Source organism: Gossypium arboreum, chromosome 11 (assembly GCF_025698485.1).
Source record: "Gossypium arboreum isolate Shixiya-1 chromosome 11, ASM2569848v2, whole genome shotgun sequence".
NCBI lineage: Eukaryota > Viridiplantae > Streptophyta > Magnoliopsida > Malvales > Malvaceae > Gossypium > Gossypium arboreum.
In genome coordinates this window covers 24,221,203-24,293,291 of record NC_069080.1, presented here as the reverse complement: position 1 = coordinate 24,293,291, position 72,089 = coordinate 24,221,203, and the positions used below count along the sequence as shown (strand labels likewise).

The following is a 72,089-nucleotide window of genomic DNA, read 5'->3' as shown; positions in this document are numbered from 1 at the left end:
TGGTTGCAACTCCCAAATTTTCTTCATACTTTATCCGGAATTATTACTTTGTTGCTCTAGTTTCAACAAGAGCTTCATATTTCATCCGGATAACTTAGTTCTATTTTTTTTCTTCCTGTGTGAAAAACCCAATAAAACTCTTGCTAGTTGAAAATTCATATAATCATTTCATACTTCAATTCTATTCATTTTCTTCCATATTCATCCTGACTATCAAGTATTCATAATATAACCCTAATTTAAAATTTCTTTTAATTTAATTCCTCTAATACAAAACTTATAGCTTAACTTACAATTTAATCATTTATTAATTCTAACTTAAAATTTATTCAATTCCATCCCTAATTCATCTTTTTCTTCAACATGAACCACACTTAGAAATCTAATAACTTTGAAAATTTCCACTTAAAACAAGTAGTATTTATCTCTAGGATTCCAAAAACTCAAAAATCATAACAAAAGGGGCTAAATTGACTTACCAAATTAACTTGGAACCTTTAAAACCTTATTTTTCCCTTTTTCTTTTCTTCCTTTCTCCCTTCTCTGTTTTGTCCCCTGCTATTCTGTTTCTTTCCTTCTTTTTATTCTTTTATTTCTTTTATATATATATAATGACAATAATAACTATAATAAAAATCTATTTAATAACAAATATTTATTTAACACATGTACCAATCATTTTTATACACTTGCTTTTCTTTTCTTTTATATATATATATTTAATAATTCAATAATATACATAATTCAAGAAAAATCTTGATTTTTCTTCCATTTACCGCCTCATTTCATGGGTATGGCTTAATTGCCATTTTGATCCTTTTATTTTCTATTACTTTAAAACTAAACTTTCACACTATATTCAATTTAATCTTTTATCCAATTATCCTTAATTAAGCTAAATTTACTTAATTAAACTTTAATTAATCACTCACTTAACTTCGTAATTATTGTTAATAAATATTTTCTAATCCATTTTTCAGAAACAGAGACCCGAAAATATACTTTTCCTATAACCTTAAAGTTCAGGTTGTTACACACCGGCTCTACGGTACTTTCACGCTCTTGTAGCTCATACGTTGATAGGTAGGAGAGAGAGCACAGGAGTCATAAGTAGGAGAGAGAGCACAAGAGTGGTTACTTATGACGCCTATTTTCTGTGGAGCATAGCTGCCAGACATGTTTTGGATTTTGCGTACTTCATCGCGCTCGCCTTTTGCCATTAAACTGAACACCACAAGAAGGGCCCCATCTATCTAAGCCCTTACATGACTCACCTCGCTCGACACTTCGGTCTTTTCAACACACCAGAACAGCCCTCGACACTTACCCTAGTCGGTCAGATGTCCCCTCAGGGCATCTCAAGCGTGATCCACGTGAGGATGATCCAATGGCGACTTGGAGTGGACCCCTCTCAGTACAGACTATTCTATTCTGATGCTCAGAATGACCCGGAGGACTTCACTGATGGTGTTCCTCCCTATCACGAGGATCTAACACAGCCTCCACCATCGAGTCACCGACATGCTCCCTCTGCTGCTAGCTTTCAAGGAGTATCCTCCGAAGAGTTTACTAGCTTCCGTCAATACTGTGCTCAGAGGTTTGACAGTATTGATACAACTTTGTAGTAGATTTGTCAGCATCTCTATATTGCTCCTCCAACGCCACCAGCTCGCGACATTGATCAGTCTGATGATGAGGACCATTGAGTCCATTTGTCTTTTGTCTTATTTTTATTTTTCTTTTTATTTTTCTTTTTATGATTATTTTGTCTTTATATTTTGAACACTGTTTTAATTATTATAGCTGTTTCTAATTGAGTAACCCTTTTAATCCACGTAAGTATTGTGTTTATCTTCTTATCAGTTGCTCAGAATTTTGCACTACACCTACACTTATCTACAATTCTGCTTTTCACTATTTTGGGTATTTCATCCAATAATTAGGGTAGTTTCAATTCTCTTCCTCTCTTATTATACTTCTGTTTCTATTGTGATTATCTGCTTTTGTACATTGAGGACAATGTACATCTTAAGTGTGGGGAGGTTATTTATATGATTATTTGAAAATCCTTGAATTATGCATTGTGTTTAAGTAATTTTCTCATATTATTTTTAGAATGAACCCTTATTGATTTATGATTATCATTAATGTGTTTTAGAATAAATTCATAGGTAATTGTGCATCGATTATTTAAACTTTAAGACATGAGAGAATCAAGCATGATAAATCTATTTTCAGAATTAAAATTTCCTAGGTTGTTTTCCTAAATTTAAATATTATCTTGAAGTTTGAGATTTGCAAGATCGACATCAAAAACCATTATTCTTGTGAGATTTTGAGCCTTTAGAGCATACGTTTTTCTTGCTCACTTTATTATTGGTTATGAGTGTGTTAATATTGATTTTTTATTCTAGAACTTGCTTCGATTATGCATGTCGAAACCACACCTTTAGTTTGATATACTGAAATGATAAATGCACCTAGGTTTTAACCCACTTATTACATTAAAAGCCTACCTTCATAATTAACCCCTAGTGAACCCCTTTGAGCCTAACAAACCGATCTTTTATTTACCCATTAATATTAACCATAACTCATTTTTTATTCATTGAGAATTGTTCCCATTTTATTGCCTCCCTTTTTGTCGAGATTTGATTTGGTTGGTTGCCTAACTATGTTCTTTTATTTCAGTTGTTTAATTTTCTCTTATTACTCATTCAAAAAAAAACATATATGTTGATTATGTTTATTTCTTTATTTTGAGCTTAAGTAGTTAATTTCATATTTTGAGAAGAAGCTCGTGTTTTTCTTTAATAATTTCGATGATGTAACTATTCAGTATTAGCTTATTTTTCTAGTAAGGTGATTTATCAATTCGATCTCGATTCTAACATTATTTTTTAGCCTTTATCCACACCTTTAACTCAAGCCCCATTACAACCCTTTAAAGACCTTTTGATTTGTGTATCATCTCATTTATAATGGTGGAGATTTGATTTTCATGCAAGCCTATGGTAATAACTTTTCATGTTTGACTTTTGAGTGCTTAATCTTTGAACCTTAAACACTTTAAGTGATTGAGAGAATCTTTTGTGAGGATGCCAATTCTTGTAGATTTTGAAACAAATGTAATTATTTAGATAAGGGGAAATACCTATGTTTTCATGCTTTAAAAATGTTTGACTTGGATTGTTCTAAATCTTTAGTGCTCTTTTAGTTGAATTATCAATGTGTAATTACTTGTGAATTATGATAAAACATTATTGATGAGAATTATGAATTGAGAAAGTTTAATTCTAATTGTGTGTTGAGGATTTTGCTTGAGGACAAGCAAACGCTTAAGTGTGGGGATATTTGATAAACCATAAAAGTAACATATTTTAATCCCATACTTAGTATGTTTTTCGATGATTTATTGTATAATTTAGTGAATTTGATGCTCCTAATCCTTTAATTTCATGTTTCTATACTTAATTGAGCATAGGGGAACAAAATGGGAAGAAAACCGGCCAAAAACGGATAAAATGGACTGATTTAAAGATCCACACGGCCAAGACCATTTCCATACGGGCTAAGCACACACCAGTGTGAGCAATATGGGCTTCCCACACGCCTATGTGATAGAATGTGTCGATATTGCTCTTTGTTTCCCAAACACGCGAAAAAAGCCAATTTTTAGAGTTTCTGAGCATTCTAAAGTCTATAAATACACACTAGAAGAGGACCTAAGGGGATACACGGAGTCGAAAGTAGAAATTACTCGAAGAAAGCTGTTGAAATCATCTCGGAAGTAGATCCACTCCAAGATTAAAGATCTCCCTTCAAATTTATCTCAAATTTTATTTGGGTTTTTTAATGTCTTGTTGTTTTTCTAAATTTGAGATGTTTTCCTTTTACATTATGAACTAAACTCCCCAAATACCTAGGGAGGATGAAACCTACAATGAATTTTATTATTTAATTATCTGAATTACACGATAAATACTTGTTCTTGTTCTTAATTATGTGTTCTTAATCCTTACCATAATATTTTTAGGATATTAATCCAAGTTTGATGTGCTTATTTAGTGGAGCAAAAGTCCCTGTTTAAGAGTAGATCTAGCATAATTGAGCGGAGTTGATTGCAATCTTAGAAATAAGACGACATAAATCTGCCGGATTAGAGTCAAATTTAATAGGGGAATCTACAGATCGAGTTAATGCGATGATAGGGGTTTTAATTAGAAAGAGATTTCAATTAATCAACCTAGAGTCAGTTGTTCTTAGTCTTGAAAGATATATTAACATAATTTAGGGATTTCTACGGATCAAGACAAGTGAATAAATCGTTTGATTCAGAATCAAAATAAAAAGTGAAGGTTAGGTGGATTCTTTCATGGGTATTGTCTCTCTCATTGGTTTTTTTAAGTATTTTCCCAATTCGATCTCTGTCTCGATCATAGTTAATTAGTTTAATTTTTAGATTAAAATACCTCCTTTAATTATTAGGCTAAATAATAGAAAGATAGTTATTACTAGTACTTTTAGTCCTTGTGGATACGATATTCCAGACTCACCATAGCTATACTACTATTCGATAGGTGTGCTTACCTTCGTCGAAATATTAGTTAGTTTCATGATCCATCAGGCAAAAATAAATTTTCTAAGGATGTTAATAAAACAATCAACATCACTCTTTTTGTTGCACACAAATAGGAGTGCATCATCAGCAAAAAACAAATGATTTATCCTTGGACATTTCTGCTAGCATGGATACCTCTAAGTGCATTACTGCTTTTAGCTTGAATAAGTATCCTAGAGAAGGCTTCCATGCAAAATAAAAACAGATACGGAGAAAGAGGGTTCCTTGGCGGAGGCCCTTCTCAGGAATAATAGTCTCCGATAACATATTATTACACTTAATTAAGTACTTCACAGAATGAACACAAGCCATAATTTTTTCGGTCCACCGTTTGTCGAAACCCATTTTCCATATAACCACATCGATGGAATTCCATTCCACGCAATCGTACGCTTTACTCATATCAAGTTTGATGACACAACCTTTATTAGGCCCATTTCTAGCACTTTGGAGATAGTGAAGGAGCTCGTGCGTGATTAAGATATTGCATGAATCATTCTCCCTAGGATGAAAGAACTTTAATTTTGACTTATACAATCATGGAGGATAGCTTTTAACTGGTTTTCCAATACCTTAGCAACAATTTTGTAGATGTACCTGTACAAACTTATAGGGCGAAAATTAGTCATATCATAAGGATATCTAATTTTATGAATTAAAATAATAATGGTTTCGTTAACTAAAGAAATATTCTCCTGTCCATTAAATGCATCCAGCCAAAACCTCAAGATATCCTTTCCTACAATGTCCTAGTGCTGCTTAAAAAAACTTCCAGAGAGACCATCAGCTCTAGGGGCTTTACTAGGGCCATCTGTTTGATGGCTTGAAGAAATTCAGTCTCTGTATACTCCCTTGTAAGCCAATCAATATTCTCCCTAATGATACATTCCCTGATAAAACCCAACTCTTGCCGGTGGATGTCGTTGCCATTTGACCGAAACAAGTTCCAAAAGTAGTTTTTAGCCACATTACAGATATCCTTGTTATTTGTGACCCAATCACCATGACCATCTTTAAGCTTATCAATCCTATTTTTTTTAACCTACTAGTAGCTTTTGCATGAAAGTACTTAGTGTTTCTATCATCTTCCTTAAGCCATTAGGCCCTCGATCTGTGCACTCATATTTTTCCTCCTGAGCATAAAGATAATTCAACTTGCGACACGTCTCTTTCAATCTCTTAACACTATCGTGTCAATGATTTTGTTAATAATATCCTTTAGTCTGCTAATCTCTCTCTTTATTTTCCAGTGTTTATAATGCTACTAAGGACTTAGAAACTTACGAACCCTATCCAGCTTGTAACTGTAGTTTCCCTCTACACTATTCCAAGCATTACTAATAATGCTCTTGCTCTCATTTTCCTTCACCCAACATTCCTTAAAACGAAACCGATTCCTATTATCAATAGGGTTACTTTTTGGTTCACGGCCACTAAAATAAAATAAATAGCATCATGATCTGGTTGTGTTTGCTTCACGACATTAGACACAATAAAAGGATATTTTTCCACTGTAGGGACTGTCGTAAGAAATCTATCAAGCCTCATTTTTATCAACCTATCACCATTCCTACTTTGACCCAGGTGAACCAACTACGATCCAACTTAATATCCACGAAGGCTAAATCATCCGTCAAATCTCTAAAATTATTGATATGCTCCATCACAATCCTACGTCCACCCTCATTTTCAGCATCATTCAACATTGCGTTAAAATCCCCTCCAACCACCCATTCTTCTTTGACCACAGCTCCCACTCTTCAAAGTATATCCCAAGAGCTGCTCCTCTCATTTGGATTAGTATGCCCGTAAAAACCAGTGACCCAAATGTTTCTATTACTGTCCATTTTAACAATAGAATCTATATGATGTTTAGAGGAAGTTTGTATGGTAATGTCAACCTCATCCTTCCACATCATCACAAGACCCCCACTGCGGCCTTTGGAGTTGACGACAAGCCCGTTTTGTAACATGCATCTATTTTGAACTCTTTGAAATTCAACAGCATTCATTTTAGTCTCACATAAGAAAATGATATTAGGGTTGTTAGCAATTATAAGTTGCTTAAGTTCCCGAATTGTCGCAGGAAACCCCAACCCACGATAATTCCAACTTAAAAAACTTCATTGATCCTGGCAGGGTTGTTCAATAGCCGCCGCCTTTGCTGGTGTCAATCGATCCTGCAGTTTCCTTCGAACCATTCTACTTGGTCTTTCTTCAGTTAAATCCCCATTACTTCCTCGGCTCTCTTTCTTTTAGCCTTTATTTTGCCTGTTCCATCTCAACGTATTTTTATAATCTGTTTTTCATGATGTGTGCTCGATTCTAACTCATCTTCTGTGTTTTTGACTCGTTTCTTTTTGTTTTGATAATTAGGCGCATTTTTCCCTATCCCACTATAAGACCTTCCAGATAACTTTCTTTCAGTCTCTTTATAATCTTTGATTAGTTCTATTCTATTTTTTAGCAACCTCCTGTTTTGGTTTGTAACTCCTATGGATACTATTAGCTAGTTCTTATATTGAAATTCAGACTTGTGGGTCTTACTGTTTACCTCCTCCTTTTTACATTTTTGAGTTGTATGACCGATCAAACTGCATATATAACAGAATTTAAGCAGTCGTTCATACCGAATTGCATAGACTAACTCCACCCCTTCTTTGTCAACATGGTGAACAACCCTTCGCAATAGCTTATGAATATCAGTAATGATTCTAATACGCATATATTCTATCCAACCACCATCTCTATCACGCTAGTCTATGGCTAACACTTCCCCTATCGCGTTACCTACTTCCATTGTCATTTTCCTATCCATTAACTTCATTGGAAGATTTGAGATACGGACCCAGAAAGGTGAGAGATTAAAGTCATATTCCTTCATCTTTTTATCTTTAACAAAGGGGACCATATTAAACAAACATTGATTAAACAACCGAGGGGATAGGTTTAAAATTCTCTTCCTATCTTCTTCAGTACTAAATTTCACCAAAATGATTCCTTCTTTAAGGGACACAAAGTTAACTTCCTTTTTTGTAAACCATAGAGACTTAAAGACCCGATACATAGCCTCTCTGTTAACTTTTTGTCCGTCATTAATTTTCCAATAGCCCAGTTTACGACACCTTTGGAATTTCCCAAGTTCTCATTCGTCCTAACAACTCTCATTGCCTCCTCTACTAAGAATTTTAGATTCGCCAGCCTTGAACTTATAACATCTTCCATGTTTGGCTACAAAGACCACCTAAAAAATCAACTAAGTCCCCTAACCCCACCGGACAAAGATTTGACTATCTCTAACCTACCTCTGCCGAAAATCTAACCACCACCAAAGTCACAGAACCTAAAGAAAGAAACACAAAAATGAAACACAGAAGGAAAAAAAACCCTAATCTAGAGAAAGAAAAAAAAACCTAATACTTTAAACAACATAAAATCAAAAGAAACAAGAAAAAAACCCTAGATAAAATGACAAAAGCTAAAGCAATCAAAAAATATTTAAAGATTAACGTAGAAAAGTCAAAAGAAAAGAAATTCCATATGAGTTTTAAAATGTGACGCATCTTGGATGTATTGCATGAATAACATGTAAAAACATGCAACAACCTAGAAGATAAAAAGTAAAATAATAAAGAAAAATGCAAGAATTGCATCACTTACAACCCTTATACGGTGGTCAATCACACCACACGAAGTTTAAGACAGACTTAGAGATTTACGACCATCCATATAATCTCCTTTCTGACGTCTTGGAAAACACGTCACCGCTGTACAAACTGTCCCACCAATATAGGGGAAAATCATCAACTCCCAACCATCCAATTATTATTTTTCAATAGAATAAAGATGGGGACCACGATCGGAAACAAATAAGAAAACCAAATCTCATAATCTTCGGAGCAGAAAAGTAAAATTGTTGTAACGCCCCAAAATTTCTAATTTTGTAATTGTGAAAATATGACACAAATATTTGTCAGCTTTAGTGGTTATGTGCTCTGGGAATGTTTAGGATGTCCCAAGTTCAAGCCTTCGCTTGGGAAAATTTTGGTATTTTGAATGAATTAAGCCTCACTCTTATCCAGTAGGCTTTTATTTGATTGTTGGTAAAAATATATTAGAATGGGCCTGCTGGTCTGGTGGTTAAGCGGAGTGTTAGTCTGCAAGGGGTCTTATGTTCGAGGTTGTGTAGGGGAATTAAATTTTTTTTAGGCGTGTGGCGTGGTGGAGTTTAAATTAAACTGGACTGCTGAGTAGTTGTGTTTTAGTGGGTTAATAGGGAGTGTTTTTATGAGATAACTGGGGAGAAGTTATCAAAATAAGATTTTCTTCTTATAAGTTTTCTATTTTCTTTTTTCCCAACAAAAGTTAGACTTTTGTTTCTCTGCTGTTTCTTCTCCCTTCTTGTTCACTTTTGGTTTTTGTTCCCTTTTGGCCAAATCTTATTTCTTCTCTTTCCCATCTCTTTTTGTTTTCTTGATCGGTTCATCTCTTGCTCTATAGCCAAAATTCTCTTCTCTTTTCCCTACTCTTTTTGTTTCTATATTTTTTTGCAAGTCATCTCTTTAGGTGCAACTTTCAACTTTATCTGTTTCAGTAAGTGGAATTTTTACCCTTAGTTATCGTATTTCGATTAGGCAATTAACAAAGGGTTCGTTTTACTCTCGTTTAGGAGTTGTTCAAAGGTTTTAAGCGGATATTCTAGTGTTTAGAGATTACTGGTTATCGGATTCGTCGCGGTAAGTTTTTGAATAGTCGTTGGTTTAATTTCTCGAGTTTTATGTTGGGGATATTTGGTTTGATTGACGAATTAAGTGATTAATTAAGGGATATATTGGTCAAATAAAGGTTTTTGAAGGCTTGGGTTACTTTGCACAGCGAATCAATACCAGGTGTGTACCCGAAACACAGAAAACGGGATTTGAAAAGAAGCCGAAATTTATTGCGATCGAGAAATAAGAGAAATAAGAGAAAATGATGTGAAAAATTGTAGAGAAAGGAAATAAGGGTATTATAAACTTGGAAATCAACATTTTGCACTAAAATAGTTTTGGACAGCAGCAGCAGTCTAACTTTGAAAAATCATTAAAAATAATGGAAATTGAGTTAGAGGTTGACTAAAATATTAAATTAAATTTTATTGAGTCTAGTTTTTCATGGAAGAAACAGTGAAAGCAATGGAATTGTAAATTATGAGATATAATAAATTTTGTGAGACAAGATCAGAATGATTTCGAGTTCCCTTGTTTTGACTTTGGAAAATCATCAAAAATTGTAAAAAAATAATTATGGGCTTAAATTTATATGTTTAAATCCTTAATGAGTTTATTTTCAAGAGAAACAAATAGAAACATCATCCAAATTCCGTACTAAGAGATGAATAATTTTTAGTAAGGAGAGGTTGAAGCCGTCAAACAGCAGAATAGGGATAAATTTGAAGATTTTACTGTACTTATTTGATAAACTATAAATTCTGAAAATTTTATGGTAGAAAGGTATTTGAGTCTAGTTTCAAAAACATTAAGCGGATCTTAATTTAGAATTATGTAGCTCAAGATATAAATAATTTAGTGACGATGACTCAAGTAGACAACTTTGAATGAACATATAAGTAAATAGTGAAAACATATATGAATATTTAGCTAGCATGGGTTACATTAAAAATGAATCACACGGCCAAGACCAATTTGGTCCGTGTGAGCCTATTTTTTTGAAAAGTTGTCTGAGGTTGCACGAGTCATCCAAGTTGACTGTGGACCTACTGAAGGGTCGCTAAGCCCTACTTAGACCCCTATATGGGTGATCTTTCTGTCTTATTTCTGTACCGAGCATGAATTATGATATCTGAATATATGTACTGTAATTGCATAATAACATAACATCTTTTGTATGTTGCATTGCATCGGAGTGGATTATTGTTATTTGGAGGAAGTGTCTGAAAGGCTATTAAGCCTGTTATCTGGCAGCTCTGCTGCAAATTTCTGATTAAGTGCCGCATTTCGGTACAGCATGGTGTATAGGGATGGGTAGGTTGATTTAATCCCCACATGGTGTGTAGGGATGAACGAAGATGGTGTGTAGAGGCTGATGGGCAGGATTTTGATTTTCTGCTATTGCATATTGTATCTGAGATGGGTCAAGGCCCTAAATTATATCTGAGACTGTATCTGAATGGGCCAAGGCCCAAACTGAATCTATAATGGGCTCAGGCCCTAGACTGTAATTGATTATTTTCTAATGTGCATCTGTATGTATGTTTTCTGTGGGGATAACACACTCAGTTTGCGAAAAATCAACCCTTTTTCTGTTTAATTTGTACAGGTAATCCCCACACTTAGGTAGATCGGTATAGCGGAGGGCTCGATGGTGACCACCACTACTGAATTGCTTTATTACAGCTTTTGATTTTATATTATCTTTGGGTATTTATTATTGTAATGTTGGGATTTTGGACTGTTTGGTTTAAATTGAGATTTTATACTATTTTTATGGATTTTTAAACTGCAACTCAACAAAACACTATTTTTTTCTAAAAACTAAGATTTTCGGTTTCGTAAAATAATTGGTCTCAAAAGCTTCTGCTTAAAAGACATGTTTTAAGGCAAATCAACTAGTTCACATTTTTTCAAATTAAATAAAAGTTAATTAACTGGAACGGTTTTAACTTGTCAATCTCGATTTCAAACCCCATTCTATGTGACATCACTAGATTCAGCCATAACGTTTAGGCCAAGCTTAGGGTGTTACAGTTGTATTATCGATTCTAGTATTATTCATATTATCAAGGATTTAATTGAATAAATTAAACACTAAAAATAGTTCAGAAACCATTCAGGGACTAATCTAAACAAATCATATAATTCTAGGTAAAACTGTAAAATCTAAAAAAAATAGGGTAAAACTGTAAAATTTGGAAAACAAAGGCAAAACTATAAAATCTAGAAAATATGAGAAAAATTATAAAATCTGGAAAAAAAAAGAGGTAAAATTGTAAAATTTGGAAAAAAGGGGAAAAATTGTAAAATCTAAAAAATAAAGATAAAATTGTAAAATAAAAGGGAAAATCTATAAAATTTGAAAAATAGGGGACACATGGCCATGGGGTTGGGCTGTGAGGCCCTATCTTAAGCACAGTTTTTCCTAAATTTACTTGAAAAAGAACACACACCTTTCAGCGAAATTTCAAGCAACACCCCTTTCATTCAAATCTGGTCTGATGCACCTGTAATGGGTCCTTCAAATGACTTTGTACACGGGTTAGGGTTTGTTTTCTAAGATTGATCCAGATTCAACGATATTAATGAAAGATTCATCAAGGATCGTGAAAGATCGACTATGTCACACCCTAAAATATGGCCTAGGAGTTTTAGGGGTATTTTAGAAATTTTAGCCTTAGAGTGTTTGGAATTCTATGACATGGCATATCGGTAATTTTTTCAATTATGGTTTTTAAAAAATTAAATCAATTTTTGAAAATGAGTTTTAAATATCTTTAATTTTAGAAAAAGGACTGATTTGTAAAATAGTCAAAATTATGAGTTTTTTAAGAGACAATTAGACCACAATTTAAAAACCAACCTATTTCTTCCTTCCCACCTACATTTTTTCATGTTAACTCTTCCCTAAAACTAGTGTGGCCACCCCTTGACTCTCTTTTGCTATTTCAATCAATTTTGAACTCCAATTCCTATTATCTTTGATTTCTATCACCCTTGAACCTTAAACCTATATAAAAGACCAAGTAAAACACTCAAAATCATCATAGTTTTCTCAATTGTCAATGTAACGCCCCCTAACCCTATACCGTCATCGAAACAGGGTTACGAGACATTACCAGTCAGTACAGTCCAATTTCGGTCATTAATTAAAATAAATATTTACACACATCCTAGTTTTAATATGTCGTCCTTTTAATGGGCCCTCGCGGTCCAATATGAACAGTAAATTCAATTCGGGACTAATTTAGAATCACTACGAATTTTTAGTAAATTTCAAAATAATATGAACAGTAAATTCAATTCGGGACTAATTTAGAATCACTACGAATTTTTAGTAAATTTCAAAATTCATACTACATACCGTTGCCAACCATAATTTACTCATTTCATGAGTACATCTACAACCTAAATGACTCTCATAAAACATCCTAGGTACATGCCATTACCAATAATTAACACACTTTACCTTAATGAATTCGGATCGAACGGGATGTTGATTCAACGTTCTATCTTTACTAAACTCGTAACGGAAACAAACCGTCTGACATTGAGTATGGTATACTCCGTGGTATTTCCATAATCTGAACACTTAATAATATAACAATTAAACTTAAAATCACAATAACAATTATAAGTATTCATTTATTTGTTTTATAGATAAATTTTCAATTACTTACCATATAAATTCTATACAAGTCATATAACAAACACAATAACATATTTGTTCAATTCTTTTCATTTACTTACCGTATAAATTCTATACAATATATTCACAATTCACTTGTTTTCACACTTTATTTCTTAACAATATACCATTTTAATTCATTCTAACATCAATCATCATCCATTTGAACTTCACTCATTTTATGAACCTTTTGGTTCATGTTTTCAATCTCATATCTCAATTTCAATTCTCAATTCAATTTCTCATTTCATTCCAATAGCTCAATCAATCAAATTCACTCGACTTATCTTTTCACTTATTTACCCTATTAACAAGACTCGGACCTTGGCGGATACACGGATCCAACCAAACACACCAATATGGCACCCAAGTGCCTCATCGGATAGTTCAAGCAATATTTGACACCCAGTGTCTCATCGGCCTAGTCAAGTAAAGTTGGTACCCAAGACCTCATCGAATCTATCCGAAGAAATATAGTGACACCAGTGTCTCATCGACTCGAGGTCGAAGAATCCTGAACACTTCCAATCCTATGGCATGCCAACTATATCCGACTCAAACATCACATTTAATAGGGTATTCAATTCACTTTCAATTTTTTCAATCAATACACATTTTAATTAATCACATAAATTCATAATTCAATACAATTCAATTCACTTTTCAATAACAAATATCCAAATATCACAAATCTCATATTTAAAATTTTCAAACAATTTATATTTCAATTCAATTCAAATAATCAATATATATTCAATATTCAATATATATATCTATATATATATACGCCAATTCAATCAATATAAATTCAATAAATTCATCACATACTATATCAATCCATTTCATTTGCAAAACACAATAATTCTTACTTCAAAACACTTAATATACATATTAAGAAATAAATTCAACAATTAAGTATTAGGTTCGGATTATAGAAATACAAACCGTAATTTTCGAGCTAACTCCGTTGACTTTGTCTTGTCCTTTCTTAGCCGAGATTTCTGGTACCACATTGACTACGAAATTAATACAATTCATAATCATTAATACATTACTAATTCATATCTTGAGTTATAGAATTCTAAATTAAGATCCGCTAATTTTTCCTGAAACTAGACTCACAAATCTTCTTACAATAAAATTTTCAGAATTTTTGGTTTAGCCATTAAGTACAGTTTATTCTTTAAATTCACCATTATTCTGCTGTCTAATAGTTTCGTCTCTTCTTCACTAAAAATTAATTATCTCACAGTACAGAACTCGGATAACATTCTTGTTGATTTCTAATGAAAATAGACTCATTAGGGATTCTAAAAATATAACTTTAAGCCTCTAATTATTTTTATTCAATTTTTGGTGATTTTCCAAAGTCAAAACAGGGGAACCCGAATTCATTCTGACCTTGTCTCACAAAATTCATTATATCTCATAATTTACAATTCAATTGCTTATATCGTTTCTTCTATAAGAAACTAGACTCAATAATATTTAATTTCATATTTTATTCATCTTCTAATTCGATTTATATAATTTTTTATGATTTTTCAAAGTTAGACTACTACTGCTGTCTAAAACAATTTTAGTGCAAAATGTTGATTTACTTTAATTTCAATTTAATCCTAACTAAATTCTCTTACTTTTCTATCTTAATTCATACTTTATTTCTATTCAAATTTTGTCCAAACTCATACTTAACTATTAAATTTCCAGCATATTTTCATAATTTCGAATTTATTTCCATTTAATCCCTAAAACTCAAAACTTATAGCTTAGTTTACGATTCAATCCTTTATTCAATTCCAATCAAAATTTATATCAAATAAACCCCAATTCCATCATTTTATTCAACATGAACCAAACTTAGAAATCTAATGACTTTCAAAATTTCTACTTAAAACAAGTACTATTTATCTCTAGGATTCCAAAAACTCAAAAATCATAAGAAAAGGGTTAAATTGACTTACCAAATTAACTTGGAACCTTTAAAACCTTATTTTCCTTTTTCTTTTCTTTCTTTCTTTCTCCCTGTTTCTTCTCTGCTTCGCTTTCTGCTATTCTGCTTTCCTTCCTTCTTTTTATTCTTTTGTTTCTTTCCTTTATTTCCTTTTTATTTACTTTACTTTTAATAATAATAATTTAATATATATTTTAACACATAAAAATCTCGATTTTTATGTTTATGTTGCCTCACTTAGGACAAATGGCATAATTGCCATTTTGGTCCTCTTCATTTTCTTTTAATCTACAATTCAACTTTCATCCTTTATTCAATTTAGTCATTTTTCCTAATTACTCTTAATTAAACTAAATTTACTTAATTAAACTCTAATTAACCACTCAATTGACTTCTTAAATATTTTTAATAAATATTTACAAATCCATTTTTCAGAAATGGAGACCCGAAAATACACTTTTTCGGTAACGGTAAAAGTCGGGTCGTTACAATTCTCTCCCCCTTAAGAAATTTCGTCCTCGAAATTTGCCTAAAAGAGAGGTAGGGGTTCAGTGATCTCACTGTTTCTTTCGGTAACGGTAAAATTCGGGTCGTTACAATTCTCCCCCCCTTTTATAATTTCGTCCTCGAAATTTACCTGAGAGAGGTGGGGGTATAAGTACAAAGATCTCGCTGTTCCTCTCGGTTCCCATATTGCTTCTTCAATATTATGACATTACCGATCGGGCTAGTATCTCAACCGGCTCTTTTTCATACTATAGATTACATCAAATCTCAATATCCTTTGTCTCAGATAACATGCAAGAGATTTGATCTCTATAATCTTCGAGCTTCAAATCATGAAAAATTATCATAAACTTTCTGTAACTTTAGAAGCAAAACCAAGCAATATTTTACCAATTTGACTTTTCTACAACTTCACATAGCCCAACAGAACAAGAACTCAATTTCTTTTTCAACCTGATCTTTAAAATTTTCTTCCAAGGTGGATCTTTAAGAAAGATCATATCACTAACAAAATACTCAATATCCCAACGTTTCAAGTCTATATATAATTTCTGTTTGTCAAAACTGTTTTCAGTCTATCTCGAATTACTTCCACTTTTCTTCAATTTCACGAATCAAACAGCTCCGCATATTCTTTTTCAAAAATAGAGATAATTCCAACTTAGTTTCCATAAAAATTCTATCCCATTTCCATTCTGATGTCACCACTGGTTGTAATAGTTCTGAAGATATCTGTACCTAATATAAACATTTATATGCAAATTCAAAGTATTGGTTTTCTTTTCCCAGTCTTCAATACATCTCGTCTCAAATCATCAGACATCTTATTCTTCCGAATGCATAGACATAGTACTACTATAATTTCATGCAAATTCTCCCATATAAGTTCGAATCTCTCTGTTCAGCTTTTATTTCTAAATAGCAAACAACCATCATATCTAATCTGAAATGTTTAATCGTAAATCAGATACTATATCCATTTAATCGATAACTCATTACCACATTTCGAGCTTCGCAGATCTCACAGTAAAGAAGTCGGTTTAATTTTTTATCTCTACCAAAATTGAACCATCTTCAAATGATAACAATGATGTTCATAGCTCATAACACAAAACAAAGCTTTCAACTTGAATATACATACATTCATTGTCTTTTCAGATGATAATTAATTATCATATCTTGATGTTTTAATGCAAGAACAATAACTACCACTTCCGAATCAGGTATCAAATAATTCTTCCCATGTGATTCTAACATTTCGTAACATAAACCATTACTTCATTTTTTTTATTATTATTATTTTTTTTTCATCAAAACACTGCTATCCCTGTAAACCACAAGTTTCTTTATCGAATTTCGATCGAACGTAACTAGTGCTTCAGATTAATCGAGCTTTCAACTAATCGTAACCTTGCTAACGCTATCGATCATTCCAATTCCACATCTTTCTATAATAACCGACTAGTTTTAGAAAACCTCGATTTCAAATATATTTTTCACTATCATTTCAGTTACAAAATCTATAGCACATTCAACTTCTTCAATCAACAGATGAGTTCGGTAACTCTTCCGAAACACATTAGAATTCTCTTGCACTATTGCCACCGATTTAAACCTTAACTTAAATATTTTAATATTCAATACATAAACAAGGTAAATACCAAGACCCCTTTCCGGCATATATCTATGTTGGCATGTTCAATATCACAATAGACAATTAGCTCAATCTTCACTGATTCAACAAAACATTTCATCATCTTGATCTTGCAACATATTATACTTCTGCTTATAATTTACCACCATATCATGCAGAATTAACCATTCCATTATTGAGATTATATCAAACAGAAGAACATCAAATCGCTTCGAAAAACAGAGTATCATTATCAAACAGTTCCTACAGATCTTATCAGCCCATAAATACTAATCTGAAAAATTTAATGCTTCAACCCAAAAATTTCAGCAAACCCAACAGGCAAATCTTTAATAGAAACTGAACTTATGTAATCATAGGAATAGTCAAACCAGGATCAATTTAAAATAATCATATTAGTGTCGATAAAGAAGAAAGTTCCTGTAATGACATCCGGTAGAGATAAATCTTCTCATATATAATTAACATATACCCTGGCTGATGTTCATTCTCCAGATTTTACAGTGAAGTCATTTGTCACACTTCGGCTTTCACTCGTATTTTTGAGATTACAGGGTAACCTACCTCTGTTAACTACATTACTCGGTCTTGAACTCTGAATAATGTTTTTTTTTTCAAGCAATCACTAAGATAATAATCAGGAGAATCATGTCTAACACATATTCCATTCCTTATTCTATATTCTTCAGCTTCTATCTTCATTTAAACCATCTTCAAACCATTTGTATCATACAGTTCCTATCGGAATATACCCTCTGATATATTTATTTAATCAAACAAATTGCCTTCATACACAGTTGCAGTTATATGATCCTGTTTAAGCTTCAAGAATTTTGTATGTTTCTGATCAAGAAATCTCTGACTGATATATATATATATTTCTTTCAGAACTCATCTTAGAAAATTTCCAAATAACCCTTTCTTAATCACAACATAATCAATTTTTCTACCACTGATAACCTAAATCTTTTAACAGAAATATCATACCCTTCTAACATTTAATCGGTGAACAGAACAATTCATTTACAATCCCGATAATATTCTCTAACCAGATTTCAGTTCTTTCAAGATCATTCTCAACTGTAATTCTCAATTCACCCACACTATATATATACAAGTACAGATCATTAACAGCAGATAACTTACCCATTCAGACAAGCTCTATACCTTGAAGCACTTCGGGAACTGAGTAAGAAACAGGAGGGATAGATACTGTAGCAGATACAATTTCTTCTACTCACTGAAGAACATCAGTTATAATTCTAAATAATTATTTATCATTTCTTTTTCTATTATTTCATCAGTCATTATTCAGTAATTAATTACCCATTGAGTTTATACCCAGTGTTGTTGATTCAGTTTTCATCTAATTCACGAGACTATTCGTCTCCAGTACACATTTCATAATCAATACCATCGATATTTTCCTCTAACATTTTCACTATAAAACAGTACCAAACAAATATATCAGCATCCGATCCCGACTCAATTTCGACTCAATTATGGCATGTACCTCTAGAATCAATTTCGAGCTCGATTTAGTCCGAGAATCGGCTAAACCTGAATAGCTTTGATACCACTAAATTTAACGCCCCCTAACCTTATACCGTCATCGAAACAGGGTTACGAGACATTACCAGTCAATACAGTCCAATTTCGGTCATTAATTAAAATAAATATTTACACACATCCTAGTTTTAATATGTCGTCCCTTTAATGGGCCCTCGCGGTCCAATATGAACAGTAAATTCAATTCGGGACTAATTTAGAATCACTATGAATTTTTAGTAAATTTCAAAATTCATACTACATACCGTTGCCAACCATAATTTACTCATTTCATGAGTACATCTACAACCTAAATGACTCTCATAAAACATCCTAGGTACATGCCATTACCAATAATTAACACACTTTACCTTAATGAATTCGGGATCGAACTGGGATGCTGATTCAACGTTTTATCTTTACTAAACCTGCGCACGGAAACAAATAAATTCAACAATTAAGTATTAGGTTCAGATTATAGAAATACAAACCGTAATTTTCGAGCTAACTCCCGTTGACTTTGTCTTGTCCTTTCTTAGCCGAGATTTACGGTACCACATTGACTACGAAATTAATACAATTCATAATCATTAATACATTACTAATTCATATCTTGAGTTATAGAATTCTAAATTAAGATCCGCTAATTTTTCCTGAAACTAGACTCACAAATCTTCTTACAATAAAATTTTCAGAATTTTTGGTTTAGCCATTAAGTACAGTTTATTCTTTAAATTCACCCTTATTTTGCTGTCTGACAGTTTCGTCTCTTCTTCACTAAAAATTAATTATCTCACAGTACAGAACTCGGATAACATTCTCGTTGATTTCTAATGAAAATAGACTCATTAGGGATTCTAAACATATAACTTTAAGCCTCTAATTATTTTTATTCAATTTTTGGTGATTTTCCAAAGTCAGAACAGGGGAACCCGAATTCATTCTGACCTTGTCTCACAAAATTCATTATATCTCATAATTTACAATTCAATTGCTTATATCGTTTCTTCTATAAGAAACTAGACTCAATAATATTTAATTTCATATTTTATTCATCTTCTAATTCGATTTATATAATTTTTTATGATTTTTCAAAGTTAGACTACTACTGCTGTCTAAAACAGTTTTAGTGCAAAATGTTGATTTACTTTAATTTCAATTTAATCCTAACTAAATTCTCTTACTTTTCTATCTTAATTCATACTTTATTTCTATTCAAATTTTGTCCAAACTCATACTTAACTATTAAATTTCCAGCATATTTTCATAATTTCGAATTTATTTCCATTTAATCCCTAAAACTCAAAACTTATAGCTTAGTTTACGATTCAATCCTTTATTCAATTCCAATCAAAATTTATATCAAATAAACCCCCAATTCCATCATTTTATTCAACATGAACCAAACTTAGAAATCTAATGACTTTCAAAATTTCTACTTAAAACAAGTACTATTTATCTCTAGGATTCCAAAAAACTCAAAAATCATAAGAAAAGGGGTTAAATTGACTTACCAAATTAACTTGGAACCTTTAAAACCTTATTTTCCCTTTTTCTTTTCTTTCTTTCTTTCTCCCCTGTTTCTTCTCTGTTTCGTTTCCTGCTATTCTGTTTCCTTCCTTCTTTTTATTCTTTTGTTTCTTTCCTTTATTTCCTTTTTATTTACTTTACTTTTAATAATAATAATTTAATATATATTTTAACACATAAAAATCTCAGATTTTTATGTTTATGCCGCCTCACTTAGGACAAATGGCATAATTGCCATTTTGGTCCTCTTCATTTTCTTTTAATCTACAATTCAACTTTCATCCTTTATTCAATTTAGTCATTTTTCCTAATTACTCTTAATTAAACTAAATTTACTTAATTAAACTCTAATTAACCACTCAATTGACTTCTTAAATATTTTTAATAAATATTTACAAATCCGTTTTTCAGAAATGGAGACCCGAAAATACACTTTTTCGGTAACGGTAAAAGTCGGGTCATTACAGTCAAGCTTTTGGGTTTTTTGAGTTTTTGATCAAACGCTCAATTTTTCATCAACTAAGGTAATGATTCATCTTCTTATTAGTTTTAAATGTTATTTAGTCTTTAAAACGAAGTTTTTAGCCATTAAATTGCAAGTTTTAAATAAAAGCCAAAAATTGGGTCATTAGTGGTGGATTTTGGGATTTTGTATAAAAACATGGTTTCAAAGTGTTTTTTGACTTGTTTTAACATGATTAGAAGGTTTTTTTTTTAACTTACTTTGAAGTTTCCTTAAAAAATTCTTAAGTTTTAATTAATTTTCAGAAAATAGCCATAAAACATGTTGAAAAAGTAGATACTATGATTGTGTATTTTATTGTATTTTAAAGGTTGGGAATTAATTGTAGGTGAATTATAAGATGAACATAGTTGGTTTTCGGCGAAAAGATTAAGTATAGACCGAGATATTTGAGTTTTAAAGTTTGTTATGTTATAAGTTTCAGTTACATGAGAACTTAGTTTAGGCTTATGTTTTGTATGCTTGTAATGAATCCTTGACTAATTTTTGGATGTATTGTTGTGTGAATTTGTTATGTTAAAGTTTTGGATTCGATAGAACCTTCTATGAGTAGAGATAAATGCAAGGAAAAGCTAGTTTGAGCTTTTGGCTTTTCGGCGAAAGCGTAATTGGTAAGTGTTTGGAATAATTACTTAAAGACATGATTCAATGCATTATTTGGGAATTTAGTAGTAGCCTAAACCCTTACTCTAAATTACCTATACTATCTTGTGAACAATGTGCTTATGTGAACGTGAATATGTGAATTGAGATGAGATGCTATAACATGTGATATGTGGTTATGATAATCGTTGCGAAAGTGCAAATGTGTACATGTAATGTATATGTTAAATGTTAGTGACAGTGTTTTGCCAAAAATGCAAATATGCAGTGATAGTGCACGAATAATCAGTAAGTGATATGTGTTTGTTTTAGATATTTTGGCCTTGTGATCTTGAAACCATTGGATATAGTTGACATGCCATGGGATTGTGAGTACTCACCTATATGTACAGTGATTTTGGGTGTTGAGGACAGGGGACATATTGGAGGGATAAGGGAATGTGAGCTAAGCTCCATTCAACTAGACATGTGAGGGGAAATAAGGAGAGTGTTAGCTTTATGCTTCACTTTTGGGACATGTTTGACTCTAGTTTATGTTTGGTGTGTTGGAAATCCATATATCTAATAAGTGATGATAGAGCTTACTTTAATATTTTATAATTCAAGTGCCAAATTATCTTAAATTATGAATGTCTGTGTATTGTGATATTTGTTTATATGACATGTGACCATTATGCAATGTTATTGTGACATATGCACTTTATCTATTTTACGTAAAGCCCCCTGTAAAATAATTTCGATTTTCACAAATATCCACATTCAAATTATCTCTCAAGTCAATTCCCAGCTCTACGATTTCTCAATATTTATCAATAAACTAGATTTCTACACTTTACTATTTTATCAAAACATTAGTTATAAAATACTAGCTAAGAAAACAAAATGAAAATATTTAAATTCAGTTTACGACATAATATTATATATATAAGCCTAGGTACATGCCATTTACATCAACTATAAAGTAAACTCTTCACCAACTTTATTTGAGCTGAACTTCAGTTCTTCCGATGCTGCTGGAACAATCTAACGAATTTAACTACCTGCACACGGAAAAATAGAAAAACCGTACGGTAGCAATTTTTATGCTCAGTGGTGCTAATATCATATAAATCATTACATAAGTATTGGACACAAATTGATTGATAGAAATAAACTAAACCATGATTAAAAATATCATTAATAACATCAAAATAAAAGAAAATTCTAATATTAATAAACTTTAATATTTTAATATTGACAAATCAAATAAAGAAAATAAACTTTTTAATTAAATTCAAAATCGCGTAATTAATTTAATTTGCACATTATGAAAATTCAAATAAATTCAAGTTTTGTTTTTATTTTTCTTTCAATTTAGACCCTGTACTAAAGTTTAGACTCATAACCAGATACACAAATCCGCCACCTCGAGTTGTTCAGCAACGATGGCTATCAAAGTAGTCCACGACCCTCTGGGAATTAGGGCTAACAATAATAACAACTGACCAACTTGGCCTTTTCTCCCTCGACCCTCTGGGAATTGGGGAAATCTAAAATCTCTGACATATTGACTCCATGCATGCCAACTATATTTGATTTAGTCTAACTTAGTGAAACAGGGTAAAAACCAAATTTCATGATCCATTTCAAATTCTATTTTCATATAATTCTCATTTCAATTCTGTTACATATTCAAATCACATATCGCCTAATGTAAAATAGGCTTCCAATTTGAGACATATTAAATATTTTCTTGCTCAATCATCTAAAATCATAATACTCAAATCCAAATCATAATCATGAATTTGCTAATTTAATCTTATGAAAAATATAATATTCATCTTGAAACATAATTTTATAAATATTAACTAAATTATTCAAGCTCATCTAAAACTCATAAAAATAAAATAAAATTATTCAAGCTCATCTAAAACTCATAGAAATAAAATAAAATAAAATAAATATAACTAGTCATATTAAATTAAATATTCTAAAGCTTTATGTAATGAAAATACGATATTAGCACAAACTGAAATTTTAATCGCTTTACTTCTTTTCTTCGCCTTTCTCCTTCAAGATGTTCACTTCGTTTTTAGCTACAATAGGAGCTATTCAATACGAAACAACATCATTTATCTATTGTAAAACTAAAACTAATAAAAACAAACTTAAATATGCATAATTATTCATATTGACAACTTAATTTTTCTAGTTCGAAATTCGCATATCTTTCGACTCGATTATCCGTTTTCAATTCCGTCTTCACCAGAGTACTCACTGCTTCACAAGCTATCATTTAGCACCAATATTACACAAAGTGACCAATGTTCTCTACTTCCCCTTTAACATGGCCAAATATACCAAATAAACTTTTCATCCGTTTTTGTTTCTTTTTCACACTTCTAACAAGTTAGAACTCATCTTCTAGTTCACTTAAGTTTTCTAAGCTTCCATCAATGTCCTTTAATGACAACTTCCAAAATACTTGATAAAACAAAAAAAAAAACTATTGGTATATATATGTAAAGTAAGCTTCAAAGATTCAAAATCTATAAAAAAAAATTGAAGAAAAAACCATACCTTAAGCTTGAAATTGAAGAAAAATGATGAAAGAGGTTTTCTTTTTCTTTTTTTTTTTTTCGGCAAACTTTGGTGAGAAAGATGAGAAAGAACTTATCTTTCTCTTTATATATATACATATATTAATATTTAATAAATTACTATTATTTTAAATAAAATGTTAAATAATTATTATTTAATGAAAATATCATTTAAAGCCATCATGAAACTTTTGATTTTGTTTAAGTAATGATAAAATTGCCATTAAGTCCTTTCCATCAAAATAAAATAGGATAATTGCACTTTAGTCTCTATACTTTTCTAATTTATTCAATTTAATCCCTAAACTCGATATCGAATTTTTAACTTAACCACGTACTCCTACTAATAATCCTCTGTATTTTCACGTCTGACGATTTTCTCTGAAAACGATCACAATTTCTTATACTACTATTTATTTATAGATCACTTATTCAATGACTTTTACCATAAATATTCTTTTTCTCTTTTTTTTTTTTTAAAGTGGGGATGTTACAGAAATAGTAATTAGGCCGTTGAATGATTATTTGTCAAAGTAATTGATGTAAGATGTTTAGGAACTAAATGGAATAGATTAATTGCTAATATATGCTACGTTTTTGAGGTTTAGGGCAGGGGCATCAATAATTGATTTTAAAATCGATACCTCTTTGTTTTGAAATGTCCAGGAAGTCAGAATAGAGATTTTGTATCGATACCTTTGCTCGAGTATCTATACTCGGGGTTAAAGTATCGATATTTCATGACAGGTACTGATAAATTTTGAGACTTTGGGTTTTTAATCAAGAAACAGAATGCGAGTTTGGAATCATTTTTCCAGGTGGTATCGATACCGCTTAAAGAAAATATCAGTACCTTAGTGTCAGTATCAATACCTACGTGACAGTTTTTGAGATTTTGTTAAATGGACCTTATGTAATGACCCGATAGTCATGGGTGTCGAAAAGTGAATTTTTGGGTATCCATTTTCGTAAAACAGACTCGTAAATATTTATTAAAAATATTTATGAAGCTAGTTGAGTAGTTAATTAGGTTTTGGTTAGGTGAATTTGCATGAATTAAGAGTAATTAGGTATAAGGACTAAATCGCATAAAAGGTGAATTATAGATTAAAGAAAAATTAAAAGGACTAAATAGGTAATTATTCCAATTTTATTGAATGAGGCGGCATAAGTGTATTTATTTATAAAATTTAAAGTTAAAATAATATTATAATATTATAATAATAAACCTTAATGTTTAAGTATATATATTATATTATATTAATAAATAAAGGATAAAGAAATAGAAAAGGAAAGAAAGTGAAACGAAATAGAAGGAAAAAGAGAGAAAGAAAATGGAGAAAGCTAGGTTTTTAAGGGTTTAAAGTTCAATTGGTTAGTCAATTTAGTCCATTTTCTTGTAATTTTTATATTTTTAAAATCCCGGTATTAAATATTACCCGACCAATGTCAAAATTTTAGAAATTATTGAGTTTTTAAATGTTGTCTATGTTGAATAATTAGAGTATTAGGGACTAAATTGATAGATTTTAAGTTAGAAATGAAAATGATTGAATTATAAAATAAATTGTAAACTTTGAGTATTAGGGACTAAATTGTGAAATTTTCAAAATTTAGGGAATTAAGTTAAATTAGAGAGTTAAATCTAGTTTAAAGTGGAAATTGAATGAAAATGTAAAATTAATTGTGAAGAAATAAGGTTAGTCTCGGTTTAGGGACTAAATTGGAATTTAGGCAAATGTTGAATAAAAAAATTGAAGTATTCAATGTGAAATTGAATTGTATTGTATTAATGAATTTTAATTTTTTTAATTTCCGTAGCCAATGTTCTGCCGGAAACCTCGACTAAGAAAGGAGAAGATAAAGTCGACGTGGAATAGCTCGAAAGTTCTGGTTTGTATTTCTATAATCTGAATTTAATTATTAATTTTTGTATTTTGATTAAATGTTTATGATAAGTAGTTGAAGCGAGTATTGATATTTTGATATTGAATTGAATTGAATTGAATTGAATTGAATTGAATTCGTATGTGCATGTGATTATATGAAAGTTGATATTGGATATAAATTGTTATTGAATTGTGAAATTGAAACCCTATTAACTGTATCGGGCTGAGTCGGATATAGATGGCATGCCATAGGGTTGGAAGAGTTCAGGGATTTCTTCAACTTCGAATCGATAAGACACTGAGTGTCCAATTATTACTTCGGATATATTCGATGAGGCATTGGGTGCCAATTTACTTCGGTTTAGCCGATGAGACACTGGATGTCAATTTATTACTTCGAATTATCCGATGAGGCACTGGGTGCCAAATTGGTGTGTTTTGGTTGTATTTGTGTATCCATCCGAGTCCGAATTGTGTTAATAGGGGTAAATGAATAACAAATTTTTATGATTGATATTGAAATAATATGGTATGAGAAATGGAAATGAAATAGTGAATGAAAAATAGAATGTGAAATATGTTGCAAATATATGGAATATATGAGTTATATACTCATGAAATGAATATGGAAAGGATAATGCAATTTTATAAAGAAATGTGAAATAAATTGTGAAAAGCTATTTATATAGCAAGTATGTGAATTGAGATATTTGTGAAACAAACGAAATATGATATGATTATTGTAATAATTAAATAATATATATTTATATTTCAATCGTATATTTGTAATTTCTTATCTTTAAATATTCGGATTATAAAAATACCACTGAGTTTTTACTCAGTGTACGATTTTGTTTTTCATGCACAGGTTAGGTACTTAATTTTGATCGCCGATTCAACATCCAACAATAGTCCCGATCTCAAACGTGGTGATATTTTATCTTTTTTTGTGTCGGCATGTACCTAGGGTGTCTAAATAATAATCATTTTGTGAATTGATTGTAAAGTAAACGGGATTATAAGTTTAATATTGGTTGGTTACATACATATAATATGTGTTTATGTTTGAGGCCATGTTATGACATGTTTAAGTTAATGTTTAAATGAACATGGATTAAGCAAAATAAATTGAATTTGGTATGGTTATAAATTGGATTTGAATAATGTTTGAATGGTATGAAATGATGATATAATTGTGGTACCTATAAGGGTACATTGGTTAGGCACCTAAGATGTTTGTTTGATATGATTTGGATGAGTTTGATTGTGTTTTGAATTGGTTAAATGAATGATTTTTTAGTTGCTTATTGTCTAAGCTTGCAAGGAATGGTAAACTTGTTGTTAAAGGTACATTTTGAGTCCACACGGCCAGGACACACAGGCGTGTGTCCTATGATTCTTTGAAAAATCTTGATGTTTTTGGAAAAATTTCTTAAGTACCCGGTTTAGTCCCGATTTGTTTCTATCACATATTTTAGGCCTCGAAGGCAACAATTTGATTAATTTATTACATGCATGCTAAATGATTTGAAATGTTCGTATTTGATCTTTTAAGTCCGATAATACTCTATAACCCTGTTCTGGTGACGAATAAGGGTTAGGGGTGTTACACATTATGCATGCTTAATTAATATTATAAGACTATTTGATGTATGGTTAGCATGTAACATTGATAACTAACAAGTATAATAGACTTAAATCCTAACGGATAATACTATGAAATATGTTTCTTTTAGAATAAACTTTTACTTGTTGTATATGACAAGAGACGGTAGTTTGGCATCTCGATATTCGGCTTGGTGTCTAGGCTAGGTATGGGGTGTTACAGACTAATTGATTTGAAAGATCAATATTGACTACAAATTCTACAAAATATTTAGGGTCCTAAACTTTAGATTGAGATGCACTTATCGAACTTGATGAAATATGAATTAAATAATTGGTAGAGAATCGATTTATCGAGGATTGATTTGATATTGAGAGAAAAAAATAATTTTAGCAATGGAATGACCAATTTGATGAAAAGAAAAGAGGGAGAATTCAAGTTGAAATAGAAAAAGAATCAAAATCCTAGGGTAATTTATTTTAATGTAATTTTCATCCTAAGTTGAATGCTAAAAATAAAAAGAGAAAAAAATATGGGAGAGGTGTGGTTTGAACTGAAGACTTCTAAGGGATGTAGAAACTACTCAACCATCAAGCCTAAGACTTATTTCTCACTTATGTATTTCATCCAGCCCCCTATATTTTAGGGTGTTGCAAATTTAATATGTGAACAACGAATTTACGATAAAAGTTTAATGAATGTGTCATGAGATGATGAAATATGCATAAAGTATTGTAAAAGTGTAATTGTGAAAAAATATGAAATTTTTATGATGACAAAGACTAAATTGTTAAACTTGAAAAAATATGTGGATGAAATAATAGAAGTGAAATACATAGAAATTTGATATGTGAAACAAGATATTGAGATAAATTATGTGATTAAATTGTAACAAGAAAGAAAATTGATTTAATATGATTAATTAGTGAATATTGACTTTTACGACAAAAATAGATTAAATTGAAAAATTATGAAAGTTTATAAAAAAAAACATTTGATAAGCGAAAATGTTAGTAGAGAATATAAAATCGTGGTGCTTTGATCGATGTTCAGATCGGGTATGGGAGTTTTACAGTGAGCAGAGCATTATCAATTTCAAAAATATCTTACGAAACAAAAATTGGTAAGAAATTTTACGAAAATAATGGGATAATTTTATGTTAACTAGAAAATCTTTTACGTTCACTGTCCTATTTTACATGAAACAATCTGTAAAATTTTTTATGAGCCTTTAAATAATTTTTACATAATGAATAAACATAATTTAAATCAATAAATGGTTCGTGATTAGACCAAATTTTCTTTTTTATGTCAAACACGGTTACAAGATAAGTTCAGAATGTTTCATATTAGTCCTATATATTATTAATACATTGCATAACATAAAAGAAATTTATACCATCTACTATTACCATAAACCGAGTAAAAACATAAAATACCATTTTAACTAAGAGCGGATAAAATGAAATAGTAATCATAATCAAAGCATATATGTGAATAATAAAGTAAAAAAAATGTATCAATTATGATAAAGGGAAAGTTCTATATATATAAGTTGAGAATCAAGATTTATGTATTCTTCTTCAAAATGTTTAGGTTAAAACTGGATGGAGTTAGAAAATTTGGGTTATAGGTTTAATTTTTAAACTTTAAAATGTTTATAAAAATTTTATTAAATAATGTATAATATTCTTTTTATTGTTTTTCTTTATTTCACTAGTAGACTTTTTTAAATGTTTTTTTCATTATTGTTAAATATTTAGAATAAAGAAACCTAAGCCTTAAACACATAAAGGTTTTACAAAGTCGATATACGACTAGTAGCTTTCTTTCAAAAAATAAAAATCAATAAGTGCGTTTGGGATCATGATAATGCAATATATTAAAATTTCAAATATAAGATTCACAACAATTTCACTAGTAACAATAATTTTATATAAAAAAATGCTAAATTTTTCATCGATATTCAAGAAAGTCAAGGTTATACATACAATGATCCTAATTTTTTCAAGAATTTGTATTAATTAACCTTTAAAAATTATTACCTAATCATGATGGTAGGAATCTCATACAAAATCAATATCTCAAAATCATTCAACAAATAAAAATTAAATCGACATAAAAATCCTAATTTATCATAAGAAAAGCCACAATCCAAATTTTCTACATATTAATCAATAAAGATTAATAAGAAACAAAAATTGTTACCAAATTTAAGAGATCCATTTGAATGTATCGAAGATTGAATGTATATTTTGTAAAAATTCTAGAGTGTTTGTGAGAGAATAAGAAATTTTATGAGTTTTAGTAGAAAATAAAAGGTAGTAGGTGGGCAGAAATTAATTTATTTTTATATAAAAAATTGTTTTCAAATTTTTGTGAAATTAAATTCTTTTAGAATTAATACACCAATTATATATAATTTTTGGTAATTAAAAAGAAGCCAAACAAAAGTTAGGCTAAAGGTATGTGGAAACTGTTAAGGAATAAAACTATTGTGGCAGTTAACACTAGTTTAAAACAGTTAGTAGTTAGCAGTAATAGTTATGATAGTTAAGGTTGTTGTAACTAGTCTTGGCAACTTGTGTATATATACCAGAGTTTGATATCTGGTTTAATATCAATAAAAGATTACTTTTCAATCAACATGAATAGTTTTCATGAATCTCAACATGGTATCTGAGCTTTAAAAAAAAATTTTAGTGTTCTCTCATGGCAACAGGGGTCGTTTCTGGTGATGATGATAAAAATCGACAGTCCATCAACTTAGGTGTTCCAGCGGGTGGTTTTTCTCCTGGTTCGACTTTTGGTATTTCGAAAAAGATTCAACAATTTCCTAAACATGACACTGTAAAACCTGGAGAGCACAATTTTCTTTTATGGAAACAGCAAGTTTTGTTGATCCTTGAAGGCTATGGGCTGCATAGTTTTGTTCTTGGCACTGTTAATGTTCCTCTATAGTCGATTGTTGATAGCAATAGTAATCTTGTTCCCAATCCTCACTTCTTGTTTCATAAACAACAAAATAAATTGTCAGCTTCCTGGTTTTTTTCCACCATTTGTGATGATGTTCTTGTTCATCTCACTGATGCTCGATCTAGCTTTGATGTATGGAGTACTGTTGTTAAACGCTTTGCTTCTAAGTCTACTCTGACGATTTCTACTTTGAGACATTCCCTTTATTCTAAACAAAAAGGTCAGCTGACCATGAAAGAATATTTGGCCAAGATTAAAAATCTATGTGACACTCTTGTGGCTACTGGTAGTGTTTTTTCAAAGCAAGAACAAATTAGTATCATTCTTGCAGGCTTGCTAGTGGAGTATGAGTCAATTTGTATTGTAGCATCTGTAATGAGTGTTCCTCTTGAACTTCTTACTGAAATGCTTACTGATTGTGAAACCTGACAACAAGATCTAGTTTCTACCATATCTTTACAAGCCAATGTTGTTTAGCATCATGATTCTGGTGGTAGTAATCGCTGTCAATCTGATAGGGGTACCAGACCACCTTACAGGGGCAATGGTAAATCATCTCGCAGTAGAGGTCGAGGTAGGAAATTTGTGCATAATAAGCCTCAGTGTCAAATTTGTAGACGCATTAGTCATACTGTCTAGTGGTGTTATTATCGGTTCGACGAGACTTTTGAAGGAATTTCTGACCAGTCCATACAGGCACATTTTCATCAGTTCCAAGATCCCTCTTCTTGTAGTCATGCTTGTTGTTTTCAGAAAGGTTCTGTACAAGAATCTGGTCTGCAAGTTAATTAGGTTTATGTTAAAGGGCAGTTTTCTTCGAGTTCCTCAACTGCAAAGATTTGGTACCTAGACTCCGGTGCTTTCAATCATGTAACCAGTGATCTGGAAAGTTTGCAACATGTCACTCAGTACACAGGTAACAACAAGCTTTTTATGGGGAATGGCATATTAGTTCCAGTGGATCATGTTGGCTCCAGCTCTTTTACAATTGACAGTAGAGTCTTTCATCTAAGAAATGCTTTGTATGTACCTGACATTTGTAAAAATTTAATGTCTGTTGCTCAATTTGCAAAAGAGAACCAAGTCTACTTTGAGTTTCATGCTTTTCGTTGTTTTGTGAAGGATACCAAGACATGAAACATCCTGTTGGTGGGCCGCATTCATAATGGTTTATATCAGTTTGATCTTTCTCACACTCAGGGGTACAAATCTGTTTCTTCAACTCCAGCCACTGTTCATACTGCTCGTTTGGGACTTCCAGCTTCTAGTTGCTCTAATTTTGAGTTGTGGCACAAATGTTTGGGCTATCCAACAGGCTCAAGCAGTGGTTTTTGGGCTCACTCTCAGTTTCAGCATCAACAGGCACGAGTTCCTATTGTCTTCTCTTCCTTGCCATGATCTGCTGTTGGTGTCTCACCTATGAACGTTTCTTCTCCTCAACCAGAATTGGCAGCAATGTTAGATGCCAGTAGACCAGTTTCTTTTTCTCCTGCTCTTCCAGATTCTGTTCCTATACAGCCTACTTCTCTGCATTCTAGATCGCCTGGTGTCAATACAAATGACAGTAGGCCAGCGTCTCTTCCTCTCTTTCCTACTACTATTTCGTCAACTGACTCATTCACGTCTCGGTTGGCTTCCAGCAGTCCCTTGCCAGTTGAACACTTGTCAGCTTCTATTGTCAATACTCATCCTATGAAAACTAAATCCAAGAATGGGATCTTCAAACCTAAATTGTTTCCAGTTGAGCTAGGAGTTCCTGAACCTGTCACGATTGAGTAGGCTTTTACCCACAAAGAATGGAAACTGGCAGCTCAGCAGGAGTATGATGCATTGCTGAATAATGAAACTTGGGATTTAGTTCCCCTACCTGTCAATAGGAGGGCTGAAGGCTGCAAATGGATATTCAAAGTTAAAAGACACTTGGATGGCACCATTGCTCGCTACAAAGGTAGACTAGTTGTCAAGGGGTACCTTCAGGAAGCTGGTATTGATTATCAAGAAACTTTCAGCCCTGTTGTAAAACCTAATACAATTCGCGTAGTCTTATCCTTGGTTGTGAAGTTTGGTTGGTCGCTAAGGCAAGTTGACATTAACAATGCCTTTTTCAATGGGGATTTGTCAAAAGAAATTTATATGGTGTAGCCTCCAGGTTTTGAGCAGAAGATTGGTGATCAAACCTTGGTATGTCGTCTAAAGAAAACCATGTATGGCCTTAAATAGGCTCATCGAGCTTGGTTCTCAAAACTAAGGGATTTTTTATTTGCTTCTTAGTTTGTTTTAACTAAATCTGATGGCTCCCTTTTTGTTCGAAAGACTGAGGGTGTGCTCCTGTATGTACTTGTTTACGTAGATGACATCATTGTCACTAGAAATCATCAAGGTAGTATTGATGACTTTGTCGCCACCTTGGATACTAAGTTCTCTCTGAAGGATTTGGGCTCTCTCGATTACTTCCTTGGTATTGAAGTTCTTCCCACCACTAATGGCTTATTTTTGAGCCAACGCAAATATATCCTTAAGCTTCTAAGCAGGGCTCGTATAGATCAGGCCAAAGGTTCTCCTACACCCATGGCTTCTTCAACTAATTTGTCTCAATATGTTGGAAGTGCAATTGAGAATGAGTCTGAGCACAGGAGTATTGTGGGGGCTCTGTAGTATGTAGTCATTACAAGACCTGACATTACTTTTGCTGTAAATAGAGTTTGTCAATTCATGCACAAACCTCTTGATCAACATTTCAAAGCTGTGAAACGCATCCTGTGCTATCTCCAGAACACTGCTGATTATGGTCTTATCTTGTTGGCTATTCGGATACAAATTGGAGGTCTGATGTGGATGACAGGCGGTCTACAACAGGATTCTGTGTATTTCTTGGAGGCAATCCTATTGCCTAGGAGTCTAAGAAGCAGCAAATTGTTACCAGGTCAACTACAGAAGCAGAATATAGAGGGCTTGCTCATACGGTCACTGAGACAGTCTGGCTTGAATCACTTTTAGCTGAATTGCATGTTTCCCTAAACAAGAAGGCTGCTGTCTGGTGTGATAATTCTGGAGCTGTTGCTGTCTCAGCTAGTCCAGTATTACATTCAAAATTTAAGCATGTCGAATTGGATCTGTTTTTCGTTAGGGAGAAATTTGCTACAGGCACATTAACTGTTAGACATGTTCCAGCCAAGAGAAGGTAGCAGACATCTTTATTAAGCCTTTGTCAGCTCCTCTTTTTACAAGGTTTCTATCGTGTCTTAAGATAGTTGCCAAACGTGAGCAAAAAACAGAGATTAAGGAGATGGAGGCATGTTAAGGAATAAAATTGTTGTGGCAGTTAACAGTTTAAAACAGTTAGTAGTTAGCAGTAATAGTTATGGTAGTTAAGGTTGTTGTAACTAGTCTTGGCAGCTTGTGTATATATACCAAAGTTTTATATCCGGTTTAATATCAATAAAAGATTACTTTTCAGTCAACATGAATAGTTTTCATGAATCTCAACAGAAACTGGTAATTAATTCCAGCAGAGTCTTGCTTCAGGGCTACTCGTATCATCTCAGGACTTTTTATTTGTGGGGTCAATTGACCCTACAACTATCAATGTGGCTCTGTCACGAGATTAATTTATAAATTTAATCTTTGTATATTTTTAATTTAAAGAGTTTAGTTCAATTAATATTATTTTTGGTGGTTTTTATTAAAATTAATTAACTTAATAAGTTTATTTTTATTAATTATATGTAACGTGACATTAGAACAACCTAATTACATGTTAAATTTACATATTTAAAGGAAAATATTTTTAGAATTTTAACTATAGGGACTAAATTTTAAATTTATTAAAATAAAAAGACTAATAACATATTTTAACCAAATATTTAATTATAACGTGAATAATTGCAATTTTGACCATCACCTAACAATACAACGTAGAAAGTTTTGTGGAATTTCAGTTGGGTTGGGTTGACAGTTAGGAGTTGGACCATAGAAATCGTGTGGTCCAGTCTCCATCTACCAGTCTCAATCTTCTATAGGTGAGGGAGGTCTCCAACAAAAGTATCCACGACTAGTTAAGATAAATTGCCCACCACAATCTTATGTAGAACCCTCTTTTAAGATTTTAATTACTTCATCAAACTTTAATACTAATTAATTTAAACCTACAACTTTCTTACCATTTATTACTTTTTTAAGGTATAATGTTAAATTTTTACTCTAATCTTTCCTCTTTTTCTTTTCATCAATTTAGATATTAACTTTTAACTTTTAGTCAATTTCATATATTCTAACTTAAAATTAATCGGATTATTAAAATTTGAGTTAATATAATTTTTGTCCTTCAATTTGGCAACTAAATTTACTTTGAAATTTGTACGATATTTGTTCATTTTAATTCTTAAAATTATATTAATCCTTAAACTATAAAAATATTATGCAGAGTCAACAAAGCAATTCACATGTACTTTATTGACGTGGATAAATTTTTAAAATTTTTATTTTTTTTCAAATTTTTATGAAGTATATATAAATTACAATATGGGATGCTACATTAACATTATTAAACTTTAAACAATTTATTTGTTTAATTCAAAATAATAATTTAATTAAAATTTAAAAATAAGAATCAAAATGATACATAAAATAAAAAGTGAGGAGCACTAAATTTAGTTGCTTTTTCATAAATTGATGGTTGTGGGACAAAATCCCAAGTTAAAATCATATAAAATATAAAATAAATATATATTAAGTGTTTAAATATATTAAATTTTAATAAAATAATTTTCAGATTTATCTGTTTAAATTTATGTTTTGATTTTAAAATTTAAATCAGATAAATAAAATTACACTTAAATTAAATGATACAAATATTAAGATAATTTTTATATCATATTATATTATATTATATTATATTTTGAATTGGGCTTGAGGTTAAAGAGTGAAAGCCCATAAAGATATGGGGCTGTATACGGATTGTCCGCCGATGTGATCTACTTAATAAATAAATAGCAGCTTACATCATCCAATTGCATTTGCAGCTTCATGTTTTATTTCTGTACCAGCTCTCTTATTTTTTAGTTTATCTGCAATCTTCCCCAAGCTGTATTATTTTCCCTTTACGTTTCTAGTAAATAGTTTTGGCTTTGCCTATTTCTATTCTACTGTCACTTTCCCTAGAAAAAATTATCTTGCTAGCAAAAGAGACAAACAAGAACTTTACCAGGAAAAACAGAACCAAAAGAGGAGCATTGTGATGCAACGAGTGGTGTCATTTAATGTTTTGATTTGATTTGAAATTTTTTTGTTGTTGGGAGGATTTGTTTGGTGACCATGGTCATTGGTATATGCCGTTCCTTTCGCGATCGAGCTCTCGACCGATGTTATCACTGCTTCCCTTGCCTCTCCGATCCTGGTACTCTTTTTTTTTTTTTTTTTTTTTATCTCTGCTTATTTCCCGAAAAAGAGAAAAAGGTGGGAAAGCGTTTTACTGTGTTTTTGCTGTGCGAGTGTCATCTGAATTGCGGTTAATTAGTTAATTACTTGTCAATTTCTCAGTTTTTTTTTTTGTTTTAGTAAGCATGGTTTTTCCTCTTTTTTTTCCACGGTTAAATTTCCTCATTTTCTTTGTTCTTTTTTTTTTAATTGAATTTGATTTTATTGTTGGGTTTTCAGCACGGAGATCATCGTTGGTTTTGAAAGTGACATTAGTGATGCTGCATCTGGTATACGTTGGCATTCTTTTCCTTTTCGATAGTGATTTGATAGATAAAACGAAAAAAGAACCCTGGTATGTATGGTATTCCATTCGATGCTATTATTTTATCTTAGATTAAAAGTTAAGAGTTGGATACCTTTATTCCACCTTTACATTAAATGATTGTTTCCACCTCAAACTTCTACTTTTATTGCATAATGATATCTATGAAGAGAACTAGGCTATAAGCATAATAACATTTAAATATTTATGAAGCAATATTACTCATTCTGCTTTTACTAGACGTTTTAAAGTTATTATTATTATTATTTTTCAAATTCACTTGCTTTAGTATTTCCTGTTGCTGTTTTTGATGAGTAATTGCTTCATAGCTATGAACCTTCAATTTAATTCTTTCTCCGTTTTCCCAGGTACACTGCTTTATATTTGTTGTTGTTTTTCGCCGCATTGGTGCAATACTTCATTACTTCTGGTTCTTCTCCTGGGTAAATATCAGTCCACAATTACTGTCGAGATCAAAGTTTTAACTGTATAATGTACGCATTACATTTTCAATCTGATATGTTCGTTCCCTTTCATGTTTTTCTACTTTTAGTTATGTCCTTGATGCAATGAGGGTTGTTAATGAGACAAATGTGATATGTAAGAAGTCATCAATGGCCAAAGTAAGCATTTTTTTTCTTTTATTGTTCCTTGTCAATTCTCTCTCTTCCATCCTCCGGAAGTTAGAACTAAATTATTCTGGATATAGTCAGAAACAGAATTGGATATATACATGGAATCTTACTAATCTTGTTCTTATAATGTTTAAGCAAAGACAGACTGCTTCAAGCAAAAATGGAAGCTTGCCTGTAGAAGGGTGTCAATCAGGAAGAAATTTTCAAGGGACTGATTCTACTTCTTGGACAAAGTTGGTGATGGACATGTATCCCCCTGGAACATCCGTTAGGTGTGTAAAACTTCATTGATTTTTTGATAGATCTTTCAGTTTCTTTTTTTAAGGATTTATGTTTATGAATCTTCATGGGTGCCAAGAGCCAAATAAGTTAAGCTATCATGGTATTTTCTGTTGTGTTTCACTTGTTGCTCTTGCCTTTTACTTACCATTGTTGCTTTTATATACCCAACTCAGTTGTGGACTTAATTTTAAGTTAATTGCCTTGCTAGTTTAATTTCATATCGTGAAGCAAGTCTACTAAACATATGACATGAATATTGGCTTTCTGTTTGAGTTTAATCTAATTTTTATCATTCAAACCATCAAGAAAAAGTAGAAGGAAGTTATGGGAAGTTTATAGAAATTACAGAAATTCTAACTTTGGTTTGGATTTTTCAGGTCTTGCATTTGCTCCTATTGTAATGTTGAACAGGTATTGAGATTCTATGTTTATGTCCTTCATATGATACAGTTTTTTTTTTTTTCATGAATCAAGATTTCTTGGTGACATCTGTTTATTTTTGTGTTATTTACCTTGATGGTGGATGCTTATTCTTGGCTTTGTATAAAGTCTAGCTCAAAAAAAAGCATGTGTATGTATTTTTTGCTTTGTTAGTGGCATGGAGGTCCATGTACGCAGGAAAAAATGTTAAATTGAGTCATTATTGTAGCTTTTGATTGGATCTTCATTGCAAAAATTGTGTAAATGGTTGTTTCTAATCATCCAGCTATCTTTTTGTGTAAAGAATTCTATGAAGAGTTGTTTCTGATTGTCCACATTACTTGGCATGTGGCTGTTACTTATACTATTATTGCACAATTGCAGCCTCCACGTGCGAAGCATTGTTATGATTGTGATAAATGTGTTCTTCACTTTGATCACCATTGTGTATGGCTCGGAACATGCATTGGCCAGGGTAATCACTGTAAATTTTGGTGAGTCTACATCATGTTGGACATGTTCTTTATGACTTTGCCTATATCTTGTGCCATTATATATGTTTCTATGAAATATGTTGCTAAAATGTAATTAAAAACTATAAAGGGAAAAACACTTATCCAACTTTGAAGAGGATCCCCCCTTTCTTTTCTTTTCTTTCATATCTGGATCTATTTTGAACTGTTTACATGCATCCAACTTCAGTTCATTCCTCGAATAAAATGAATTTGTATGCATGCTGGTATTCTTCTGCCTACATTACCAATTTCATATATTTGAAATATATATTTTCCTAATTTTGAACCAAATTGTTTTATTGTTTCAATTTGTAAATTTAGGTGGTACATTTGTGAAGAGAGTGCGCTGTGCCTCTGGACTGGCATCTTGTACATTACATACCTGAAGGCCAACATATCAAGGGCCTGGTATGTTATATTATGATAGCACCTTTTCTTTCTTACATGTTGGTATGGCAGTACCAAATTTTCTAGTATGACTCCACTATAGTTTGCTACATGTTGATTTTTTTGACTTTTCATTCGGTGTTTGTGTGGTTACATCTTCTTTCTTTTTTGGTTTGGGAAAGAGCTTGTATATTTACCTGAATCTGAAATTTGACATTGAAAACCTTTGTTGACAGGTGGAATGATGCTATCGCGATTTTACTATTGATTCCCTTGTCAATTTTTATTGTGTTTCTACTCCTCCTCCTATTTTTTCATAGGTAACTTCTGTTCTTTACTTGTTTTGAGCATTGAATTTAAGATTTGGTGATTAGTTTTTGTGTTACTGTTCCACAAGCACTGTTCAAATATGGGAACCTTTATTATTATTATTATTTTATTTTATTTTTTTTGCAGCTATCTTATTCTGACAAATCAGACAACTTATGAACTCGTTAGACGCAGGCGAATCCCATATCTAAGGTAAGCTGGTGCTTTTATTCACTTCATACTGCTTGGCATCATCATGTAAATTGTCAATATTAATGAGAGAAAATTGGGATGTAAATGGGGGTATGAATACGGGCTCAGAAAATTTGCCATTCTTCTGATATGCAGGGGGATTCCTGAGCGAGTATATCCTTTTAGTAAAGGAGTTTGCCACAATTTATACGACTTCTGTTGTGGTGGAAGCAACATATACAGTTTGGAACCTCTGCCCTCAGCTCAAGAGCTTGAAGAAAAGTCAAGGCCCTACACTTGCTTAGATGTTTTAACATGCCGTTGCTGCTGACATTATAGGGCAATATATCATTTACCATATCTATGAACTGATTCTTTACCCGCAAAATTTTAATGTGAGGTTGTGTTATGTACCATATATCTAGATATGGTTGGCTGAAGGCAGAGTTGCTTGTCGGGTTTAGATTTATACTTCTGATGTTTTAAACTGTGTTAGATTTATACTTCTGATGTTTTAACATGCCGTTGCTGCTGACATTATAGGGCAATATATCATTTACCATATCTATGAACTGATTCTTTACCCGCAAAATTTTAATGCGAGGTTGTGTTATGTATCATATATCTAGATATGGTTGGCTGAAGGCAGAGTTGCTTGTCGGGTTTAGATTTATACTTCTGATGTTTTAAACTGTGTTAGATTTATATTCTAACTATTTATTTGATAAGGCTTGTTACCCATGTCATCTTCCATTACCAGAAACAAAAAATTGACATCAACTAAATATGATTATTATATCTTCTATTTCCTTTCTCAAGGACAGTACATACAGAACAAATGCATTCATAAAATTGTATAATAATATCTGAATCTCAATAAAATTGGTTACAAGCATCTGATTTTCATGGTAGTGATTTCCGATACTTGAGAGCTTCAAAACGAGCTGCCAGATCATCATAATCAGGCAATTTTGGGTGTACACGGTGAATAGAAGAATCCTGTTTCTCAAGAGAAGGTACTGGTGGTGGCAGATCAGTGCTGCCAACAGGATAATCTTCAATTTCTATTTCTTCATCACAATCTGATTCATCAAACTTTATATCTGAATGTGCAGCAGGGGCATGATTGTAGCTGTGTCTCCTACAGGTCTTTCCACCTCCATTGTTGCCGGGTCTTACATCCTCAGTACTTGGAGGGTAGAACGTCCCAAAACTCCGAGATTCATACATTCTCCTAGTTCCAGGAGGAGAAGTTGGAACAGATCCTCGAGCAGTGTTGCCTACACAACCAGATGCTTCACTAAATAGATTACTCTCTCGGTTGGCCAAATATGCAGCAGCTTGTGCAGCAGCAATTGCTTTTTTTGCAGATTGTTCTGCTGCTTCAGCAGCTGCAACCGTGTCTTTAAAACGATTATGGCCCTCTTCTCCTCTGCCACATTATTTTTAGTAAGAACAAAGAATATAAACAAGTTAGAAACAGTTGATGGTGAAAATTTTTGATTGAAAACTGACCTAGAGCAGAGTTACCTGGTCATAGACTCTTTTGGTTCCGGACAATGATTTGTAGCAGGTTTCACAGGTAAGCTGGTTGCACTAACGAATGTACGTGGCCCCTCCTAATCAATTAGAAAAGCACATTAGTTTATATTAGAACGAAAAAGAAATAAGCTTAGAATGAATGGACTTGTGAACTAACAATAAGCTCTTCAGGAGGCTTGAGCAGCTCCTTTTCTGATTCAGTTGTATCCCATTCTATGTTGTGATCCTTAGCTATTTCCTTCATGACTTTCAATTTTGCTTCACCTGTAGGAGTTTTAACTGAGAGCTTGTCAATCAGCTGTAGGAACAGAGACAAGCAAAGGCAATGTCAGTAATCTCAACAGCAAGCTAAATTTGATATCCTACAATGGAGCAATCATGATAAAAGAGAAAGCTAACCAAGCGATTAACACCGCAGTTGGGCCGCAGATCAGTGGCAGCAGCTACAAAATCTCTTCCGTATTTCTTCTCAAAAATGTTTCTAATTTCTATTAGCTCTGGAATCTCAGCACATCTTGGGGCCGCAAATATCAAACTAGCAATTCCTTCTTTCAGATCAGCAGGGCATTCCCTGTAATAGTTGGACTGCTTTAGTAACATTTTATTTTATGTAAAGAGAAAATCTATAGAAAGTACCCATGGTGTCATCAGGCTGCCTCACCTACGCTTCTTGATGATGGAAAGCCTGGCTACCACTAACTCACAAAAGAGCTCAATGAACTCATTTGCAGCTAAAACATTTTGTTCTCTCATGACATGTTCAACCTAAACATCCATTCCCAATATAAGAAGCAAAACAGACAAAGATAAACAGGAGGACTTTTAAATCTATATATATGATGGTGTAATGCTACTAATGGTGAACTAAACAGTAACGCAAAATGAATACTCGAATGCGGGCGGTGGCATCTTGACCAGACTGAAGAAGCAAGGCGATGTCACGCCTCATTTGTTTCACCACTACTTGTCTCTTGTTCCTGAGTAGCTTTATCCTTGCAACCGCCATTTTGGCAGCCGTTTTGCTGGATAAATAACAAGAGAAACGAAACAAAAGTAAAGAAATGGAAACCCAGAATCGAAAAAAAATATTCTCTTTTTTTTTTTTTTTGGTTTTTAAGGAAAATGGAGGGTACCATTTGGAGGAGTTGAAGCCATTGCCGAAGAGAGAGAGCGTAAGCTTCATGAGCTTCTTGGAATGTGCAGTGGCGGCAGCCGCGACCGTCATGGCTTGCACCCTTGGCCTTGCAGAGGATCTAAGAAAAGAAGAAGAAGAAGAGTGTCTATTTGTAACGGTTGGATTGGCAAAAAACGCATTGGGATACACTGTATTTTCAGCAATACTTAAATCCTTTTCATTGTCTGGGTCCCACTTTCTTCTACAGCGACCAATGTAACCGTTATGTGATTTGATACGTGGGAAGAATCCGATGGGGATCCTATCAGCTTTTTGGGCTTCAATTTGGATCAAAGAAGCCCATTTTCCAATGTCAAATGGATTTTTAATTTTGAATGTTACTGGGCCTTCACTCACTTTTTTTATTTATATAAATTTTCTAATAAACCGAACAAGAAGAATTGCAAGTTTTTATTTCTTTCTTCTTCAAATATATTTTAATGAAATAGCTTTTTTTTTTTTAATTTACAAAAATAACACTGGGAACTTGATGAGGTGGAAAAATGTGGTTTGTCAAATGTTAAAAGAATTAAGATGTTTTTTGTTTGAAGTTAAACAATTCTCTATGATAATGAATCATATCTTTAATTCATTTGGTTGAGTTTCTGTTCCACTCATATAAAAGGCATGGGTTAAGCTTCATAAAAGTATCATGGACACAATTCTCCAAACAAATATAAAATTACTTCAAAACTATAAAACTTTTTAATTTTTAAAATTTACTTTAAAAAATTTAAAACAAATTTAAACAAATAATCATCAAAGTTCACTCTAAAGTGATTTTTAAATAATTATAAAAATATAAAAATATATTTAATAATTATTTAATAATTATAAATAATGATTAAATTTTTAAAATTCATATATACACGCATGTTTAAAGAAATCAAACATACCCATATATAATATACACAGATATCTTTTAATCCAATTGATATTTTTAGTTAATCAAGTTGATAAGTTCTATTTTATTAATTTCTTATAATCGTTAATAAATGTTAACTAATTTTCTATAATTATTTAAGAAATAACTTTAAAATAAACTTAGACAAATGGTTGTTGAGGATTATTAAAAATTATTTAGTTTGGAGATTTTTAATTTTAAATATTTAATAATGTGGCAAAATGTATCAGACCAGAATGAGGTACGCCTAGTACACCACGTGTAATTATCCGGTTGCTTCGTTAGACACGTCATTACTAAAAATAGAAATGGATGGAAACTTTAAGAAATTGATTAGTTTATACAAAATGTAATCCAAAAAGCTGATGACTCCAATGGAGAGGATGGATGGAATAATCCACAAGAACCATACTTAATATAGTTATATCAGATTAGTTGGAGTTATGAACATAAGTTTGAGAGATCTGCTCCGCAGTCTCTAATCCTTTCGTCGTATCACTTTCTCCCATATATCATTTCTGAAGTCTAAGAAAAATTGGAAAAAGAGAAATTTACAAGGTCTCAAATACCAAAACTGGGGGAGAAACTATTAAATCTCAATATCAGCAGAAGATAAAACACATGATATTTCATTCTATAACAATAATTTTTGTGTAATGTACAATTGGTTGGAGTTTATATAAATAAAAAAAAATATCCGAGGCATGTCCTCTAAAATTTGGATGCCTCGGCACAACAAATAGAATTGGGAAATCACTATTGAGAGATGATGTTCAGGAGAGAGGTCCTTGCTTTGATCAACTGCCTAAACACGCATTCCAAACGATTCTCTAGGCCTTCAATCCCACTTTCCAACTCCACCAATCTTTTATGAGCCATCTGCAACTTCTCAACATCGCAAGTATGTCTGCGAAGTGCAGCATCCACGCTTTCCAATTCATTTACATTCTCTTCACACGATATTACCCCCTTGTGCATCATCAACTTTGACACCACAGACCATCTTGTTTGCTTTGAGGAAACTGTTGATGACAAAAATGAGAAAAATGATTGCAAGATTGAAGCACTGATTGCATTAACTTGTGTTAGGACTCGAATCACAGCTGAGAAATGATGATACTGCTCCTCGTCCTGGTGCTGGTCCAGGAGGAGTGGTGATGCTCCAAGTTTGTTTCCCATTTGCTTCAACTCTGTGATCAATTTCTTTCCTTTCTTCTTCATTTGCTTCCTGAATTTAGTGTAGTTAACAATGTTATCCTCAATGCTCGAATCACCCTTTCTCCTTCGGAGAGCTGATTGAAGAGCATGAACATGTTCCTTGATTTCATACATGTTATCCCTTGCAATGCCACAAATGTCCAAAAGCCTCACAGATCCATTCATCAACACATTTCTCATGTTGATGATACTGGGAGAGGACTTGTTGTGTCGAAGGCATGCTGAGAAGATCATTCATGCATCGGTACAAGTCTTCCAATCCCGAAAGACATGTAAAAATCGATTCACATGTGGTCAAAGGTGATGATGCTTCCCAAGCTTTGAGCCTGTTGAGCTCATCTTCGATTCTAAGGGTGGTAGGATGTGACCTTGAAGGCAAGCTGATTGATCTTACATGGTGTTTGCCACCTATGTTTTGTTTTTTTTAGTTTGCTCTTTTTCTTCTTTCAGAGCTTGGGAGTTTGAGATGGTCACTGTCAAAATCAAACAAGGGAATATCTATTTATATAAATATTGAATGCTATGCTATGCCAATGTGAGCAATCATGTGAGCCAGAATGGGCATTGCCCCTTTGAGTCCGGATACCATGTCACGTCATTCACCAAAATGATGAAGAATATGTATGCATGCATGAGGTGTCATGTTTTGGCTGCAACCTGAAGAGTTTGCCTCCCTGCCTGCTTGCCACATTTCCCAAATTCCCAAAGTTTAAAAACTGCAACAGTTGTCTCACTTTCTACATCTGACTTTTTATTTGTTAATAATATTTTACTATTGTTTTTCGGTTACTCTTCTTTTTTCTTTTTCTTACAAAAGTAAAATTTTAAAGATTAAAATATAGTAGAATCCTTAATTTTATACATTTGAAATTTAATAATTATATTTTTAATTTTATGAATTTATTCTTTTAATTTCTGAATTTAAAATTTAAAATTTAATTAATTGTTAATAAAATTAAATTTTTAAAAGATTACACTTTGTTTTATATCTTATGGCGAATAACATACACTATTTTAGATCAAATTATAGTTATGGTCTCACCACTATGTTTAAATTTAGAATTTAGTATATGTACTTTAAATTGATATAATTTGACCTCTAAAATTTTAGAATATTATTAATTAATTCAAATAATTGTCACATTTTATTATTTCGACAGAATGTTGAGCTTGATTTTTTTTTAAATACTCGTTCTAATTTATTATGCGAAATAAATTTCCTTTTATGTTAGAAATATGCTTTTAATTTTTTTCATGTCAGCACTTTAACTCAAACAATTAAAATATTAATAATTTGGACTAACTAATATTATTATAAAACTAAATAATTAAATTATGTAAAATTAAAATATAAAGACTAAATACTAAGTATGTGCATAATATAAGGATCAAAACTGTCGTTTAACCATCATTTTATAATGGCTAAAATAAATAAATAAATATTTTACACGTGTCGTGAAGAGAAACCTTAGGGCATTCCTTTTATAAATACATATTTAAGACAAAAAAGAAAAAAAACCTCCGTTAGAATATCCTCACCATTTTAATTGAAATAGTTGAAGAGAATAAATATTTATATTTACTAATCTCATTATAAGAGTAGAATATCAAATTAAAATACAAATACTGAATTTCAAAAGTAATGATAATAAAGGGATTAGAATTGAATTTTGACAAAAAAAAATTGAGCAAAGACACATGGAGGCGTTGTGTAAGCCTTCCTTGGTTATATAGATTTCAGTGTTAATTACAACATAGGGGATTGCATTAATACTTAACAAGGGTGTATTTGTACAGCACTTTTTTGTAATTACAATCCTTGTAATTATCTAAATATGTTTGATTTATAGTGTAATCACATCATAATTTGATATATCATGTTTGATAATACAATTCGTAATTATAAATTATAATTACACAATTATATAATTTATATATATTTAATTTAAAAAATAATTAAAATTATCAATACGATAAAATTTTTTCTAAACGAGTAATAAAAATTTAAATAAATCAACATATATAATCTATTAGTCTAAGAAAGTAGTCAATAATACGATTATTAATAAAAATAATAAGAAAATAAATATTATAGACAATTTTATTTAATTGTTCTAGTATTCCATATTTGTTGGACTATATTGAAAAAATCAATTTGAAAAAAGTGGAATTAAGCACAATGGAATTTTAAAAATTTTCTTTAAAGCCAACCGGTTGAGATGTTTATATCAATAAACCCTTTACTTGAATAGTACATGTGTTTTGGATTAGACAGAATAAGTTGTTCTTGGCTTTTGACCACTTGATCTTCTCTACTACCCTTGACCTTGGTTTGCTAGAGTGTGGGCACTATTCGCAAACCGATGAACACTTTAGTGAAACTTTGAGGGCTAAAAAATCGAATATCAACGTATATGAGATGTGTGTTTTAACCTAGCCCCTAATATATATTTATAGAGAAAAATAACAAGAGTTTTAGTTGAATAAGTTGTAATAAAATAATATATTTTAATAGAAAAAATCAACTCCTACTAGGAATGTATAAGGTGGGGGTGGCGCAAGCCTTTTTTGGGACTAGGGTTTGCTACCCCTCCCTATAAAATCAGGCTTATTTGGGCCTCATCATTTACCAGATCAATTATACGTGTTATTCGGTTTTTAAATCAACTCATAAAATTTTTTAGCCTAACAATTAAAATTATTTATTTATATAATTAATTGATTAAACTAATTAAATTATTTCCCACCCAATTCTAATCCCTTAAAATTATGATGATCAGATTGTATTAGAATTTATGAGAAAATAAATTTAGCCAACTTATTCTTATGAAATTGAGATGACTTATGATATATTTGACAAAGTGAAAAATTAAGTGCTAAAAAGTAAGTGTTGAAAAATTAAATATTGAAAAGTTAAGTATTGAATTTAAGTTATAAAATCAGTTTAGTATATTATTTAAAATTAAATATTGAATATATTATTTGATAAATGATAATATAATCTTAAATGAAATAAATTAAAATAAAATAACAATTGAATTTATTCTCTATTAAGTGATATGTAGGTCCCTATGTACCGGTCCAATTTTCAGTGGTATTGAAAAATGTGGTTTCAAAACCACATTCTGTAAACCGAGTCTGTAAATATTAAATATGAATATTTATGGAGTTGTTATAAAAATATATCAAAGACTGGTCAAGTAATTTTATCAAATGAATAATTAATTAAGGCCCAGGGACTAAATTATAAAAGTTCAATCGCTATAGAGTTTTAATTGACTAAAGACTTGAGGATTTAAATAGCAATTAATCAAAGGGCCAAAATGGTTATTAGACCATTTTTAAATAGGAGAAAGTGGATGATGATGGTATAATCCACTAAGATTAATTAATGTTATCGAAACCATTCTTTTGAAAACGGGGATCGACTTTGTTTGAAAGTGAAAATTAAAACGGGAGTCGCCACCAATCTTTTATTAGGTGTGATCGGATCACCTTTGTTTTAATAAATCAATTTTAGTTTACTAAAACAGGGCCTTTGGTCTATGAAACTTGAGAGAATAAGTTCGGGAGTCGGTTACGTGCGAGGAAGGATTAGCACCCTCGACATGCCCAAAAAATTGGTACCGAATTGATTAGTTAGTGTCTTAATGTCGAAAATTAAAAATCGGGAAGGGACTTGAAATACGATCTTTTCTATTAATACCGATTTTAAAATTCTTGAATTAACTTAAATCGATTTGTTTAAAGATTTCCTTATCTCGAGATATCGGAGTATCACATCCCGTAAGTTAGGACACAATACCATGAATTCCTGAGCACAAGGTTGTCTTTTAATTTAAATTGAGTTTCGTGTGTTTTAAAACTCGAAAAGGATATTTAGCTATTTAAAAATAACGAGAAAATCGAAACCCCGTAAGTTAGGGCACAATTCCTTGATATCTCAAAATGCATAACATTGCCTTATTTGGAAAATTTCGTTTTTGAGTAGTAGCGAATATGGCATTTGAACGACGTACATTATTTGTTTGGAATAAAAAAAATCAAGCGATCCAAGTCGGGCAAGTATGTTGGGTTAATGTATCATATGATTTAAACTAGATAAAACAAAAATATAACATAGAGTACGTAATAACAACACAAATACAATATTATACAAGCAAATGGCAATAACGAAAATACTGAATAAACTAATTATACCATACACAATGGCAATAATCACATAACATATGTAACTTGAATACTAATCATTAATAATCAAAGACAAGTGAATTAAAAATATTATAACGCAAACTAAAATGACTAAAACGTAAAACAAATTTCAAAATAATTAATAAATGAATTTAAAATAAATAATGAGAAAAGAAATTTAATCAACAATGTACAAAACAATTTAAAAATAGAATATATGTACACATATATATATAGTAGGTAAGGAATAAATAATATATATAAAATAGACCAATATAAAATATATGCATAAAGCAAGTTAAAATAAATAATAAGAATTTAAACAAACAATACATTAAAATAAGTTGGAATAGATGTAAAGTAAATAACATATAAAATATTTTAAATAACACATAGGTGAAATATTATTTTTTTTTAAAAGTTAATAAATGGATTAAATAGATTTAGGACATGGTTGAAAACGAGTTAAAATTTAGGGTACAAAATTATAAATACTAGAAAGTTAATCAGGGACCTAATCAAAAACCAAACGAAATCTGAGGGTTAGAATTAAAAAAAAACAAAAGAAAATTGGAAATGGGGGCCGATTGAATGGAGTTGCGAATGGAAAGGACTAAACGCACAAATATCCCTTTTAGGGAGAATTCACAACTAAAGGTGTGCATGGGCCGGGCGAAGGCCCGCCCGAAAAATAGGAGGGTTTGGGTAAAAATATAGGCCCGAAAAACGGGATTGGACAAAAAACGAGGCTCGTTTAGAAAACGGGCCGGGCCTAGAGTAAGATTTTTTTGGCCCGGGCCCGGCCCGGCCCGGCTCGATTTTAATATTAAATTATTTTAAAAAAATTTTATTTTTAATTTTAAATAACTTTAGTACTTTTACTTTACTTTTTTTGTTGTTTTGATGTTATTTTGATATTGTAAAACTTTTGTTATTAATATAATTTAATTCTTAATTTAGTTTTAATTTGTTTCAATTTTTCAATTTTAATATAATTACTTTTAATTATATTTTTAATTTATGTATTATTTTAATAATTATTTTAGTCCCATTATTTATTTATTTTTGTTTTAATATTTGTTTTTATGTTTTAAATGTATTTGATTTATTATATTTTAAAGTTTTTATTTAATAAAAAAAGCAAAAAAAAAAATTTAATATGACCGGGCTGGGTCGGGCCGGGCCGGGCTCGGTCCTACCATTTTTTTCTCGGGCCGGGCTTGGACAAATTTTTAAGCCCATATTTCGAGTCGGGCGGGGCCCAGGCCTTGAAAATGGGCCGAAATTTTTTTATGGGTCCGGCTCGAACCCGGCCTGGCCCATGCACACCTCTATTCACAACCCCCCACTACACTCACGGTACCTTTTCAAATGATTTTAAAAAAGTTTCCTACTTTTCTATTCTGCTGGTCCCTTTTTCAAGAGGAAAAAAAACCAAAAACTCTTTCCTTCCCCCTTTTCATTTTCACTTCTCTGAAACAAACCTCTCTCTCACCAAGTTCAAGTGAGAAAACTCCTATTTCGCCCTCCGAGTACTCGTCCCCCTCTTCTTTTCCATGGCCTAAACGAGAAACTTGAGGGGTTTCGTGGCCCTTTTAGATCGGGGAATCTCCGATGGGGGCGGGACGCGAAGAATAGGTAAGTTTTCAGCCCCTCTTTTGTTTTTTATTTTTATTTTTTTAAAAGATTTAACACAGAAAATAACATAAAAAAATCTAAAGAAAGAAAAAAAAAAACAAGGAAAGAAAATATGAAAACAACCTTTTTTGTTCACTTTTTATTAATAATCTGTGTAATACAACCCCCTTTTTTGTATTTGAAAACAAAACCCCCTTTTTGTTTATTGATTTGCAGTAAATTTGAAAGGAAACTAAGAAGAAGTTAAAACGAAATGAAAACAAATAAAATGAAATCAAAGATCCACCTTTCTGCGTTTTTTCTCTTGATTGCTAATGTTTTTTTGGATTTTTTTTTTGCTGGAATTTTTTTGCTCTTTTTTTTTCAAATGGGAGAATCCTCTCTTTTTTTTTTGTGTGTGTGTGTTCCTTTTTCATTTCTACCATTTTGCTTGTTTTTTATGCCATTTGCAGGTAGTGGGTGAAGAAGGAACAACCACCCATGTTTTTGGCCTGAAAATCTGGGAAGTGGGTGCCCCAAATCACGTAATCATCTCAAGGACCAAATCACAAATGCAACAAAACTTCTGGGGCTAAATGTAATTTTTAGAAAATTTAGGGTTAAAATGTAATTTAAGGAAAGTTTAGGGGTCTAAGATGTAATTTTTTTTAAATTTTTTTATTTTTTATTTTATTTTTTTGAAATTTTGGAACTTAAACACGAATTCTAGTCGGACAAAAATTTAGTGCTTACAGCTGCCCCTCTTTGCTCATCATTGTGAAACAAGGATAGTGCAAAGACTTAAAAGCACTAAATTTTGTTCAAATGTCCAATCTTTATTCTTTATTGAAAAACAAGAAATTGAAAATAGCTCGGGATGTGACTCGAAGTTCAACTCACCTCTTGAATTATGAGTTGATCTTTGAAAAAGTAAAAAAAAAAATTTGAAAATATCTCAACGTGTGACTTAAGGTTTAACTCACCTCTCGCAATATGAGTTGATTTTTTTTTTGAAAAACAGAAATTGAAAATACCTCAGGGCGTGATTTGAGGTTCAACTCACCTCTCGCAATATGAGTTGATTGATTTTTTTGAAAAGTAGAAATTAAAAATACCTCAGCATGTGAACCGAGGCTCAACTCACCTCTCGCAATATGAGTTGATTTTTTTGAAAGACAGAAATTGAAAATACCTCAACGTGTCTTGAGGCTCAACTCATTTCTCGCAATATGAGTTGATTTTTTTGAAAGACAAAAATTGAAAATACCTCAACGTGTCTTGAGGCTTAACTCACCTCTCGCAATATGAGTTGATTTTTTGGAAAAACAGAAATTGAAAATACCTCAACGTGTCTTGAAGCTCAACTCACCTCTCGCAATATGAGTTGATTTTTTTGAAAGACAGAAATTGAAAATACCTCAACGTGTCTTGAGGCTCAACTCATTTCTCGCAATATGAGTTGATTTTTTTTTTGAAAGGCAGAAATTGAAAATACCTCAACGTGTCTTGAGGCTCAACTCATTTCTCGCAATATGAGTTGATTTTTTTGAAAGACAGAAATTGAAAATACCTCAACGTGTCTTGAGGCTCAACTCATTTCTCGCAATATGAGTTGATTTTTTTTTTGAAAGGCAGAAATTGAAAATACCTCAACGTGTCTTGAGGCTCAACTCATTTCTCGCAATATGAGTTGATTTTTTTGAAAGACATAAATTGAACAGAAATTGAAAATACCTCACCGTGTCTTGAGGCTCAACTCACCTCTCGCAATATGAGTTGATTTTTTTGAAAAATAGAAATTGAAAATATCTCGGCGTGTGACCCGAGGCTCAACTCACCTCTCGCAATATGAGTTGATTTTTGAAAAACAGAAATTGAAATTACCTCAGCGTGTCCTGAGGCTCAACTCACCTCTCGCAATATGAGTTGATTTTTTTGAAACAGAAATAAAAACATCAGAATACCAAAACATGTTATCTGGTGGAACTCAGGTGTCTTTTTAATTCAGTACAGCTATCATTACGTCCTCTCGCTCTACTAGAGTACCTGTAGATGTCATGCATAACGTTATCATGATATGCATATGTTTGTCTTAAATGCCTTTATGGCTACATGATTATGCTATGCGCCTTTGGCATGTTTGTCTTATGTCCTTTTTCATCACGATTTTTTTTTTGTGATGATCTACATTCATTTCTTCGACTCTTGACTTTCTATTTAGGCCTTGTACCCATCCTTAAGTTTTTACAAGTAATCAACGTTTCTCAGATGCCCCTGGTCGAACTTTTTCCTTACCTTGAGACTCTTGTACTTATCAAATTCTTATCCGGGTAATGCTCAACATTTCTTTTGTCTAGAGTATGTCATTTCACATTTATCATTTAAATAAACCACATAATGAGATACATGAAAATGGTCAGGTAGGAATAAAGGGATACCTCACATTTATTTATTTCAAATGTAGCAAACAAAGAAAATTAACCAATGATAGTGAAAAAGTGTCATAAAGAGAAAAGGGATCGCATTCAACGGATACAAATGCTCTAGATATTCAACACATGAACTCTTCCACGTTTCTTATCAAGAATCTTTTCAAGCATGGCTTCTTGCGTAGAAGATTTTGAGCTACTGAAAAATGCTTCAAATGCTGTAGTCTCACTGTTTGACCCACCGTTCAACCGCCTTGCTTTTTAAACTCGGGTTTGCTTCATTAGAATGCCCTTTCGAGTTTTTATTCTAATCCTTTGTGTTAATCAAGACACCCTTTTCGGGTTTTCACCTTGATCCTTTTTTTTTATTTTTTTTTAGGCATAATATTTCTTCACAGCATCTGAATTCACTGGATTCGGTAACTCCTTCCCATCCATCTTAGTGAGAATCAAAGCTCCGCCCAAGAATGTCTTCTTTACGACGTATGGTCCTTCCCAATTTGGTTCCCATTTTCCTCGTAAGTCCTTCTGTATTGGAAGAATCTTTCTCAGTATGAGTTCTCCTTCGTGGAATTCTCTTGGCCGTATTTTCTTTTCATGGGCCGCGATCATTCTCTTCTGGTACATCTGTCCGTGACAAATTGCCTTTAAACGTTTTTCTTCGATGAAGTTTAACTAGTCATATCGAGCTCGAACCCATTCTGCTTCCTCTAGTTTCGACTCCATTAAGACTCGTAAAGAGGGGATTTCAACTTCGATGGGTAGCACAGCCTCCATTCCATAGACCAGAGAGAAAGGAGTTGCTCCCGTAGATGTCCGTACAGAAGTGCGATATGCATACAAAGCAAATGGTAGCTTCTCGTGTCAGTCTTTATATGTCTCGATCATTTTCCCAATAATCTTCTTAATATTCGTGTTGCCCGCTTCAACAGCTCCGTTCATTTTCGGGCGATAGGGCGATGAGTTATGATGCTTTATTTGAAATTGCTCACACACTTCCTTCATCATCTTGTTGTTCAGATTCAAAGCGTTATCTGAAATGATTCTTTCAGGCAAACCATAACGACAAATGATTTCTTTTTTCAAAAACCTGTAAACTGCAGTCTTCGTCACATTGACAAATGATGCGGCTTCTATCCATTTTGTGAAGTAATCAATAACCACAAAAATAAATCGATGTACATTAGAAGCTTTTGGGGTAATTGGCCCTATAACATCCATGCCCCACATAGAAAAAGGCCACGGAGAAGTCATGACATGCAGGGGTGAAGGGGCTACATGAATCTTATCACCATAAATTTGACATTTGTGGCATTTTCTTGCATAACTAATGCAGTCACTTTCCATCGTCAGCCAGTAATAACCGAGTCTCATAATTTTCCTAGTCATAGTGAAACCATTGGCATGCGTTCCACAAGTTCCTTCATGGACATCTTCAAGTATTTTTCTAGCTTCAGCATCACCCACGCATCTCAATAGCACTTGATCTTTTCCTCTTTTGTATAGGATGTCCCCGTCAAGAACGAATCCAGCTGCCATTCTTCTAATTGTTCTTTTGTCGTTCTCATTTGCTTGTTCGGGATACCTTTGATTCTTGATATATTCTAAGACATCATGGAACCATGGTCGTCCATCTGGCTCTTTTTCAATGCTGAAACAATGTGCAGGGACTTCATATATGCTCATTTGAAGAGGCATTATTTCTGTTTCTCTGTTTGCTTTGAACATTGAAGCCAAAGTGGCCAGGGCATCAACCAATTGGTTTTCTTCTCATGGGAAGTAATTAAAAGTTATTTCTTCAAATTCTTTAATCAGCTTTGCCACTAGATCACTGTATTTAACCAATTTCGAATCCCTCATTTCTTAATCTCCACGGATTTGGTAAATCACCAATGTTGAGTCTCCATAAACCTCTAAAGTTTTGACGTTTCATTCAATAGCTGCACAAAGTCCCATGATACAGGCCTCATATTCTGCTATGTTATTGGTACGGAAGAAATTCAGCCTGGCAGTGAACGGATAATGATTCCCGTCTGGTGAGACTAGGATTGTTCCAATTTCATTCCCCAAAGCATTCGACGCACCATCAAAAGTCATCTTCCATGGCTTCTCTTTTGATGACTCGAATTCCTTTTCTGTGATACACATTAAGTCTTCATTTGGAAAATCGAATCTCAAGGGCTCATATTCCTCTGTCGTTCGAGTCGCTAAGAAATCAGCTATTGCGCTCCCTTTTATCGACTTCTGACTTACATAGGCAATGTCGTATTTCGATAGGAGGATCTGCCATCGTGCCATTCTTCCTGAAAGTACCGGTGATTCCATCATGTATTTTATTGGGTCCAGCTTTGAAATTAGCCATGTCGTATGATACAACATATATTGCCTGAGTCTCCGAGCTACCCAAATTAGAGCTCAACAGTATTTTTCAACGGACGGATACTTTGCCTCATATTCAGTGAACTTTTTACTGAGGTAGTAGATCGCCTTTTCTTTCTTTCCTGACTCGTCGTGTTGCCCCAGTACGCAACCCATTGAATTTTCAAACATAGTCAAATACAATATCAATAGTCTTCCTGGAGTTGGCGATACTAGTACTGGAGGAATAAACAAATATTGTTTTATCTTATCAAAAGCTACCTGGCATTCCTTATTCCATTCTCTCGGGTTATGTTTTCGAAGAAGTCGAAAAATTGGGTCGCATTGGTTGGTAAGTTGAGCGATGAATCGGGCGATGTAGTTTAACCTCCCTAAAAATCCTCTGACTTCCTTTTGTGTGTGCAGAGGTGGCAACTCTTGAATGGCTTTTATTTTATCTGGATCAACCTCGATACCTCTTTCACTAACAATGAAGCCTAGCAATTTTCCCGAGGTAGCCCCAAATGTACATTTGGCCGGATTGAGCTTCAGCTGGAACTTTCTCAGTCTGTCGAACAACTTCTTCAGGTTCACTACATGCTCTTCTTCTTCTCAGGATTTAGCGATCATATCGTCTACATAGACCTCTATTTCCTTATGCATCATGTCATGAAATAACGTCACCATAGCCCTCTGATATGTTGCCCCGGCATTCTTTAACCCAAATGGCATCACCTTGTAGCAGAATGTTCCCTACATTGTTACGAAGGTAGTTTTCTCCATATCCTCAGGAGCCATCTTGATCTGATTATACCCCGAGAATCCATCCATGAAAGAAAACAATAAATACTTTGCTGTGTTATCCACCAACGTATCAATGTGTGGTAAGGGAAAATTATCTTTAGGATTTACTCGATTCAGGTCACAATAATCCACGTACATTCGTACTTTACCGTCTTTCTTTGGTACTGGGACTATGTTAGCCACCCATTCTAGATATTTGGAAGCTTGTAAGAAACCCGCATCGAATTACTTTTTGACCTCTTCTTTGATCTTCAACAGCATCTCAAGTCTCATCCTTCTTAGCTTTTGCTGAATGGGTTTGATTCTGGTTTTAATGGGAGTTTATAGACCACTACATCTTCATCCAATCCTAGCATGTCCTGTTATGACCATGCGAATACATCTCAGTACTCGCGGAGCAAAGCAATTAAATTATGCCTAGTGCCCCCTGAAATAGAGGTCCTAATCTTCACTTCTTGCTTCCTTTCTTTAGTTCCCAAGTTTATTATTTCAACAGATTCTTGATGAGGCAAAATCTGTTTATCCTCTTGTTCCACCATTCTTAGCAAGTCAGGAGACGAGACATAGTCTTCAGCATTTTCTTCAGCTTCGAATTCTCCTAAACAAACAACCTTCTCAAAATCGATTTCAGGACTCGTAACGGGTTTGTTCATGCTGTTGACATCTGAGCACCTGAAAGTTGAATGAAAAAGGAAACTATAGATGGGCATCCCAGTATTGGAACCAACAAACGAAATGTTATGGCATGGCATGAGGCAAATGTAAGGATAGGCTATGAAATGAGAAAATGATTATGAAATTAGTGATAATACAAAAGATCGTGACAAAATGCATCTTCATTGATATTCATTTGAATGATAAAGAGCGAATATAAGCTCTTACAAAAGAATTCTATTATGTCTAAGGACACAATAGGATATTAATATTTGAGCATTACTCTGAAGACTTATAAACTACAAGAAGGTCCTCAGCAGTCCAATTGGTCAACATGAAACCCGGGGGACAAAGGCGTATCCTTGAGATATCTTTACTTGTGTCAGCTCCTTTGTCAATGACATTTATACTGATGTTCTGAAAACCCTTTTCGATCATTAACATTGTGCCTTGTGCATTATCCTGCCTTGGGTATATCATTCCCGCAGACGTAAATGTTATTGACAAAGGAGGGAATTCCATAGGCTCACGTTCTGGTTCTCGGCCTAAGGTTCTCGCGATCCTTCTTTCTTGATATTTCTTCCACTGTCTTCTTCTTTGACGCATGTCCGGCTAAAACCCCAAATCGTATCAGGCCTTGTGGTGCACTGATTTTAGAGCCCTGACTATTCCTTGCAGATATCTCCCTAAACCTCTTCTCACTCGAGCTCCCCTTCCTACAGTCAACTTGACACCCATTCTAGTATTTCTCGACAATTTAGGCACGGGAATTTTGTTTCCCTCAGTGACGAATGTGGCATTGACGAATTCAAGGGATCAGAAGGAGCGTTCCACTGCGTCCTTGCTCACTTCAAGGTATGGCGCATCAGTAGAGATAGATGCGACAATGTCTTTTTCTCCCTCAACAGTGACCAAACAACCATCCATGATAAATTTCACCTTTTGATGGAGGGATGATGGGATCGCTCCAGCAGAATGGATCCAGGGTCTTCCCAAAAGGCAGTTATATGAGGGTGTAATGTCCACGACTTGGAACTCGACATCATATATGTAGGGACCCACTTCTAGAGGGATCTCAATCTTTCTTATGACTTCACGCCTTGTCCCGTCGAATGCCCTTACCGTAGAATGACAAGGCCTTAAATGGGATAGATCCATCGAAATTCTAGAAAGCGTGGCCAAAGGCATAACATTGAGTGTCGACCCATTATCGATGAGCACGTTCGGTATTATGTAGCCCTTGCAGCGAGTCGTAATATGCAGTGCTTTCACTGAGCCTCTACTGTTGGGTGGTATTTCATCATCACTAAAAGAAATGAAATTATCCGGGTTTAGATTATTCACCCATCTGTCAAGCTTCTCAACGGATATATTATTTGCCACGTAAGCTTGATTCAACACCTTTAGGAAAGCGTTCCGGTGTGGCTCCGAATTTAATAGCAGAGATAAAATCGAGATTCGTGCTGGTTGCTTATTCAATTGTTCCACTACATTGTATTCACTGTGTTTGATAAATTTCAAGAACTCCTGTGCTTCCTCTTCATCCACAGGCATTTTAGTTTCTTGCACCGGTGGAATTTCTTGCTCGACTTCGGCCTTATGCATCATTGCTTTCCCTATTTGCTTCCAGTCACTGTTCTTTTTCACCGGTTCGACCTTTTTCGAATAACATCTTCCACTACAAGTGAAATGACCTACCTCCCCAACACTTTCAGTCATGGCTTTGGGTTTTTCATCTTCAGGTGTGACGATATTGAAGTCGTATTTCCATGGTACGACTTTGTCGTCCTTGTACAGGAAAGGAGACGGTACTTCGATTATCATTTTTAGTTTCACCGGCTTCTTCGTTGTGTCATAATAAATTTCCAACGGTCGATTCGCGCTATAAGGGGGACTTGATGACTGGCTGTCAGAGGCGCATATTTTTTTTTCGTTGGCCTCTTCTCTCTTATTAAAGACCTTAATCTCCTTATTATCCATCCGGTCTTGAAGCAACCTTTTAAATTCCTCACACGACTAAATATCGTTTCCTACAATTCCATGGAAATTGCAAAAACCTTGACCTTCTTCTCCGAGAATTCTATCGGGGTGACAAAGTAATCCTTTCTTAACCAGTACCTCCCAGATTTTCTACAGAGGCGTCCTTATTTTCGAAACATATCTTCTGATTTTCCATTCGTCCTCTTTCCCCATTGTGCTCACATTTCCTTAGGTATGGTTAGGGAACGGGTTCCCAGTTGCGTTACTGGCACTATCGAATCGTAGGATACCTGCGTCAATGAGCCCTTGAACTCTCCTCTTAAAGGCTAGGCAATTCTCCGTGGAATGCCTCTGGTTCCCGACGTGGTATACATAGCTAGCGTTTGAATCGTACCACTTTGGGTATGGAGGTTTAAGGGGTGCCATGTAATGGGGAGAAATCAGCTATTTCTCCAAAAGTTTTGGGTACAATTCCCCATACGACACAGGGATGTGAGTAAATTGCGGTCTCTCGGGATTAGGCCTTGCTAGTCTTGGTTCGTTTCCGGGCTGGCTTTGAGCAGATACCATGTTTTGTGGGAATGTGGTGACGGGTCTTTGGTTGTTCGTGGCGTATACGGGGTAGGAAGGAGGGGGTGCTCGGTAGTAAGGGGTTTGAAGGGGATAATAGAAATTTGGAGGTGGATAATTTCGAGGTCGGGGTTGGATTGGATATGGATTAGGGGTATAACGGCTTTCTGTTCCCACCATGTGGGCTTCTGGTTCTTTCTTCTTCATAGGCGCTACCCTTTTTGAACATTCTGAACCTTCCATTCTATCGCTCTTGACAGCATTCTCTATGAGCTCACCGGATATTACAATATCCGTAAAATCCTTCGTGGCACTTCCCACTAGTTTGTCATAAAACGACGCTTTTAAGGTGTTGATAAAGAGAACGGTGATCTTCGTTTTTGTTAGTGGGGGTTCCACTTGGGCCGAGACGTCCCTCCATCTCTGCGCATATTATCTAAAGGTCTCTGACAACTTTTTCTCCATCATTTGCAAGGTCATCCGGTCTGGCACCATATCCGATACATGCTTGTACTGTTTACAGAACACTGATGCCAAGTCCTTCCAGGATCAGATCTTTTCCCTACTAAGCTGGTTATACCACCGAAGAGCCGATCCTGCTAGACTATCTTGAAAACAATGTATGAGTAGCTTATCTTCGTTCACATAGCCGGTCATCTTCTGGCAGGACATGATGAGATGTGCTTTTGGGCACCTTGTCCCATCATACTTTTCAAAATCAGGCACCTTGAACTTCGGAGGCAAAATTAGATCGAGAACCAAACTGAGTTCTTTGGCACCTAGTGCGGAGAAGACTTCAGTGCCTTCTATCACTTTGAGTCTTTCCTCTAGACTCCTATACTTCTCATTTACGTCATGATTATCTAATTTCAGCCTAGATATCTCTTCTGGGTCGTCCAAATCTGAAACTAATGGATCAGCAGGACTAGCCCCTGTGTTCGTCACGAACATTCCTTGTCCCAAGTTAACAGGTGGTGCAGGTCGTTGCTCCGGGCTTGTAGGTTCCCATTGAGTGTATCCTTTTTGTATTGCTTGGGTGTGCGATGGAGTAAATCCTGGCGGATGGGGCGGATCTTGATCGAGATTACCCCTTAACCGTGGTTCCACAACATCAGGGTTCATAGGTCCCTTTCTCTTAACTAAAGCTGACATCATTTCCATTATCTTGGCCATTTGATCCTTTTGTTCGAGCGATTCTTCTCGGGATCTCACCATTAAGTCTCTTGTCTCTTGCTGCGATTTGGCCAGTTGCTCTTGTAATTCCATTTGAATTCTTTCCATCCTCTCAATCCTTTCGTTGAATTCGGCCTCCATTACTCTAGCTTGTCGGCGCGTTCTATACGAATGACGTGGTTCCAATCTTGTGGTATTACAACTGCAAATTTTATGTTTTAACCTTAGCAAATAATTATGGGACATGTACATGCAATGAATGAATGCAAAAAGAGGCGTTGATTCCAATTCAATTTCATTAGAAGAACTTTACTAGAAGAAAAATTTCTTTACATAGAACGGATGATTACATATACGACTTCGCCCTAATGCCCAAAGTCTTAACTTTCTTAAGAAGCCAAGCTAAGCTTCAGCCTCAGTTTGATTCTGACTCATACTTCAAACTCAATATATCAGCCTAAACTGCCAAGGTTTGCAAGTGATTAGCTACCTCCCGAACCTATAGCTTCGCCCATGACATAGTCTCTATCTCTAATCTGATTTTGAGAGTGGTGAAGCTGTTCTCTGTAATGGTCGTTGTTTGTCTCAATAAGTTCCACTCGACTTTTGCTATCTCGCAGTACGGTCTCGAGTTCTTCTATTTTCCCTTTCAACTCTTCGATCCTGCTCAGACTAGCCTTCAGTTTAATTATCGAATTATGGCTACGATGTTGCTGAAGTAATCTTTCCAATTCAGCCACCCGAGCTCGTAAATTCTCCTTATCGTTTTGGGTTTCTAACAAACTCTTCTTCAGAGTGTCCTCTCGTACTCGGGCATCTTGAAACCTTTTCTCCCAATGGTCGGCTCTAGTTTTTTCCTCTTTAATCTCTTGACGCTATTGTTCTGACGTTTTACCTAATTCGACAGTTTTTATCGTTATACGAAGCTTCTTGTAATCAGTTTTCAAACTATCTAAATCTTCTTCGGCCTTATTCTTTCCTTTCCTTAACTTCTCGGCCTCTAGCTTGTAGATATCGACGTCTAACCCCAACTTTATTTTATCTTCTTCTAGCTGCTATATCTTCTTCCCCAACTCCGAGTTTCTTTTCTCAAAATCTTACTTAATGATCTCTAACTCGGATGGGACGACCCGTAAATACTCCTTTATCGGTTGAGTGTTCCCTTGATTTTGCCTAGGGATGTTGTCGTTGACTCTCCTACCCCACCACCATTCATACTCAAGGGTCGTCATCGGGCCTGCGGTAAATCCTTTCATTCTTCGAGTTTGGTTCCATGCATCTGATATCTCGCGAACCCTCTTCTTATAATTGTTGTCTTTATAGGGGAACTCACATTGTGCCAACCCTTGTGTCACTGATATAAACTGCCTTGATCGATACTGCCTTAACACCATCAGTGGAGCGTATCCAACGGCTCCCCATATTCCAGCCAGAGGGACCCAGTCAAAATCACCGCACCTATATAAGATCTCATCAGGAATCAATCATGGAGCCCTCCATTCAACGTCTTCGGCCCGTAAATTTTGGAGAATAGTTATCCACCTCTCTTCGGAGATGTCGTCCCGCCTCGATGTGGCCACTAATTCTCTTAATGGGAAATAATCCTTAGAGAATACCCGATAGGAGACCTTCTCCACCTTCCAAAAATGACTATGGAACCAAGGTAAAAGAAGCTGTGCGCAACCAATAAATCTTCCTTCGCCCGCTCTCCGGCATGCATTCAAGGATCGAAAAGTTTCTGTTAGGATTGCCAAGATGGGTGTGGTACCTTTATTAAGTCGATTGAATAAATCTGAGACGGCTTCATCTATGTGTCCAAGTGCTTTAGGAAAGACAATCAAACCGTAGATGCTTAAGGCAAAAACATCAACCTTTTTCTTTGAATCTGGGTGTGCAAGGATCAAGTCCCTCAAATTCCTCCAAGGAATACATTTACTATCCCCTTTTTGCTTGATGCAGGCCTTAACCCATTGTTCGCTCATCCCTGTGATATTCATCAACTTCTTCAAAAAGGGAGGGACGTTGACAGGTCTTGAATAAGCCCTATCAGCCTGAATCTTCGAGCAATTAAGTAACGCCATATATTCCTCCAACGTAGGTACTAAATCAACTCCTCCGAAAGTGAAGCAACTGTAAGCGGGGTTCCAAAATTGCGCGAGGGCCCGAAACAAGTACTTGTCCACTTTTACATCGAGCAAATAGGGTAAGTCACCGTAGTTACAGTAAAAGAGTTGTTTAACTTCGCCATTCCAACTATTCCATATATCCTTTAACTCTTGCAGGTCGTTCTGAGTCACACTGATGCGAGTGAAATCCCATAACTCTGATTCATATCCCTCGGTCAAACTATCTCCTTTCTCCTGTTGCGTTCTCTCAGACCACACTCGGACGGCCGCATTATCCTCCACTCTATCAAGAAATCCTTTTTCCATGCTAAACTCTTCTAATTAGTAACCGAACGTAAATCAACACCCTTTTATGATGAAATGTCATGCGAAAATAATCAAAATACAACAAGTCAGTATTATATACAAAGAATAGAATTCAAAACAAATAAGGAGTAAATAAGCACCTAATCAGGTAACCACTAGGGTTCGGTGTGGTTCTACCTAGGGTAGGCTCCTATGGCTCATTACATGTAGTTTGGTTCTAAAGTAAAGGTACCTGAACCAGCAGATTCCTCGATCCTCACCCATTATAGGTTCATACAGACCGAGTTCGATTCAGGGGAATACATTTCCCTACGGCTATACGGAGGTGAAAACCTCACGAAGACGCAGGTACGGATGTATCCCAAAAGCGATCCACTATCCTATACGGAGGTGAAGACCTCACGAAGGAGTAGTTTTTCACTTCCACTTAAGAGGGTGAAATTGACCAATGATGCGATATGCAAAGATCCTTCAAAGAATTAAACCACTTAAAGCAAGCATATTATGAAGAGAGTCGCGAAAATAACAGACAACATGCAATGCAGTAAATTTAAAACCGATTTTCGATTTTTGACAAAAGACAAAAAATAATCAATTTAAGGCTCGACTCTCAAGGTCCCCAGTGGAGTCGCTAAGTTGTCGAAACCATTCTTTTGAAAACGGGGATCGACTTTGTTTGAAAGTGAAAATTAAAACGGGAGTCGCCACCAATCTTTTATTAGGTGTGATCGGATCACCTTTGTTTTAATAAATCAATTTTAGTTTACTAAAACAGGGCCTTTGGTCTATGAAACTTGAGAGAATAAGTTCGGGAGTCGGTTACGTGCGAGGAAGGATTAGCACCCTCGACACGCCCAAAAAATTGGTACCGAATTGATTAGTTAGTGTATTAATGTCGAAAATTAAAAATCGGGAAGGGACTTGAAATACGATCTTTTCTATTAATATCGATTTTAAAATTCTTGAATTAACTTAAATCGATTTGTTTAAAGATTTCCTTATCTCGAGATATCGGAGTATCACATCCCGTAAGTTAGGACACAATACCATGAATTCCCGAGCACAAGGTTGTCTTTTAATTTAAATTGAGTTTCGTGTGTTTTAAAACTCGAAAAGGATATTTAGCTATTTAGAAATAACGAAAAAATCGAAACCCCGTAAGTTAGGGCACAATTCCTTGATATCTCAAAATGCATAACATTGCCTTATTTGGAAAATTTCGTTTTTGAGTAGTAGCGAATATGGCATTTGAATGACGTACATTATTTTTTTGGAATAAAAAAAATCAAGCGATCCAAGTCGGGCAAGTATGTTGGGTTAATGTATGATATGATTTAAACTAGATAAAACAAAAATATAATATAGAGTACGTAATAACAACACAAATACAATATTATACAAGAAAATGACAATAACGAAAATACGAATAAACTAATTATACCATACACAATGGCAATAATCACATAACATATGTAACTTGAATACTAATCATTAATAATCAAAGACAAGTGAATTAAAAATATTATAACGCAAACTAAAATGACTAAAACGTAAAACAAATTTCAAAATAATTAATAAATGAATTTAAAATAAATAATGAGAAAAGAAATTTAATCAACAATGTACAAAACAATTTAAAAATAGAATATATGTACACATATATATAGTAGGTAAGGAATAAATAATATATATAAAATAGACCAATATAAAATATATGCATAAAGCAAGTTAAAATAAATAATAAGAATTTAAACAAACAATACATTAAAATAAGTTGGAATAGATGTAAAGTAAATAACATATAAAATATTTTAAATAACACATAGGTGAAATATTATTTTTTTTAAAAGTTAATAAATGGATTAAATAGATTTAGGACATGATTGAAAACGAGTTAAAATTTGGGGTACAAAATTATAAATACTGGAAAGTTAATCAGGGACCTAATCAAAAACCAAACGAAATCTGAGGGTTAGAATTAAAAAAAAACAAAAGAAAATTGGAAATGGGGGCCGATTAAATGGAGTTGTGAATGGAAAGGACTAAACGCACAAATATCCCTTTTAGGGAGAATTCACAACCCCCCCCACTACACTCACGGTACCTTTTCAAATGATTTTAAAAAAGTTTCCTACTTTTCTATATTGCTGGTCCCTTTTTCAAGAGAAAAAAAAACTAAAAACTCTTTCCTTCCCCCTTGTCATTTTCACTTCTCTCAAATAAACCTCTCTCTCACCAAGTTCAAGTGAGAAAGCTCCTATTTTGCCCTCCGAGTACTCGTCCCCCTCTTCTTTTCCATGGCCTAAACGAGAAACCTGAGGGGTTTCGTGGCCCTTTTGGATAGGGGAATCTCCGATGGGGGCGGGACACGAAGAATAGGTAAGTTTTCAGCCCCTCTTTTGTTTTCTATTTTTATTTTTTTAAAAGATTTAACACAGAAAATAAAATAAAAAAAATCTAAAGAAAGAAAAAAAAAACCAAGGAAAGAAAATATGAAAACAACCTTTTTTGTTCTCTTTTTTTATTAATAATCTGTGTAATACAACCCCCTTTTTTGTATTTGAAAACAAAACCCCCTTTTTGTTTATTGATTTGCAGTAAATTTGAAAGGAAACTAAGAAGAAGTTAAAACGAAATGAAAACAAATAAAATGAAATCGAAGATCCACCTTTCTGCGTTTTTTCTCTTGATTGCTAATGTTTTTTTTTTGGATTTTTTTTGCTGGAATTTTTTGCTCTTTTTTTTTCAAATGGGAGAATCCTCTCTTTTTTTTTTTGTGTTCCTTTTTCATTTCTACCATTTTGCTTGTTTTTTATGCCATTTGCAGGTAGTGGGTGAAGAAGGAACAACCACCCATGTTTTTGGCCTGAAAATCTGGGAAGTGGGTGCCCCAAATCACGTAATCTGTCTGAAGGACCAAATCACAAATGCAGCAAAACTTCTAGGGCTAAATGTAATTTTTAGAAAATTTAGGGTTAAAATGTAATTTAAGGAAAGTTTAGGGGTCTAAGATGTAATTTTTTTTGAATTTTTTTTATTTTTTATTTTATTTTTTTGAAATTTTGGAACTTAAACACGAATTCTAGTCGGACAAAAATTTAGTGCTTAGAAATGTTAAATTAAGTAAACTAACTTGATTATTCTTTAATTCAACTATAGATATATGTTAAGTTAGTGGAAAAATGTCATCTTTGTCTTCCACCTATTTTCTTGCCGTCCAAGGGAAGAAGAAAACCTAGAAAATTTTCATGACATTGAACCATAAATTGAAAGGTAAATTTAAGTTCTTTTCTTGTATTTTTTTATAGATTTGAGGTCATGGGAGCTTGATTTAGCTAGCCCATGTACCAATTTGTGAAACTGTTAAAGTTTTAGAAATTGTATTTATTGATTTCTTGAAGAGTTAGGCTTGAAATTGATAGATTTTAAGCTTAGATTATGAAAAGGACTAGATTGTAAAATTAATTAACTTATTGTTAACTTGGTTACATTAGAGACCAAATTGAATAAATGTTAAACTTTTCAAGAAATATGTTAGAAATAGGAAGTATAAGGTCCCAAATGAGAATATATGAAATCGAATTTTAATTTGAAGCTAGGAATCGAAAGTTATACTTATCCCGAGTTCAGAGACCAAATTGAATACAATGTAAAATATGAGGAAAATCAAAAAAATGAATTTATATAGGTTCATGCATATCATAACATTGTATGAAAGTGATTAGTATTGATTTGCATATAAAATAATTGTATAGATCAAGATTTGGATCAAAGTGGAGCTAATAGGGGAAAGGCAAAAGTTATGAATTAGTCCTTGAAGTATCCACTCTTTTCACATTTTGAATAGGTAGGTTCATATGGAACTTACTATATTATTTTATATGATGTGCAATTTTTATGTTTTATTTCATTTATATGTTTGGATATAATTAGAACATCAGTGAAATTTGAATGTATGGTTAGTAATGGACTAAATTGAAATGTTATGTGATCATATTATGTAATAGTACAAAGTACAAATGTGAAAGTTGATTGATTATAGGGCATGCGAATGAAAATATTTGATCATGTACAAGGTAAAATATGAATTATGGTTGATTACAAGGATTCGTAATGATATATATATGAAAATGATGCCCATGTGAACTTAGTAAAAGCTTTGGATATGATTGAGATGCCAATAGAGTTATACGCGCGCTTAATCAGAAATTTTACATGTTATAATGAGATTTAGCATCTTTTGTAGATTATCGGGTTATATGTAACATAATTTTAGCCTGGATGGGTAAACTGATGTAATTTCAGCTTGTGTAAGCAATTTAGTTCATCCGTGTATTCAAGTTTGTTTTACTATAGTTCCATCAGGCGAAATTCATTGAATTGAAATGGAAAAACTTAAAATGTATTGATATGAAATGATATATGTTTATAGTTTGTTACGTGACATGAAATTTCTTTGGAATTAATTGATATTATTCACGATATGCAAGTATATCTAACTTATTTGATTGTTAATGTTGGTAAGACATTTTGGCAAAGATAGCCAAATTGTATGCCAAATGATAGGTAGTTGTTATTCTTATAAATGATCAAGGTAAGCATAGTATTTCCATTTGAACTTATTAAGCATTCTTAATGCTTACTCTAGTTGTTTCCTTTCCTTGTAGGTTGTCACCTTGCGCAACTTGTCGAGTTGGATCAATGGGAAGCACATACTATAAAAAATGGTAGAATTATTTTATTTAGAGTCCAAAGTTTGTGGCATGTGTATAGAGGCACCTTAGTGTGCAAATGATCATTTTGGATAGTTGGTTATATGGCAATTGTGGCATGGTTAAATCTTTGTAATATGATTTCCTTTTGACTTGGTAAATGTATAGCACTAATCATGTTTCATGCTAGTATGAGTGATGATATAAGCTTATATGTTTTGACATGTGGAAGATTACAAAATGAAATAAATAAGATAGCTAGGTTAATGAATAGTTGGAATTGGTATCATTGAATGTTATGCTTGAAACATAATTGGTATATGTTTGTTTTGGCTTTAACTAAGGTCATATAAGTTCTTGGTGTGTCAAAAATGTATAGGTAAGCATGTGATGAACTTGAATGACATAATGATATGTAATAAATGTCATGTTAAATGCTTGTATTCAAATTGTTACAAACTTGGTTTAGCATGTTTTGTCAAGTGAATAGGTACCAAATGTGCATTTTTCCAAAAACAGAGACACCGTCATGACCTCGAACCCCAATGTTGCGACATAGGGCTGACAGTGAGTGATGTCACGACGTCGATACACCTGAAGTCATGACGTAACTCACTGAGTTGATGATGTGGCGACGTGGAAACCATGAAGTTCCGATGTCATCCCAAAATTTTAAAAACTTTACAATTTGGTCCTAATGCACCATCGAGTTAATAAAAGAGCTCTCGTATGCTCGTGTGTGACCCAAAAATGATTAGGTAACATATTATATATGAAAATGATACTTTTTTATATGCTTGAATGATCGTATGGTGTATAATTGTTTGTAGTTGCTCTGGCAACTAATGTAGCATCCCATAGTAAGAACCCGACAACCAAGTCGGGAAAGGGGTGTTTCACCCTATCTACTTATCATTTTCTACATATTTTTATAGAAAGTTTTATTTAGTTGTTTTTATTGTGGCTTATCAAACTAGTCTAAAAAATTATGTTGCCAAAAATATTAACTTTCAGTTGATTAATTTTTTTCAATACTTTATCAAACAGGGGTTAAATTAAATTAATTTCCATTTTGAATTCTAATTATTTAATTAAAAATAATTTGATGAAATTAATTAGTTCTCGAGTCATCTCTTGTTCATTGCGAGAAAAAGCATTTACTGCGGATACATGCGATCTATTTCTGTAGTTCATCGTTTCAAATTTTTTTCCATGTTATCAATTAATACAAACCATCAAGGTTATACCGAGCTAGCAGAGAGACCAATTGGCTATATATAATTTTCAAATAATTTGTAATTAAATTTCTATGCTTCACCTATTAATTATAACAATATTTAGTCATGGAGTCATTCCAATAAAGTATCATGCCTGAGCTCTCCCTATTAAATACCATTATTACTTTGTTAAGTGCTCGTCCAATTACCTTGTTATATATGTGTTACCTTCATAGGACATCTTTAATCTATTTGGAATAAATTTGTTCCCCCAGTAAAATCCTATTTTATCTCATAATAACCATGGCATCTTTCTTCATGAAAAGTCAATTACTAAAAAATAGTAATTAAATAACTCGTCTTAAGACAAATAACCCGTGGCCATGTTACTTTCTATCTATTATGTAATGTCAATGAAATAATATCATTTATCTTTTATTGGGTTATGAATTCCTCTATAGTAAATGAAGCTATGTCATGCAGAAGTTGTAATACTCAATGTACAAATTTTCGATTCTATTACCAATTTAACTATAACACCTTATACCCGACCCAATCACCGGGTCCGAGCTACAATGTGTCACATTCATTATCGGAGCAACTACAATTGAATTTAATACAATTGATATCATTAGGCATACAAATTACAAGAGTTATAAGCAAATAATAGGACAAATAATCATTCTCGAGTCTTATATGAGCTTACGAAAGCTCTAATGCTATCTCGAGACCAAACCAGGATCAAATTGTAAAAGATTAAAATTACAGGATTGACGTCGTGATGTGTGGGAGTTCTTCGTTGTGACGTAACATTCTGTTTTGGTCTCGTCAGGACGACGGAGTTCATTGTCTTGTTGTGACATTATAGGTTATTTCTTGTCGTGACGTGGTACGTTTGACGTCGTGATATCACATACTATTTTTGAAATTTTAGTGTGCACAAACCTGCAAATTTTATGGGCATCATCATATACCCACTCACCCTAATAGTCAGCTATTATAAGCTACATTTCGACACCACTCTAAACATATCAATTACCTTAACTATACTAGGTTAATACCTTATCATTCATAACCTAAACAACTAATGCATTATAATCACAAACTTATACATACCATTTAGATCATATATGCAAAATACATAATCAACTAATATTTAACATATCAACCATTCATACCATTTAGATCATATATGCAAAATACTTATAAACAAAATATGTTCACTTAGCCCAATTTACACCTTATCATGTCAGCTTCAAAAGATACAAGAATTTAGAAGCAAAACAAAACTTGACCTAACTTAGGTACATGCCATATTTAAATCAAAATGAGATATACAATTTTTGTTGAGTCGGGAATTGTCCACTTGATGCTGGAATTAACTTGTCACTCACTCGAGAATTTATTAACTTGCGCACGAAGAAAACAAAACCGTACACTGAACAATACACTCAATGGTAAATCTATGATTCAAACAAAATAATTAACTTATGAATCATGTATACATTCAATTTATAATCTAATTCCTTACAATTCTATGTAAAACACTTCCATTTTCACAAGGCAAGTATACAACTAGTTTCATTTGTAACTCATTAGATTTGCATACAAGTTAACAATTTCTCAACAATCCCATAAACTATTTGATTCAATTCAATCACTATATCTAATTACAATTATATTCATAATTTTTCATCTTTAACATATATTTATATACACATACTTCTCATCTTATACCACATTTTATATCGATTCTGAGCCTATCACTCATTAATGCACAACCGGTCCCTAGGGCTCGTTTTCAATTCATTTTGCCTACTGTATTTCCATTTCATATATATTACTCTACATATCAATCAACTAATTAATTCATTTATAACCCTATTAATCACCACAGACTTAGAGCGGATACACGGATCCGTCACTTGGGGTTGCTCAGCAACGATGCCGCTATCAAGTACATATAACCACTTCAGATTACCCAGCCACAATGGCTTTCACAAATTGATTATTTTTTCACCTCGGGTTGCCTGGCCATGATGACTTAGAAATATAATCTACCACCCTGGATTTCAAAAAAATGATGGCTTTCAATTGATACTCTAACCCTATGGCATGCCAACTATATTCGACTTGATCCAACCAACTAATAGAGTATTCAACTTCCAATTCAGTACATATAGTTTAATTTACAATTTATCAGCATTTCATAATTTCAAAGCATATAAAATATGTTTCAATATAATTTCATGCAATTATCATATATCAAGTAAATCATAAAATGTTTATTTTATTCAATTTAGTCCTTATCTCGAAAATTGATCTCAAATACATCAATCGACTCAAGTAATTACCAATAACTCACCTCAAACTCCATATAATGCAAAATGATATGCATATGTGGAAAATAAATAGTTCCCAAATCATAAAAATGCAAATCGACATTCCGAGCTACTCATCGATGACTTTAGATTTTCATTTCTCTCTTGACGAATTTGGGTAGACGTTAGCTATGAATTGATATAGAACATATCACACTATCAATAATCAACCAATTCACAATCAATTATCAATTTATACAAATTTTGCAATTTATTCAATTTAGTCTTTAAAATTGGGACTAACCTAACTTTCAATTTATAACTTCGAATTGAAACCTACTTGTACAAATACCCATTAGGGACCTCCTATTTCTTATTCCTACTATCAATTTTACATTTTGTTCAATTTTGTCCCTAATATACAAAACTATCAATTAAGCTTTACAATTTAGTCATTTTCTTAAACTAAGCTTAATTTCTATCAATTTAACACCTAAAACTTTCAATTCTCAACAATATCAAGTTTCAAAACTTTAACATTTTTACAAATTGGTACATGAGCTACCTAAATCAAGCTCCCATGTCCTCAAATCTATAAAAATTACAAGAAAATAACCAAGGACTTACTTGAATTTTAAAGCTAAAAGCTTGAACCTAACAAAGATAGCTTCCTCTTCTTGTTTCTTTCTTTGTACATTTTGGAAGAGAAAGAAAGTTGATTGCTTTCCCTTTTAATTTGTCTTTTATACTATACTTAAATGGTTAATTAACATAATTAACCTTAATTTACTTATAAACCTTATTATAAAATTATTAATTCCAAAACCTTACAATCCACTAACTTAAGATCTAACATGGTATATTTTCTATTTTGAACCTTGGGTTAATTGCAGTTTAAGTCATCAAGCCATTTTATAATTAAAAATATATAGCGATTGGACTTTACAATTTAGTCCCTAGCCGTAATTAATCACAATTTCAACTCAATTGACTAACCAAATTTCAGTTCACCTATATAATAACTCCATAAATATTTTTATTTGATATTTAGAAGCTCGGTTTACAGAAATGGGGTCCCAAAATCATAATTTTCGGTACCATTAGAAACTTGGTCGTTACATTAACTAGGGCTATCAATACATCAAAGCGTATGAGCCATGTACACATTGTTTGTCATTTACTTAGGATTAAGGTAGCGACACTATGAATGTGACAAGCAAATAAATCCATAAATGGATGTAGGATTTATTCAACTTGGGTCCTATCTAATGTATTGTTAGTCCAGACAATCACATATATGTCTATACTTTCTAGGAGTCATCTGCTCCAATCCTTAAGACAATGTATCTGCTCATTTGGACTTGATAGATGACATATTAGTATTTTAATCGATTTGTTCAGTCTTGATTAGACTAAAGACTTGCTATATATTATCTACTAATATAAATTATCTTCTCACGTTATGATCCGTCCACATATACAAAATATATTAATTATAATGATAGAGTTTTATTAAAGCAATTTACTAAAAAAAAATTACAAGTACATAGACATAATCACTACACTAAAGGCACTAGATCCCAATAATCGCTTACTTGTCCTAGTGGAATAGTTGAAGTCATATTTTGCATTCTCATATCCTCTACATGTTTCTTAAAACTCCTTGTCGGAGTCTTTATAAACGAATCCCCAATATTATCCTCATATGCGACTTTAACTACCACCACTATCCAAAGAAAGCACTACTCTTCGTTGCACTCTATCGTCATAACTTATTATATTAATATTATCGATAGATTTCTCCTTATTCTTGAATTGCGTTTTGTTTCCTATGCTTTTTTATTTTTACTCTTGCTGCCTTTCTCCCTAGGTTTGTGTTGTTAAAATATCTTGAAAATGGAAGTTTGCCCGTTGATGGAAATA

At 33.0% G+C, this 72,089-nt stretch overlaps 2 protein-coding genes, 1 long non-coding RNA gene and 1 pseudogene across 4 annotated transcripts; 1 reads left to right on the top strand and 3 right to left on the bottom strand.

Annotated features, from left to right (window-relative positions):
- Positions 1–18,917: 18,917 nt before the first annotated feature.
- Positions 18,918–19,235, bottom strand: LOC128283601 (uncharacterized). Its single transcript, XR_008273988.1, has 2 exons — positions 19,176–19,235; positions 18,918–19,112 (listed from the first exon to the last, which is right to left on the bottom strand). It is a non-coding gene; the product is annotated as an uncharacterized LOC128283601 (long non-coding RNA).
- Positions 19,236–35,376: 16,141 nt separating this feature from the next.
- On the top strand, positions 35,377–39,462 carry LOC108473945 (protein S-acyltransferase 10-like). 2 transcript variants are annotated; one of them, XM_017775780.2, is made up of 11 exons: positions 35,377–35,785; positions 36,046–36,160; positions 36,499–36,573; positions 36,684–36,753; positions 36,910–37,037; positions 37,425–37,458; positions 37,852–37,961; positions 38,304–38,390; positions 38,606–38,689; positions 38,826–38,891; positions 39,027–39,462. In XM_017775780.2, exons 1-11 carry the CDS (start codon positions 35,704–35,706, stop codon positions 39,199–39,201), a joined length of 1,026 nt encoding a protein of 341 aa, XP_017631269.1. In that variant the 5' UTR covers positions 35,377–35,703; the 3' UTR covers positions 39,202–39,462. The 2 variants fall into 2 exon arrangements, with proteins under 2 accessions (XP_017631269.1, XP_017631267.1); XM_017775778.2 differs by having other exon boundaries at positions 36,901–37,037.
- A 178-nt stretch (positions 39,463–39,640) lies between these two features.
- On the bottom strand, positions 39,641–41,760 carry LOC108473944 (uncharacterized). Its single transcript, XM_017775777.2, has 7 exons — positions 41,546–41,760; positions 41,302–41,434; positions 41,074–41,177; positions 40,812–40,983; positions 40,570–40,710; positions 40,401–40,489; positions 39,641–40,302 (listed from the first exon to the last, which is right to left on the bottom strand). Exons 1-7 carry the CDS (start codon positions 41,635–41,637, stop codon positions 39,774–39,776), a joined length of 1,260 nt encoding a protein of 419 aa, XP_017631266.1. The 5' UTR covers positions 41,638–41,760; the 3' UTR covers positions 39,641–39,773.
- Positions 41,761–43,246: 1,486 nt separating this feature from the next.
- LOC108472022 (uncharacterized) lies at positions 43,247–59,472 on the bottom strand (annotated as a pseudogene).
- Positions 59,473–72,089: the final 12,617 nt, after the last annotated feature.

Coding starts and splice junctions, on each gene's coding strand:
- LOC108473945 (XM_017775778.2), top strand. CDS start 35,704: ATGGTCATTGGTATATGCCGTTCCTTTCGCGATCGAGCTCTCGACCGA. Junction 36,161..36,498: donor AAAACGAAAAAAGAACCCTG/GTATGTATGGTA, acceptor CCGTTTTCCCAG/GTACACTGCTTTATATTTGT. Junction 38,690..38,825: donor CTCCTCCTATTTTTTCATAG/GTAACTTCTGTT, acceptor TTTTTTTTGCAG/CTATCTTATTCTGACAAATC.
- LOC108473944 (XM_017775777.2), bottom strand. CDS start 41,637: ATGACGGTCGCGGCTGCCGCCACTGCACATTCCAAGAAGCTCATGAAG. Junction 40,984..41,073: donor TCCATCATCAAGAAGCGTAG/GTGAGGCAGCCT, acceptor CAACTATTACAG/GGAATGCCCTGCTGATCTGA. Junction 40,490..40,569: donor AGCCTCCTGAAGAGCTTATT/GTTAGTTCACAA, acceptor CTAATTGATTAG/GAGGGGCCACGTACATTCGT.